The sequence below is a fragment of the Hordeum vulgare genome, chromosome 4H (genome assembly GCF_904849725.1).
Source record: "Hordeum vulgare subsp. vulgare chromosome 4H, MorexV3_pseudomolecules_assembly, whole genome shotgun sequence".
NCBI lineage: Eukaryota > Viridiplantae > Streptophyta > Magnoliopsida > Poales > Poaceae > Hordeum > Hordeum vulgare.
The window spans coordinates 235,782,978-235,855,066 of record NC_058521.1 but is presented as its reverse complement, the minus strand read 5'-3'; the positions used below and the strand labels follow the sequence as shown (position 1 = coordinate 235,855,066).

Below are 72,089 nucleotides of genomic sequence, written 5' to 3'. Positions count from 1 at the left end.
GGGTATCCACATGCAAGAAGTACATCAAGTGTTCTCAAATCCAATATTCAATCTGACATAACAAGATCTCAAATGCAAAGATCCGATTCATCACTTCAAGGTTTTGAACATTGTGTTCACATTGTAAATCGTCCCTCCACGGACTACATTGCTAATTATAAAATAAAGTGATGAATGTGTCAAGGTTCTGGTGTGATCAATGATTATCGTGCCAAGGTTAGACACATGTTGTTCATCTCCACCTTGCTAGTTGGATTCGTTTTCTCATCTTCAGGTTGCATGGATTGAAACCATGATTAGAAGGTTTGCTATCTAGTTGTCTTGCGGTGAAATATGAGGGGAAAATAGTAGGAGCATCACGTTGATCCTTATCATGCTTAGTCTTACTTCATGACATCTTTTTCTCTTAAGTTTAGCTCATTGTTCTTCGAAAAAATAGTTACTTTCGAAGAATTTCTTAAAACTTTCCCACTCACCCCCTGTGGTCGCTTAAATGCTCTTTCAATTGGTATCAGAGCAAGGTGCTCCCTTATTTATGTGATTTGGTTGAACCACCTAGAGTTTAGTTATGTTTGTTACGAGAAATTTCAAGGATTCCACCAAGTGTCTAGTCTTCAATGGCACAAATTGTCCTTATTGAAATAATAAGATGTGTCTACACCTTAATGCTGAATGAAGAACTTTATGGAGTTATTAAATAAGATTATGTGATTCTTGATCCTAACAACATCACTCTTGAAGAAAAGTGAAACACATAGCTTGATGCTCAAACTAAGATCTCATCTATGGCTTCCTCACCAAAGGTCAATATGGTCACATCAGTTCTCTAGGACTTGCAAGAAGATGTGGGATTGACTTAAAACGGTCAATGAAGGTATTTCCACTCAAAAGGATACTAGGGTTGATATTCTTCTCAGTCACTTCAACCACTTTAAAATTATTGAGAATGAATGTGTTCATGACACTTATGATCGTCTCTCAGATATGTCAAATGAGTTATAATCTCTTGGTGCTTGAGATGTGAGTGATCATGAAGTGGCAAAGAAACAACTAAGATTAGTGGATGGTTTGTTTGATACATTGGCTCTAATGATTAGGTAGTGACCTGATTACAAGTAACTTGACTATGTTGATGTTCTTGAAAGGCTCAATACTCGTAAGTCGTAGCAATAAGAAAAGAGAGATCTGCATGGTCCTAGATATCACAAAAGTCTTCCAAAGCTTCACGGGCTAAAGTAAATTCTTCATCCAAAGAAGAACACCTCTCTTGTGATTTCGATGATCCCAAATAAATTGGAAAATACCTTGCGCTTCTTATGAGGAAATTCCACAAGTTCATGATGAAAAATTGATTTTGGTAATTCTCCAAGAATGAGTCAAAGAATCCTCTAGTGTAAGTTATTCAAGTGATTCAAAAAAGAGAACATGTTTCAAGTGCGAGAACATTGTTCACAATATTGTTGATTATCCTCGGTGGGAAATAGAAGCAAAGAAGGCATCAAGGCAAGAAAACAAGGGATGACAATTTTGATAAGAACAAGAAATCAAAGAAATTTTCATAAAGCATCCATCATCCACGAATAAAAATGCAAAGCTCGTGCCTACTTTGGAAAGGAAATGGATTTTCAAGAATCTGGATCTGAGGAAGCTTCTAAAAAAAGAAAAATCTGGAGACGAATTAGACTCCATGATAGCTGGCATCGCATGTGCAACTGCTCCTTTCGTTTGCTCTATGTTCATCAATATAAAGAGCAAAGAAAATAACGATGACGACGTTGCGCCTGCATTTTGCTTGATGATTAAAACTGCCAACGTATCAACAGAAGGTCCTTCCCTTGATTCAAATGATGGTGATGATTTCTCTAATGAATTGGATGAACTCGAACCAAGCTATTCTATGCTTTACTCAATTGCCACTAAGCATAAAAGTTATATGGAAAAATTGCAAAGGACTCTTGATAAGCAAGAAGATTTGTTGATCGGGGAAATAAAAAAGACTAGACTTTGACTAATGAATATGACCTTCTTTAGTTAAAGTTGGATGAACACTCGAGTCGTCATGATGCTCTTTCAGTTGATCATAAGAAACTTACTCTTGAATTCCTCAAAAGAAAGCAAGATATCAAGAAATTGAAAGTGTCTCGTGATGATTTAAGGATATTGAAGGATTCCTTGCTCGCCTGGCAAATGAGTGTTTCTCAAGAAGAACTTGTTCCATCTTACTTAAAAGTGCATTAAACATGATTCTACTAATTCATCACGTGAAAGTTTAAATGCTTCTAAAAAGGCTATCTCTAGTTCTTCAAATATAAAGATGGGTAATAACCCCTCTAACAAGGAGACCATATATATTGTTAATGGGAATGCCAGTTTAAGAATTTTCCTAAGACTTGGATGTTCCAAAGTCTCAAAGGGCACAAACCCTTTGTGTTATCGTCAAGAAGTCGATTTTGAACAAAAATAAATTCCAGAAAAGAAGGGGTAGTTGGTCACAAGAAACCTCAGTGCTCATGGTTCCTATTGGACACCTAAGCAATATCCCAAAACTCAATGGGTGCTCACTAAAGGAAAAGCTCTTGATCATCTCTTTTATCTAGAAATGATTGTAATGATTACTTCACCATGAATGAGTCATTTAACTCTAACTATAAATTGTTTCAAATTAATATGGTGAAGTTTTCACCACATATATTGGAACTCATCGCAGGAATGGTCCTTTAGTGAATGAAATATGGTTAATCAAGGAGCTTCTAAACAACACTCATGCGAATATTGTTATGACTCCACACCATAGACAACACCTTAGAAGGAATTATTCACAGGTCCAAGGACCAAATTCTTCAAATTGCCACAAGCCTGATAATGGCTATGTTGGTAAGTCCTCACTCGGTTCTAATGCTAAGTCTCATGAATACATGCATTATTTTTTGAACCACTATGTTCACAAATCTTTAAATAATGTATCTGCTTTTTCATTTGGTATCACCCATTTGTTAAGCAAAATTCTAATGTTTCATGTGCCAAGTCTTCATATGTTAATCGCTCGTCAATTCCTTCTACGTCACCCATACTGATATGGATGGTTAAGAAGAACTTACTATTCTGCAGCAATATGTCTTCGAATATGTAGAATGGGTCATAGACTGTGGTTGCACTAACCATATGACTCGAGATAAAAGCATGTTGGTTGATTTTGTGTTAAGTGTTTCTTCAAAATACAACTCTGCTAATGTCCATGCACCTTATTGATCCTATTTATATATACATATGCCCCTAAGATGTGCGAATGTGGTGAAAACGATACAATAAAGTTTTGTGAATGTCACTTTTGTTCTTACTCTCCTATTTCTCGAAAATTAATTGTGGTGGTTAGGTGAACAATTATCTAGAATTAGCTTCAATATTCTACTCATCAAATATTACCATTGTAAGAAGCAATCTATCCATGGTTAATCTGGATGTCTTGTCTATGTGTATATTTATGAAAACTTAATCATTATGACAAAATAGTCGTGCGCGGCTACGCATGCCATCATGGTCTAGTTTTTATAAGAAAGGAAATTTCTTGGTCTTGCCCATGTTGAAGACACTTCCTCTTTGACACTTAAAGCTACAATGGATTACATGCTTATGACATACAATTTGATTTTTGTAGTGGACCGTGGGCAAGGATATGATGGGGCTAGTAACATATAAAATATTGTTAATGGTATGAAGAAATGAATTTCACAAATGATGAATTGTCAAGACTTTTATGACAATTAAGCATGTACACTTCTTGTGTGTGCATGGATAAATGATGAATTGTTAAGACTTTTCTGACAATTCAGAGCATCTCCAGCTGCACCCCCAACACGCCCCCACGGCATGTTTTTTCCACGGGCGCACAAATATCGCCCCAGTCGTGCCCCCACGACGCCTATTTTCGCCGGTTGGGCCCATTTTTAGGCCCGGCGATCCCAGGTCGAACCTAGAGCGCTGGGGGCGCTTGTGGGCTATGGCGGAAGGGAAAATGGCACGTGGGCCACCATTGTCAGGCGAAAACGGTTTTCTACCTCGCACAACACCTTTCGCCATTGTGTTGATCCCGGCGCCACCCACCTTCCTACCACCACTACAAAGTCCATCTCCCCAACGACAAAGGGAGGGTTCTCCATGGCTTCACCCTCCTTGCTTCTTGGCGATTTTTTCAGCGTTCTAGACATGCACGCGGTTGCGCATCTGCCACGCCCGCTGGGTGTTCGACGATGGACTCCGATGACGAGGAGGCATTCGCGGTGCTACTGGAGGAGGAAGACGATGTCGACGCCTAGGATGAAGAGCACCTCATGGTCCTCACTGCTCTGGCTGGCCTGTTCGCGAGCAATGCAAAGCCGCGGCGAGGTCGCTCGGCATTGGGCCGACTGAAGGCAAAGCAGAGGCATCAACTCGAAGGCTATTGCTGGCTCTACACCGACTACTTCGCCAACACTCCTCTCCATGGCAACAAAATATTTCGGCGTCGTTATCGGATGAGCTAGAAGCTCTTCCTCGGTATTGTGAATTCCATCAGGGAGTTCGAGAGCTACTTCATGTGCAAAAAGGATTGCACCGGCACACTTGGATTCACCTCACTCCAGAAGTGCACGACAGCTATGAGGACGCTTGCATACGGAGCTCCTAGTGATATTCTCGAAGACTATGGACGCATGGCCAAGTCCACCACCATTGAGTGTTTGTACAAGTTTTGCAGGGCAAGGGTGGCAGTGCTTGGACCTCAATGCTTGTGATCACCCAATGCTGAAGACACTGCTCAGATCCTAGCACAGAATGCAGCAAGAGGATTTCCTGCGATGCTTGGAACTATCGACTGCATGCACTGCAAATGGAAAAATTGTCCATTTTCTTGGCACGGGATGTACGAAGGCACCAAACGAGGTTGCAGTGTGGTACTTGAGGCAGTGGCCACACATGACCTCTCGATTTGGCACTCCTTCTTTGGTATGCCACGAACTCATAATGACATCAACATACTTCAGTGCTCGAATGTATTTGCCAAGCTTGTTTAAGGTCATGCTCCTCCAGTTAACTACGAGGTCAATGGGCACCACTACAACAAGGGATACTACCTAGCAGATGGCATCTATCCGAGATGGTCCACATTTGTGAAGACTATCTCAAACCCTACGCCACGAGGCAAGAACTCCTACTTTGCCAAGTGTCAAGAAGCTTGCAGGAAGGATGTTGAGCGGACATTTGGTGTGCTCCAATCTCGATTAGATGTTGTCCGGTACCTTGCTCAGACCTGGTCGAAAGATCAAATGTTGGAAGTCATGACTTGTTGTGTCATCTTGCACAACATGATCATTGAGAGCGAGCAGGAAGAGCTAATGTTTGACACAGAACCATATTACAGGCAGGGTCCTCTTGCCCAAGTTGATCACCAGCTATCGGCAACCTGGACTGCCTTCCTCAACATGCGACAAGAGATTCGAGACCCACAAATGCATCAACAACTGTAGGACGATTTGGTGGAGCACCTATGCAGGCTCAAGGGCAATGCCTAGGTCGATGTGCGATGAATTATGAGTATTTATTTGTTGAACTATTTTTATTTGTATTGATTTGTTGAACTGTTTTTTATTATTGACTTGTTGAACTGTTTTTGATTTGTAATGATTTCTATGATGAACTATGTGATAAAAAAATAAAGGATATGATGACTTTGTTGTCAGGACCCCGATCCTAAGTCATAAGAACCCAGCCTGTAACACATCACATCACTTTGCGGCCTCACGCACGGTAAACTCCACGGCTGCCACCTTACCTTGGCCGGGACCGTTTGCGTCTTTTGGCTCACGTATATGAATATGTTGCTAGCGTTCAAACGACAAAGAACCCGGGTCGACATGACTAGTTATAAACCCAAGCGGTACATCCGTACAGGGACAGACATACATAACCCAGCAAGGCAGGTGTCGATCAACAGCGTGTGTAGACGAGTCGTAGCAAGCTACAAGGACTCCATTACACCGCGTGACATTTCCCCGAGGGGACACACACAGCAGCAAAGAAGGATACACGCCAATCAATCAATGTGTCTAGAGCAGTAGCAAGCTACCAAGGCTCGATAGAAGCACAAAGAGGCATTTCCCTGTAAAGAGTACTTCTAAAGGCACACAACTAGGTGTCGAATCCCACACATATAATGCATTTCATAACATACACACAATATGCACGATATGTGTAGATACAACATGGCATCACAACATAACTCTATGACTCAAGCTTTTATTAAGGACTCATAAGAATCAACATAGTGTGTTATTACAAACAGGGGTCCCGTGACCCGACACTCAAGTCAAACAAACAACAAGCGGAAGCAAATCATGTCTGGGTACAGACATCTACTAAAAGTGGCTGGAAGAGCCTGAAAAGCTACTACGACCCTACCAAAGGAGCCAGACCTCTGTCTGGGATTCCCAAGCTATTCTGGTCAACATCGAACACATCGCGTAGAAACCTTTAATGAGACTAAATCTTCTCTGCAAAACATAAATAAAGCAATCGTGAGTACAAAGGTACTCAGCAAGACTTACATCAGAACTATCTACATATGCATCATGTTTCAATGAAAGATTTGTGGGGTTTGATTGCAGCAAGCCAAGGCTAACCTGTACTACGACTACAAGTTCTTTCTTTGAGATGGGATAGCGCACACGAGTCCACATATTCACCAATTCAATACACCACTATGGATCCACTCTCGTCTCCCTACAAGAAGGCCTTCCATAGCACTCACACTTATTTTGCATGTTTTAGAGTATCCATTTAAATTGTTTATGTACCACGTAATGCTTCCAAGTAGTCCATATCCGAGGACGCGGCTATTCGAACAGATTGATTCACCCTGCAGGGGTATACTTCTTCACACATGCTCCCACCACTTAGCACCATATGCATGTCATGCATCTGGGCAACCTTCAAGCGGAAGCACTGGCGTGGGTGTCGGCCACGACCGTTAACCACACAAGACCCTAGTCCAGGTTTATCGCCTATTTGAGACTGAACCCGTAAGGAAGTCCGGCCGAGGTTTCCTCTACGGCCCCAAACGATGTGTGCAGGGTTCCCAAGCCCACCATCCGGGTGCCACTTGGTACACCGTGCCACTGTGTATCTACAGCAGAGAAGCCTACCCCGTCGGGCAGAGCTAAACATGGCCACCAACACTTTTCCTACAAACATCAGACACTAATTACAACTCCTGGACACGGATCTAGGCAATTAATAAGCCGAACGGGGTCATATTTCAGGGCCCAATGCATGGTAGTATCTTGTCTTGGATAACATACACAGAACTCAGTTCTTAAGGACGGTCCCAATGAGACAACCCACCATGTACTCCTACATGGCCTCTCATCGCTACCTTTACCAAATCAGATTCACACTTTTACTCTCACACTGTAGGACATGAACACAACCATTCCGATTCATCATCCAGATGGATCAGACCCGACAGACTATAAGCATAGCAGGCATTGTAAGCAAGCATGGATGAGTAAGCACAACAAGGCTCAAGCAGTTGCTACTCATGCTAAGTGGTTTCAACTATTTAGTGTGACAAAATCAGGTCATGCAGAGGAATGGGTTCAACTACCGATAACATGTACACTTGAATCGTGTTTGTCCTAATGCAGTAAAGAGAGCAGGAGCGAGAGAGTGGATTTACATCAATATGCTCAAGGGGGTTTGCTTACCTGACATGTCTGAAGATAGCAATGAGTCTTCATATTTGTCAACGATCACATCGTCGGAACCATCATCTACCGGGAGGGAACAACACCGGCAAACAAGAAAGGAACAACAATCACTTCACGGAAATGCAACACCATGATGCATGCTCATGACATGAAAATTAAAGGTAGTAGGGCTAAAGTGTCTATCATCTCTTAAGTTGAAGTTGATTTAAATCACGATTCAAACATCACTTCAAGCAAGGTATTTTCCCGGATACCCTTTTAATTGATTCGACCTGATGCTCATGCATAATTTGTTTTAATATGCAAGAGGATGGTATTTTGAGGTATTGATTTTCCTTATTCAATGTTTGGTCATATCAATTGAAGTGGAATTCAAGTAGGAATCAAATTCCAACTCCAAACTATTTATTAAATTTACCCTATTCATCATTTTGCCTATTTGGTGTTGTTAACTTTCTCAAACCAGCATGAAAATGCCATAATCAGATTCTTTGGATTTTTCTGATCCTTTTTCATCTATAAATTATTTTCATACGAGTTATATTTTAATTTCTATGATTTTTACAAGTTTTAGCAATTTACTGGATTTATTTTATAATAGAAAATCAATTACCGCGTCAGCATTGCGTCAGCAGTCAATTGGCCTGGTCAGAGTCAAACCTGACGTGTGGGGGCCACACGTCAGTCAGCGAGGGCTAATCCCGAGTTGACCCGCACTAAGTGGGGTTTCACCCACGCGTGGGGCCCTCTGTCAGTGGCTCTAGGGGGTTAGTTAGGCTAATTAAGCTGGCCACATCAGGGGCTACCGGAGCCTTGCCGGCGGCGACCACGGGCGTGGCGGAGGCTCGCCGCGGTTGTGCTAGAACGCGCTACAGAGGTCCATTTGCCGTGCGGTTTGCGTCTACGGTTTGCTGGGGAAGCGGCCGTTCTCGCAGGGGGTAGTAAGAGGGCTAGGGTGGCCGGGAGAGGTGCCGACAACGACCGTGCGCGGCGGCCGGAACTGGAGCTCGTCGGGGAGATGCTCTGGAGGGGGATATCGAACGGGAGAGAGAGGGGAAAGCATCGGAGGCTCACGGGGGGGGGGGGGGTCCATTCCTGGCATCGGCGAGGTTGGAGGGGCTCTCTGGCTGACGAATCGACGGCGGCGAGATCCGATGATGTGGAGGCACTAGAGCTCGGGGTTGTTGACGATGAGGAACTGCACGTCGGGGCGGAGCCGTAGAGCACTTCAGGGAGGCGAGGGGTGGCCGGGGTCGACGGCGATGAGCTTGAGTAGTGCTCGGCAACGGCGGCGAGAGAAGAGAGGAAACAGAGAGAGAGAGAGAGAGAGAGAGAGAGAGAGAGAGAGAGAAATGGAGAGGAGGAGGAGATAAGGGAGAGCTTGACGTCGCGCTGGCGAGAGAGAGCAAGGGGGAGGCGACACGGAAAGCAGGAGGTGGCTCCTGGGGCTGTCGCCGTGCCCAACTTCTCCCCTGCCTTCTGACAGGAGGAAGAAGACACGGGTGCCCCCCTGGTGGGCTGGGCTCAGCCAGGGGCGATAGGTAAGGTCTTTCTCTCTCTTTTCTTTCTTTTCTATTTTATTTCTTTCTGGCATTTGCTTTTAGGTTTTAAAATAAATTGTTTGACCAAAAATAAAACCCTAAAATGTTATTATGTGACAGATATAATAATATCCAATGCCACATAAAAGTTTCAACATTTTTGAAACTTTAAAATAGAAGGAATCAAAATAATTCCATTCCAATTAGCTATTTGGTCAACTCAAAAATTCTTTTTCAAAAGTTCCTATTTTATGTCACTATTTTGCCAAGTATTTGGAACATTTTCTTGGTCCCTTTTAAAGTATTAATTTGTATTGCCTTGTTGTCAATTTTTTAAATCATTGGGTTTTGATCACTTCCTATTTCAAACATCAAAGTTTTCATAATGCATGCATGAATGCTTGGCAAACAAATGAAAGCTAGGGCTATGACATTTGTGCTGAAGCACGCCGAATATGGGCCAAAATTGGTCTCATTTTGCAACGAAAGTGGGCCAATTTGCGTCGAAAGTGGGCCAATTTGCACCAAAAATGGGCCAAAATCAACGGTTGGGATTGACCTTGGGGCGGCTGGGAACCCGAGCCACACCCCGCCTGCTGATTTTTCCGCTGGCACGCCCCCAAGCGACGCTATTTCACGCCCCTAGGAGGCCGATGTTGGAAATATGCCATAGAGGCAATAATAAAATAGTTATTATCATATTTCCTGTTTCAAGACAATCATTTATTATTCATGCTATAATTGTATTGAATGGAAACATAAATGCATGTGTGGATATATAGACAAAACAATGTCCCTAGTGAGCCTCTAGTTGACTAGCCTATTGGTCAAGGATGGTTAAGGTTTCCTAGCCATAGACAAGTGTTGCCACTTGATGACGGGATCACATCATTAGGAGAATGATGTGATGGACAAGACCCAAACTATAAACGTAGCATATGATCGTGTCATTTTGTTTCTATTGTTTTCTGCATGTCAAGTATACATTCCTATGACCATGAGATCATGTAACTCGGTGACACCGGAGGAATGCCTTGTGTGTATCGAACGTCGCAACGTTACTGGGTGACTATAAAGGTACTCTACAAGCATCTTTGAAGGTGTCCTTGAGTTAGAATGGATCAAGATTGGGATTTGTCACTCCATGTGACAGAGAGGTATCTCGGGGCCCATTGGATAATACAACATCACAGACAAGCCTTGCAAGAAATGTGACTAAAGAGTTAGCCACGGGATCTTGTATTACGGAACGAGTAAAGAGACTTGCCGGTAACGAGATTGAAATAGGTATGGCGATACCGACGATCGAATCTCGGGTAAGTAACATACCCAAGGACAAAGGGAATGATATACGGGATTGTGTGAATCCTTGACATAGAGGTTCAACCGATAAGATCTTCGTAGAATATGTAGGATCCAATATGGACGTCCAGATCCCACTATTGGATATTGCTCGGAGAGTGTCTCGGTCATGTCTATATAGTTCTCGAACCCGCGGGGTCTGCACACTTAAGGTTCGGTGACGTTTTCGGTATAGTTGAATTATTGATGTTGGTAACCGAATGTTGTTTGGAGTCCCGGATGATATCTCGGATGTCACGAGTGTCTCCGAAATGGTCCAGAAACGAAGATTGATATATAGGATTGTTGCATTTGGCTTCCGGAAAGATTTCGGGTATTACCGGTAAAGTACCGGGAGTGACGAATGGGTTACGGGGTTTTACCGGGAGGGGTCACCCACTCGGGAGAGGAGCTAATAGGCCCATGGGTGGCTCACCAGCCCTTAGTGTGCTGGTGAGGCCATCCCAATAAGCCTATTTCGGCCAAGGCAAAAAAAAAGAGGAAAAAAAAGGAAGGAGGTGGACAAGATAGGAAGGAGTCCTCCACCAAACCTAATTGGAGGAGGACTCCTCCCTCCTTGGTTCGGCCAAGCCTCCTCCTTGGAGTAGGAGGCAAGGCACCCTCCCCTTGGTTCCTCCTATATATAGTGGAGGTTTGAGAGGGTTTTTGCACCTCAAGCCTTTGTGCAAACCTCTCTCCCTCCACTACTTCGTGACACCTTGTAGCTAGATTGGTATGGCACGGCGAAGCCCTACCAGAGTAGCTCCACCATCATCACTGCCATGTTGTCATGCTGCCAGAGAATTCAGCTACCTCTTCGTCTCTCTTGCTGGATCAAGAAGGCAGAGATTGTCATCGATTTGTACGTGTGCTGAACGCGGAGGTGCCGTCCGTTCGGTGCTAGATCGGGACGGATCGTGGGACGACGGCGATTTGGATCGCGAAGACGTTCCACTAAATCAACTGTGTTTCTTAACGCTCCCCGCTTAGCGATCTACAAGGGTGTGTGGATCCTATCTCCCTCTCGTAGATGATCATCACCATGATAGGTCTTCGTGTGCGTAGGAAATTTTTTGTTTCCCATGCAACGTTCCCCAACAGTGGCATCATGAGCTAGGTTCGTGCGTAGATGATATCTCGAGTAGAACACAAAAGAGTTTGTGGGCATTGATGTTCAATTTGCGGCCCTCCTTAGTCTTTTCTTGATTCGGCGGTATTTTTGGATTGAAGCGGCCCGGACCAACTTTACTCGTACGCTTATGAGAGACCAGTTCCATCGACTGACATGCAACTTGTTGCATAAAGATGACTGACGGGTGTTTGTTTCTTCAACTTTAGTTGAATCGGATTTGACCGAGGTGGTCCTTGGAGAAGGTTAAATAGCAATTTGCATATCACCGTTGTGGCTTTGCGTAAGTAAGATGCGATCATGCTAGATACCCATAACGGCCACGTAAAACATGCAACAACAAATTAGAGGACGTCTAACTTGTTTTTGCAGGGTATGCATGTGATGTGATATGGCCAAAGACATGATATTATATATTGGATCTATGAAATGATCGTGTTGTAATAGTTAAATGTCGACTTTCACATCGATGCTACGGAAACCGACAGGAGCCATGGGGTTGTCTTTAAACTAATGTTTGTGCTTGTAGATGCTTTTACTATGTCGCTGGGTTGTAGCTTTAGTAGTAATAGCATAGATAGCGCGACAACCTCGATGGCGACACGATGATGGAGATCTTGGTGCGGCGCCGGTGACGATGGAGATCATGCCGGTGCTTTGGTGATGGAGATCAAGAAGCACAAGTTCATGGTCATATCATGTCACTTGTGATTTGCATGTGATGTTAATCCTTTTATGCACCTTATTTTGCTTAGAACGATGGTAGCATTATAAGGTGATCCCTCAATAAACTTTCAAGATAAAATTGTGTTCTCCCCGACTGTGCACCGTTGCTACAGTTCGTCGTTTCGAGACACCACGTGATGATCGGGTGTGATAGACTCAACGTCCACATACAACGGGTGCAAAACAGTTGCACACGCGGAACACTCGTGTTAAACTTGACGAGCCTAGCATGTACAGACATGGCCTCAAAACGCAAGAGACCGAAAGGTCGAGCACGAATCACATAGTTGATATGATCAACATGGAGATGTTCACCACTGAAACTATACTCAACGCACGTGATGATCGGACTTGAGTTAGTGAATTTGGATCATGCGACACTCGACTAACTAGAGGGGTGTCTATTTGAGTGGGAGTTTATTAGTAATATGATTAGCTAAACTTAATTGTCTTGAACATAGTCTAAGTACTCTTTGCAAAATTTTATGTTGTAGATCAATGGCTCGCGCAGTAGCAACCCTGAATTATAATATGTTCCTAGAGAAAGCTAAGTTGAAAGATGATGGAAGCAACTTTGTTGATTGGGCTCGAAATCTGAGGCTTATCCTCCAAGCTGGCCAAAAGCAATATGTGCTTGATGTTGCGCTAGGCAATGCACCACCCACTACGGCAGACGAAAGCTAAGCTGAAAGATGATGGAAGCAGCTTTGAACGCTTGGCAAGCACGTAAGGATGACTACTCACTAGTTCAATGTGCAGTTTTGTATGGCTTAGAACCGGGACTTCAAAGACATTTTGAACGTCATGGAGCATATGAGATGTTCCGGGAGTTGAAGTTTATCTTTGAGAAGAATGCCCGGATCGAGAGGTATGAGACCTCTGATAAGTTCTATGCTTGCAAAATGGAGGAGAATTCATCTGTCAGTGAACACGTGCTCAGGATGTTTGGGTACTCTAACCGTCTAGTTGAGTTGGGGATTGAACTCCCGCAAAAAACTATCACTGACAGAATTCTTCAGTCACTGCCACCTAGCTATAAGAGCTTCGTGTTGAACTATAACATGCAAGGGATGAATAAGTCACCCGGCGAGTTATTTGCGATGCTAAAAGTCGCTGAGTCAGAAATACAGAAAGAACATCAAGTGTTGATGGTCAATAAGACCATTAGTTTCAAGAAAAATAGCTAAGGCAAGAATGGTAACTCCAAGAAGAGTGGCAAAGCTGTTACCCCTCTGATGAAGAAACCCAAGGCTGGACCTAAGCCATAAACTGAGTGCTATTATTGCAAGGGGACTGGTCATTGGAAGCGCAACTGCCCCAAGTATCTGGCCGATAAGAAGGCGGCCAACGCCAAACAAGGTATATATGATATACATGTTATTGATGTGTACCTCACCAGCTCTCGTAGTAGTGCCTGGGTATTTGATACCGATTATGTTGCTCACATTTGCAACTCAAAACAGGAACTGCGAAAAAACGAAGGCTAACGAAGGATGAAGTGACGATGCGCGTGGGAAATGGTTCCAAGGTTGATGTGATCGCCGTCGGCACGGTCTCACTTCAGTTACCATCGGGATTAGTGATGAACTTAAAATAATTGTTATTTAGTACCTGCGTTTAGCATGAACATTATATCTGGATCTTGTTTATTGCAAGCCAGTTACTCATTTAAGTCAGGGAATAATGGTTGTTCTATTTATATGAGTAATATCTTTTATGGTCATGCACCCAATGTGAGGGGTTTGTTCATATTGAATCTCGATTATGATGACACTCATATCTCTGTCAGCACTATCAACCCTCTGGTGATGCTCTCTACTTATCTATGGTGCGTCAGGAGCACACTCTTAAGCAAGGTGACTCTTCTATTGATGAGTTCTACACAGAAAGTTCTGCCATCTAGTGCCATCTTGACTCTGGACCGCTATTTGTGGAGCTTGCCATTGTTGCGAGACTACGCGGTCTGACTTGGAATTTCAATGTGTCCATGATTTCTTAGCTCGCCACCGCTCCGAGTTTGCGAGATTGCGAGACTACGCGGTCCGACTTGGAGTTTCAACGTGTCCATGAGTTCTTAGCTCGGCATGCTCACTTGTTTGCTCGTGGCCGTGTTCCTATCACATAGGTACTTGCAGAGCTTCGTGCTGAGGAGACACGCCTTCGTTCTGTTGGGTTGCTTGCAGTTCCTTCTGTGTTGGCTATCCGAGCTCGTGTGCTATTTGCCCGTCCCACTGCATCACCGCTCCTGCCCACACTCGCAGGGGGGATGGGCCGCCCTCCTTATGCTTAGAAGGGCTGGTTCCGCGTTCTCTTCTCTTCAACCTCATGATTCGCTTGTTAATGTTCTCACTGCCGATGGCACACCCCTTCCTATTGCTAGTCGTGACACCCTTTCTACTCCGTCTTTTTCTGTTCCTAGTATTTCTCATGTTCCCCGTCTTGCCATGAACCTCTTCTCCGCTGCCCAACTTACTGATTCTGGTTGTTGTGTAATTCTTGATACCGAATCTTGGTCTATTTAGGATCTTCGCACCAAGGCTGTGGTTGGTGTTGGCCCTCGACGTTGTGAGTTGGAGGGTCTTTGGGAGGTTGACTGGCTTCATGTTCCTTCCGCTGCCACCACTTCTGCGAGCTCTCGTGTACTTGTTGCCTCCTCTTCTGTGACATTCCGGCAGTGGCATCATCGACTAGGTCACCTATGTGGTTCCCGCTTGTTGTTGGTGCGTCAGGGTGTCTTAGGGTCTGTACCCGGAGATGTATCTTTATATTGTAATCGTTGTAGACTTGGCAAACAGACTCAGTTACCTTATCCTACTAGTGAGTCAGTATCTCATCGTCCTTTTGACTTAGTTCATTATGATGTGTGGGGTCCTGCTCCCTTTGATTCGAAAGGTGGCCATCACTACTATGTTCTGTTTATTGACGATTTCTCTCGCTACAGTTGGCTATATTTTATGAATTCTCATAGTGAGGTTCTCTCTATATACAAACAATTTGCTGCCATGGTTCACACCCGGTATCTCCTCCTCATCCATCCTTCTCCCCACCCTTAGCATCCGTCTCTCCTTTTCCTCTTCACTACATTCGCCGCCCTCGTGATGAAGATGACCCTACTAACGCGCCCTCCACTTCCAGCGCGCCTCCCTGCACGCCTCCCTCGGCTCATAACCTTCATGCTCGGCCTTGCCCTTCACCTAATCTCTATTCTCCTGGCCGTTATAGTCTCTCTGGCTGAGCCCACTTCTTATCGGGCTGCCATGACTCAGCGTGAATGGCAGCTTGCGATGGCCGAGGAGCTTGCTGCCCTTGAGCGCAATGGCACCTGGGATCTGGTTTCCCTCCCTTCCGGTGTTCGTCCCATCACCTGCAAGTGGGTCTATTAGATTAAGACTCGCTCTGATGGTTCTTTTGAGCGCTACAAAGCTCGTCTTGTGGCTCATGGTTTTCAGCGGGAGCCAGGATGCATGACGAGACATTTGCTCATGTAGCCCACATGACCATTGTCCACACTCTCCTTGTTGTGGCTTCTGTTCGTCATTGGTTTGTGTCTCAACTTGACATCCAGAACACTTTTCTCAATGGTGAGTTGCGCGAGTAGGTGTATATGCACCCACCATCAGGGTACCATGCTCCTGATGGTATGGTCGGTCGACTTCGACGCTCCCTCTATGGTCTAAAACAAGCCCCTAGTGCCTAGTTTGAGTGTTTCGCCTCTGTGGTGACTACCGCGGGCTTCTCTACTAGTGATCATGACCCCACGCTGTTTGTTCACACGTCCCCTCGCGGTCGGACTCTTCTCCTTCACTATGTTGATGACATGATCATCACTGGTGATGACTCCGACTACATTGCCTTTGTTAAGGCCCGCCTTCGCGACCAGTTCCTCGTGTCTGATCTTGGTCCCCTTTGCTATTTTCTTGGGATTGAGATTTCTTCGACCCGTGATGGCTTCTTTATCTCTCAGGAAAAATATATTTAGGATCTTCTTACTCGCTCCGTTCTCGGTGATGAGTGCACTGTTGTGACTCCTATGGAGCTCAACTATCAGCTTCGTGCTTCTAACGATGATCCTCTTCCTAATCCCACTCGCTATCACCACCTCGTTGGGAGCCTTGTCTATCTTGTTGTTACGCGTCCTGACATCTTCTATCATGTCCACATTCTCAGTCAGTTTGTTGCAGCCTCCACCTCTGTCCACTATAGTCACCTCCTTCGTATTCTATGATATTTTGTGGCATGATCTCTCATCGCCTTTTCTTTCCCCGCTCTAGCTCACTCGAGCTCCAGACCTACTCTGATGCTACGTGGGCTAGTGATCCCTTTGATCGCCGCTCTACTGTGTTTTTCTTAGTGGCTCTCTTATTGCCTGGAAGACCAAGAAACATACTGCAGTTTCTCGCTCGAGTACCGAAGTTGAGTTGGGTGTGATGGCTATGCTGACAGCTGAAGTGATCTGGTTACGATGGTTACTTAAGGACTTCGGTGTGTCTGCTACTACATCGACTCCCTTATTGTCAGACAACACAAGGGCTCTCAGTATCGCGCGTGACCCGATGAAGCATGAGCTCACCAAACACATTGGTGTGGATGCCCACTTTGAGTGTGTTGCTACACAGGATCAGACTCTCTCTCTTCACTATGTACCCTGTAAGATACAATTGGCAGACTTCTTCATGAAGGCACAGACTCGAACGCAGCATGGGTTCTTTCTCTCCAAACTCAGCATTTGTTAACCCACCATGAGTTTTGGGGAGGGGGGGTGTTAGATGTGTATAGCCTCTTTACTGTATATATCCTCATTGTATAAAGGATTTCTTGCCTTTTACCATATGTATATGTACTGGCTCTTGACCCGGAAGTGTTAATTGACCATTCCTAACAGTTGCTATGTTACTGCACATTTGTTCTCCTGTTATACTGCATTATATTGCATTGCAAATTATAAAAAATAAAATAAGGAGCAAATTCCGGCTCCGCCATGAAAGGAAGGAGACTTGAAATACATTAACACTACGGAGACTTGAAATACATTAACACTACTGATTGCAGGAGATTCAAACATAGCTCACAAACAGACACAGCTTATTTCGACTCTACGTCTTATTTCTAGAAGCTCGGGAAAATAATGTTTCATATGCGTCAACAAAATTTCTCCTGCGTTAAAGCATCGCTTCAGAAGCAGCTGTTTTAATCCACAAACAAGAAGCATCCATCCAGCTTTTACTGGACCAAAGAATCGTCCACGCTTACGCCTATGCTGCCTGATCTTTCGGGCTCATTTCCACCTGCGATGGCTCATCGTTGTCAGAAGAGGATGAAGAGGAGGAGGACGAGTCTGTACGGTGCCCAGGAGGGCCGCGTGGTGGCAACTCTGACCCTTGTTCTTGCTGACTACCTGGACAAGAAAACACACAAATCAGAACCCCGCACAAGTAATCAACATTTTCTGGACACACACACTAGTCTCCAATTTGTTCACCCATGTTCCTCACAAAGTCTTAACAATCTATAAATTGTTTCAATAATAATGATAATAATAAGGTGCATGATGGTACCATTTGGCTATGGGGCCAATACAGTTTCTAAGTGCTTGCTTGTAGCATAAAATACAGCTATTTACTTAACCCTGTATACTAGTGAATGCAAGAAATATTGTTTCTGTTAAGCTTCATGCACTAGCCAACGCAACCAAAAGTCTGAACTGATAAAAAAGGTCCACATATACTGTAACACCCCCTCTCACGTGTGACAGGGAAGACAAATCAACACGTGCAACCGGAAGAGGACGGCGGCACGTGAAACTCACGTATGACTCAAGAGGTCTCTACGTGGACACAAAGGAGGGCTATCAACAATTTTTAATAAATTGCGGAAGCCAAGACTTGAACTCAACACCTTAACTCTAATACCATGTTAAGCTTCATGCATTAGCCAACGCAACCAAAAGTCCGAACTGATGGAAAGGGCTAGTGCAATCCACGTATACTGTAACAGTTTCAACTATACAAGCTAGAGCAGTCACATGATTAGGCAGACCAATGGGATATTCTCTTTATTTATTTTCAAACAAGGAAACTATTTCAGTGATTAAAATGTCTGACCAGTGCGATTTCTTCCTTTATTTTTACTTCAATTAGTGCTGACAAATAGAATCACTGAAGCGATTATTCATATCTCACCTGCATTTTGGGGAACTTTAGACTTTGACTTTTTTGTGTGCCCCCTTATAAGCTTCTTTGTTTTTGTTATAGTCAACTGCCGAGCAAATGGAGCGAACTCGATATCATTCTCACTCCGTTCACCCTGAAAATCCTGATCACCGTCTGCTTTCATAGTCTTCAAGACAAAATGCATTGCTTTCTTTCGTTGTGAACTGAACAATCCCTTCACAGAGGTGGCAAATCCATCACCAGCGCCATCACTTGGTTTTCTAAGGAAAGCTGGTAGTTGATCAGAGTTTCCATTTTCATCACCATCGCTGTCACTCAAATTAAAATCACTGGCCACAATTAACCCTGCAGTTGGCTCTTTTTGGCTAGTGGATTTAGCTTTAAACTTTTTACCCTGTAAAAAGGAGGCGACGTCCATGTCAAAGGATTACCTTGACAAACTTCTAAGTGACAACTTTAAAGATCCATACAAGGCAACACGTGTGCTATTTAACTACTTAGCATTCAAAACGGAATGCCATTCAACCTCAAAAGTTAGAAAGCAAAATGAAGAAAAAGCACCTGCATGCCAGTTACTGACTTCAGTACTCCCCATACAATATGTTTCTTTACTCGTGAAAACAGTCTTGCCCATGTCCCAGTAAAATCTTCACGATGAAAGGTATCCATGAGTAGCCTTACATCACTAACAGCAAATGGCAATCCCTCATACGTGAGAAGCAATTCGACCTACCATATGATCAAAAGTTTACATTATATGGACTAAAATAGCGAGCATGTATTAAAGAAAATGACAATTGTTTCAGCAGATTGTGTACTATGGTTAGTAGGTTGCATAAATAGAACATCATTTTATGAAGTATATACCAACCAACCTGACTTATCTTTATATTGCGGAAGTCCATCATCTTCTGAGGTCTAGATTGCTTCACCTCATTAGGTTCATTAGCTACAGATTCAGCCACATTTTCCTCCCATGTTCTGTCAAATGATGACTGGTTACTGGGACTGTTTGTATCTGCAACCGAATTGCCTTTCTTAACTCGCCGTGTCCCCGCTGTAGTAGAGACTTTGAAAAGTTCCTATATAAGGAAAAGGAAAAACACAAAATGAGCAACAAAGGAGAAAGCATAATTACTAAATCACAGCACAAATACCATGACATGATATTTTAACCTGCCGCTTTTGTGGCTGCTGCTCATCACCAGGGAAGAAATATCCCCACATCATTCTGTACATTGATTCTGTTAAATAAATTTTCAGCGGATAGATGTCCACCTACATTAACAAGGTAGAAAGGAGACACTGTCATTCACCAAACTGTTTCTTTTGAGCAAAATTATTCACTATGCATGTATATACACAGCCGAAAACAACCTGACAATAATACTGTTTAATGTGCCTGATCTCTTGTTCATGTAACTACTGAGGTGGGCAAAGCCAGCAATCAAAAGAAAAATTGTCACTAAACTTCAGTTCATCAAATTTAAAATCCGCTGAACCTACCAACAAACTCTCAATTACTGAGTTCCCATCAGTCGGAGCTCCTTGCCTAGCATTAACACGAAGCATTGCATTCCTGCATTGAAATTAGTGTTCATGGTTGCTCAGAATGGATAATAGATTTCTTCCAAGCTAAAATGAATCAAATACAAATGAATCAGGTTTAATAACAGGAAATGAAGAACAAACTGTAAGAACAAAAGTTCAGATTCAAATATCACACTAGGCATCCATGCCTTTAGCTTAGTTAACTCCTTTGTCTTAATGGAGCCACAGTTAATCTTGGATGTACTTCTGCTGAACTCAATTCACACAGAAATGAATAGAGTTGGAACCCATAGTCCATGAACTCTACATGTGTCACTTATTAGTAATGCACGATGCAGATGCTTGGAGACATGCTTACCAAAAATAAAATGGTTTTTTCTTTCCCCAGCGAAGGCAGGGTGCTAGATTTTTAGTGCCGGTGCTTGATTAGACACTACTAGTGTTAAGGTGCTTATGCTTGATCACCATCTAACCATCTATAAAGAGGTGCTTGCATTGAAGGAGATAACTCTCAGACCGGTTCTTGCTGATGCGGCTATGCTTCTCTTCAGGGGCGGAGCCAGGCCGGTAGCAAGCCCCGGGCTGCCTTCAAAAATTGGCTGGATTTGGGCCTCATATCCTTGATAATTGCTACAATGAACAAGTAAGTTGGGCCTCACGACCCGGGCCCAGGCCCTGGGGGCCTGGGTCCTGTCTCCGCCCCTGCTTCTCTTTAAGTGCCCATTCAGAAGTTTCTTGCATTGTGCCTTAGTGTTAGATACATCCGTATCTAGACAAATCTAAGACAAGTAATATGGATCAAAGGGAGTAGTACTTCAAAGTTACACTGAGATATAGTGTAGCTATTCCAGCAAGTAAATTATACTACAACCATCTAAGCACCAACAAAGAGGTGCTTGCATTGGCGGAGATAACATCAGACGGATGCTTGGTTATGTAGCTGTTTTCTCTCACTCTCTTTAAGTGCCCATGCAGGAACTTCTTGCACTGCACCTTTGTGATGCCCTTACATATTTCACTGTTAGCAGTGCAAAGTTTCTTTGATATATATTTGTGTGTGACAAAGTTTCACATAGGCCCTATTCCCATTGTTGGAAAATGCAGATCCCAGACTAAAAGTAGTATCTTACAAAATGAAAGAGTCTGCAATTAAGTTGGCAAAATGAGAGGCTAAGAGTCCACACATGCCTAAAAGAAATATCACGTCATTTCATTCTTGTAAAAGAGATAATGTAGTTACTATCGATTAATACTGCAAGGGGAGAAGAAGCCATCCTTACTTGCCCCATTCAAACGGTGGATTCCAGGGTGCAACAACAGTATCAGATTTTGCATTAGCAAGACCATTTCTGAGAACAAACAACTTGGTTGTCAACTGAGCAATGCCAATGTCTTTGTAGTCCCGGTCAAAATCATAAATCTACAGATATATACAGAAAAGGTGAGAAAAAGATCTAAATAGGCATGCACATTCTGTTATTCTGAGAAGAAACTAAAGATAATGTTGTATGTGAGCCCATGTTAGTCTGGCCCATAAGGCCCAGGCCAGTTCCAGTGACCTAGAAGAGGAGCCAGACTCCACTAAAAAAGAGAGGAGCCAGATCATGTCCTGTCAGATGAGCCGTTCCACACTAGAGAAGCACGAGGTGCGCTCCCCTCCCTCCCTCTCCCTCTCTCTCCCTCTCTCTCAACATGGTATCAGACCCAGGTTTTTTTTTCCTCAAGCGAGATTTTCGGAAACCGGTTCTCCCACCACCTGCCGAGAAAGCTTCATAATGCCTGAAAAATTTAATTTTTTTGAGTTTAAACACCAAGCTAATGTCAAATAAAGCTTGTGTGCCTGCATTAGCAGAACCCATGACTTAGAGCATCTCCAGCCCCCAACCCCCAACAGAACCCCCTCCCCCCGACCCTTTTTTATCGCCGGCGCCAAAAAAAAAAGCCCATTCGTGCCCCCAGGAGCCCAAATTTCGCCGGTTAGGGCCAAAATTGGCGCCGGCGGACCCAGCGCACTGGGGGTGCCGGGAGAAAGGAATTCGGCGCAAAAACAAACCGCACCAAATTCTTCCCATGTGGACCCGCCGAGTCAGCAACTGTGCGTCACCGAGAGGCTTCGTCGTTCTCATCGCCTAGGCTCCTGTGCCGGTCGGGTTTCCGAGGCCTGGCGGGGCAGTAATGGTGAGACGCCGCACGTCCCGCCCTTCTCCCCGCTATAAAAGCCGTGCCTCGCCGCCGCTCGCCGCACACTCGCCATCCTGTGTGGGCCCGCCGAGAGGCTTCGCCGTTCTCATCGCCTCGGCTCCCGTGCCGGTCGGGTTTCCAAGGCCTGGCGGGGCAGTAATGGCGAGACGTCGCACGTCCCGCCCTTTCCCGCCACACATACACACCACTCCCATCCTTCTCCCGCTATAAAAGCCGTGCCTCGCCGCCGCTCGCCGCACACTCGCCATCCATCCCCATCTCCCCATCTCTCTCGCCTCCACCGCCCGAAAGCTCCCCCCGAGGCCATGGCGGAAAGGCCTCCAACCCTGCTCAAATTGCTCCAAACTAAGCACCCTTAACTTTGAGGTTCCTTTCGCATGCCCCTCTCCCCCCCCCCCCCCAAAAAAAAAAGAAGGTGCACCTTGTTGATATGAGTAGTCTTTCGTTCCTATTAAGTCGGGATGTCACAGTATGTGAATGAGCTGCTACATTTTTGGGCAGATTTGGATCAGTGTGATCCCCTTGAGCTTCCACATGCACAGTCCATGGAGATTGCCCTCCAGGAATTGGATTGAGCGCAGGCGTGTGATGCAATTTCTCAAAGGTCTAGATCAAGGTTTTGACAACAACATGTTATGATGCTACATGCCGACACTTTTGTCCCTTGATGAGGCCATTGTTGCGATGTCCCAAGAAGAGGTACGCCTGTAGTCGAGAAGAGGAGATGGAAATGAATCTGCTTACAGGGTGGCTGACCAGCGAGGTTTTGGGGAGTGTCATAATTGTGGTCAAACAGAGCATATGAGCCGTTTCTACACTGGACCCAGAAGAGGCAGGGGCCTAGGGTACAGTGGCAGTAGCAGACTAGGTGGTCAGAATGGGAGTCATGGTCGCAATGGGAGTGGCGGTTCTTGGAATGCTCCCAAGGCAAATGTGGCTGCTTCAGTTGAAGGGATGCGCCCTGGTCACCCAAAACTTGAAAACTTAAGTCTGATACAAATGGCTCTCTCTCCCTCCCCCTCCTCCTCCCACCTCCCTCTCCACAGCCTCTCCACTCCATCCAACCATGAAGATTTCTCCTGTTAATCAAGATGGAAGGGCTCCTACACTGGGATTTCTCACCAGGTCTAGCCCTGGCCAAACAGGTGAGGCACAAGTTTGGCACCACGGTGCATTTCTCTTCTCCCCGGTTGGGCAAAGTTTTCTTCTTGGTGGTTTCTTTCTCTTCGGCCTCCTTCCCTTTGAATGAAGACTCAGTGGGCATTGCTCTCCAATGCTGTTTGGGTGGTTTAAGTTCGGGCTTCTCTGTCTGAAAAATCTCGGCAAGAACTTTTCGGTTTAGTGTTGCCAACAACAAAGTGGGTCATTTCATCTATGGACTCAAAGACAGAGTTTGGCCAGATTTTGTTTGTCATTTCCATCTCTTCAAGGGACGTTATGCTCAGGCTATCCATCATGATTATCATTGGCATGCCGATGAGGAATTGGTTGACATTTCATCTAGGAGGTCTATGGCGATCAAAGCTAATCTAAGTTTTCTTAGGAAAGAGACTGTCAACCATACACCAGCTTTGAGTCACTCCTCGGTTTTGGTTCAACTTGATCATATCAACTTTTGCAATCGTACTGGAGGCGAAGCTTCTTCATCACAAGCGGTAGCTCGTGCCCACAGTCCAAGCAACGTGACACATGCAAATTTGAATTCCACAACGCCATCATCGGAGAAGAGCCCGCATGTGCGTTTAATGGAGAGTTATGTTGCCCTAGCAGATTTGGAGGACTTGGGATTAGCCTCTGATTCTGATTTCCTCCCTTTGGGCAGTTTACGATTTCGGATTAATATTCCTTACCCGACAACACCGCAGTGTTTCTTAAAGTCAGCTTTTAAATATGCGCCACAATCCTCGGAGTGGCCACCGGTTTTAGAGGCTCGTCACAAAGCGGACTTAGCGCAAGCCCAATACTCTACAGAGGAAATAGCGGGATTAGCCATTAATTGGCCGATTTTATGCTCCAGATGCCTTCGATGGGGCCATCATAAGCGGGACTGTTTCTCACGATTGATTTGCGTTAACTGCTCAGCCCCTGATCATAAGGTAATTGCTTGCCCGGCGCTTATTAAGCATCGTTTGTCGTCTGACAATACTACTACTCGGGACATTAATACCAGAGATTGCAATCAATCCCAAGTTGCCGTTTCCCGCTCTGTTCCCTATCAGGGCAAACGAAGCCGAGCTACTAGGTGCGACTGGTGTGGGGCCTATGGACACGCGGTGCAATCCTGTCTCAAGAGAGAAAAATCTTCTAAATGGATTTGGGTGCCTAAAATTTCCATCTCTACCCCTCACGCTTCGAATTCTGCGCCTTCCCCAACAGAGCTCATCACCCTCCTGTCCCCTTCGATACCACGGCCGTCGCACCCTCCCTTGTCTTCTCCCACATCGCCATCACCTCTGCTACCAACCACCTCCATTGCCATGGCCAACTACCCACTGAACCCAGTGCCGTTCCTCCCGCCGGGCTTCGCCGTGGAACCTGGTCCGGCTGACAGAATCGTAAGAAGTGGCATGGTGGTAGGGCCGATCCCACCCCTCAACCACGATTTCCTGGCGATTGCGGAGGCAAGCCACTATGTTCCTCTTCATCGTCGCGCAGCCATCCGTACTCAGATAGAAGGTTTGCTCCATGAAGCCCAACTATTCACCACTGAATCTTCTGATCATCCATTGGGTATTGGGATCTTTGGGTTTGCGGATTCGTTTTTGAGGGATACCGCCATTGCTTCTCCCATAGAACTTGAGGAAGAAGACCTCCTCCTCATCACCTTTGTACCACACAATGAAGCCTTGAATCGCCGCAGCACTACCTTTGGGCCTGAACACTGGATTATGTACTTTGGTTTCCCTTACGATTATCAAACAGAGTATTACATTCAGAAATCCCTAGGTGGTTTTGGCTCTCTCATTTCCTGGTATAACCCGAGGCAGGATAGAAGATTTGTACTGCTCAAGGTGAGAGTTCTCAATATGTGGTTAATCCCAAAAAGTTTTGTAGTGTGGCAGCTTGGAGGAGCTAGAGACTGCTGGACTGTCCAAGTTACTATACTGCGTAGCAATGACTGGAATGGCTTATTACCTGAAGTTCTTCCTGCAAGGGAGGAACCCCCTCCTCCTGATGGCAACCCACATCCCCAGTTTGGCCCTGATTTAACTGCTGAGCAACTATATCAGCAGCAAGTACATAACTGGCTTGTTCAGAATGCAGCTCAGCCTAATGTGGTTCCCCCTGCTAATGTAGCCCCAAACCAGCAAGATCAGAATGATGGATGGGGTGTGTGGCCGGCTCCACCTCCACAAGCACCACAATTACCCCCATACCTGTATAATTTTCAAGCTTGGCTTGCTGCTCAGGGGCTCCAAGTGCAAGATGGTTTGGTCCCTGAAGACAACATCTCAGACAGTGCCTCCCAAGCACGGAATGATGCTATCTCCTCTTCAAACAGCTCTGGTGGCACAACTATCTCTGCTGGATCCCTGCCCCCATTAGTAACGCACTCTCAATCAATACAGCAGCAACACTCTGAGGGCGTTTTGAGGATATCTCTTGAAGTTCATAATGAGGGCATCCGTTTTGGTTTATCTGAACATGGAGAATCAGTGCTCACCTTGCTGTTAACTGACCCAGCTCCAAGGCAACAGTTGAATGACTTCATCTTTAGGGCCATAAAACCTCTCCTAGCTTCTAGAGGACCTTGGAATAATGGATATGGATTTAAGCATGAATGTCTGAATGTGGAATTTGCAGTGGCTATGGGAGAGGAGGGTCTGATTTTTAGCAACACCTGCTCTACACTCCCCATGATCAGCTCATCATCTGCAGTTGTGATTGAAGTGATATCCCCTGAGCAACCACTGACACCAAGTCTAGAGCAGCCTGTCACACTGATGGAAACAGAGTGCAACATGGAACAGGAGCCACCAGTAAGCAGGATCTCCCAGAAGAACAAAGGGAAAATGAAGATCCAAGTGGACACTGCTAACCTTCGCCGCAGCCTGCGCTCAAACAAATATGATGGTTTTAAGATACCATCCTTGGCAGAGGGTAAGATCCATAAGTCCAAAGTTAAGCCCAGGCTGATCTCCAATATTGCAATACAAGATGCTGCCCGTGCCCTGAAGATCGAGGTGCCCCCTCCTACTGCCATCAACATTATGCAAGCTATTGGGACACAGCTCTGTGCAATACCTGAAGCAGAACTTGCAGATGAGGAGCTTCTTAGAGAAGAACCAGACTCTGGTGATGGCCAAGCTTAAGCTTGTGCTTGCGATAACGCTTTTATCATTATTATGGTGCTTTTGAATCGTTGGAATGTCTTATGTTGGAACATTCGTGGTCTTAATTCTCCCAAAGAACATCTAGCTCTATCGAATGCTATTCATGACAGTGGCTGCTCTATCATCTGTTTACAAGAAACCAAAATGCCGGTGTTTGATGATAATGCTTTGAGTTCCTTGTGTCCCAAACGTTTTGATAAATTTGCCTATATCCCCTCCAGAGGCGCTTCTGGTGGACTAGTCACGATTTGGAACAGCAATATGTTCATAGGCGATACGTTTGTTGAAGAAGATTTCGCTCTAGGTGTTCAATTTACATCTACGCAATCAACGCATAAATGGAAACTACTGAACATATATGGCCCCTGGCAAGGGGAACAACGCGTTCGCTTCACCACCTGGCTCTTTGATCTTAATATTGATGCTTCCGAAGACTGGCTAATTCTTGGGGGCTTCAACTACATTAGGGCCCCGGCAAACCGTAATCTACCCGGAGGTGATATCCAAGACATGTTCACGTTCAACGAATTCATCAGCGAACAAGCGTTAACAGAGATTCCAATCAAGGGTCGAGCTTATACCTGGTCAAATATGCAACAAAACCCCCTCCTCGAACAACTAGACTGGTTCTTTACCTCTCTGAATTGGACCACTTCCTTTCCCAAAACCTTGGTGCATCCATTGGCTCGCCCTGTCTCAGATCATGTACCCTGCTCAGTAGAGATTCAAACAAACATCCCACGAAACAAAACCTTCCGCTTTGAAACCTACTGGATTGCCCACCCAGGATTCATGGACACGGTGTTGCAAGCATGGAATAAACCCATCAAGCATGGTAGGGATAATAATGCGGCTGCGAGAGTCTGTCAGAAACTCAAAGCGGTGTGTTTTGCGCTTAAACGCTGGAGTAGCAGTATCTCCTGCCTCAAAGTAGCAACTGTCAACACCAACAAAGCCTTACTTGAGATAGATGCCATCGAAGACAAACGAATTCTCACAACACCCGAAAGAAACTTCAGGCGCATTCTCAAATCTCACCTTCTCAGACTGTTGCAGTATCAGAAAGACTACTGGCGAAAAAGATGCACGATCAGATGGATCAAGTTTGGGGATGAGAATACCAAGTTCTTCCAAACGGTGGCGACTGAACGATATAGGCGCAACTATGTGGCCACGCTCAAAACTACGGGGGGAGTCGTGGTTGAGACACATGCAGACAAGGAAGTTATCCTGCTCGACACCTACAGAACAAGGATGGGCACAGCAAGAACACCAGACATACGATTTGACTTAACGCAGCTAAGGCGACAAGGGGTCGACTTTGAAGCCCTTACTGTCCCTTTTGAAAAGAAGGAAATTGACGCGGTAGTAAAAGAGATGCCAGCCGACAAAGCACCAGGGCCGGATGGGTTTAACGGGGCCTTTCTAAAAGCTTGCTGGCCTATCATCAAAAAGGACTTTTATGATCTCTGTGATGAGTTCCATCAAGGTAGTCTAAACCTAGAATCCCTCAACTATGGACACATCACTCTGATCCCGAAAACGGCTTCGCCTGAGACAGTAAACGACTATCGTCCTATCACATTACTTAACTGCTGCCTCAAGTTGATCACCAAGATGCTGGCACAGCGACTTCAGAAAATCATTCTACAGATTGTGCATCGAAACCAGTACGGGTTCCTCCGACGTAGATCTATTCATGATTGCTTGGCATGGGCTTTCGAGTACATTCATCAATGCCGAAGCTCTCGGAAGGAGGTGGTTCTTCTTAAATTGGATTTCGCTAAAGCATTCGATACTGTTGAACATTCGGCTATGATCAACATCATGCAACACATGGGGTTTAACTCGAGGTGGATTCAATGGATCAAATGCATCTTCTCGTCAGGGAAATCATCGGTCCTGCTGAACGGCATCCCTGGTAAACAGTTTCCCTGCCGATGTGGGGTAAGACAGGGTGACCCTCTCTCCCCATTGATCTTTGTCCTAGCAACCGATCTCCTTCAAACTGAGATTAACAAACAGCTAAATCTCGGCACGTTATCGCACCCCATTGATCCTAGAGGTGATGCTGAGTTTCCAGTAATCCAGTACGCCGATGACACCATCATCATCATGCCGGCATGCCCCGTCCAAGCTGTGAGAATGAAGCAAATACTGGATGACTACGCGGCGACTATAGGCCTCAAGATTAACTATCATAAATCAACTTTAGTCCCTATTAACGTGACGACTGAAGTCTGCAACACAATCATGTCGATCTTTGGATGCGCACAAGCAGCCATGCCATTCACTTATCTAGGGCTACCGCTTGGTACGTCTAAGCCCATTGTCTCGGACATGACGCCGCTGGTCTGTAAAGCAGAGAGGAAAATCACGGCTGACATGTCGCTGATGTCGCATGCGGGCAGATTAGCCCTGATGAACTCGCTCATCACGTCACTGCTTGTGTTTTCAATGGGAACTCTCAGAATCCCCCCGACAATTGCGGAGCAATTTGATAAGATCTGGAGGCGGTGCTTGTGGAGGAAGAAGACTGCGGATGGGTTCAAGAGCAATGCCCTCGTAGCCTGGGAATCAGTTTGCCGCCCCAAAGAAAATGGGGGCCTGGGGGTCTTGAATCTCAAGCTGCAGAACGATGCCATGCTCCTAAAGATGCTACACAAATTCTACAACCGAAGAGAAATCCCATGGGTGTCGCTAATCTGGAACACACACTACAATGATGCAATACCCCATGCACGAGATCAGTGTGGTTCTTTTTGGTGGCGGGAACTGACTAAACTTATGCCGGTATTCCGAGGAATAACGCGGGTCAGGATTAACAATGGGCTCTCATCGCTATTTTGGAAGGATGACTGGAACAATGTCGTCTATGCAGAAAAGTTCCCCCGTGCTTTCTCTTTCGCTAACTCTGAGGATGTCTCGGTTCAGACCTTCCTGGGGGCAAGCTCGCTGCAGGAAGCTTTCTCGCTGCCGCTGTCGGAACAAGCGCATGAGGAGCTCAAGATGATGCAGCAGGAAATTAGAAGTGTTCAGCTAAACCCTAGAGGAGACGACTGGATATGTGCCTGGGGAGCTGACACTTTTACGACGGCGGCGTACCGTCGGTTCTACTACGGAGGAGCCACGGTCCATGCGGCGTTTAACTGGTTGTGGAAAACGAAATGTGTTCCAAAGATTAAGGTGTTTGGTTGGTTCTTGCTGATGGACAGACTTAATACGAGGAATATGCTCAAGCGAAGGCATTACAATATCGGGTCTACTTTGGACTGCATGTTGTGTGACCAACGAGTGGAAGAAACCCTTGAACACCTCTTCTTCGAATGTCACTTTAGTCAACGTTGTTGGGATATGCTAAACATCAAATGGTCAGATCGACGACATAGGCTCGAGATACTGCAACATCAGAGGACGGTGCACCCCCGAAGAATGTTCATGGAAATTTTCCTAGTGGCAGCCTGGAGTCTATGGAAGGAACGAAATAACAAGTGCTTTGAAGGTATAACCCCCTCTCTGGGGGCTTGGCGACGTAGATTCGTTGTAGACTTCTCCAATCTTAAATATCGTGTGGCTGCTAGCAAGGTGCAGATCATAGATGACATTGTTGCAAACTTAGCTGACACCTCCTAATATGTAACTCTTCCCTACCCACCCCCCACCCCCTCCCCCACCCACACCCCCCCCCCCCCCCATGTATATGTGTAATTGTTGGCTTTATATATACATGCAGTAGGAACATATCCTACTGTCTTACATTCAAAAAAAAAGGGATGCACCCTGCAGGAGGACAGGAGATTGCTACTAGCTATGCCAATTTTGTCGATACAAATGAAAGTAACACTGAACACGCATCAATAACAACCCATAAAATAAACTTGGAATGGGTGCTTGACTCTGGAGCATCACGACATGTTGCTGGAGACTTTAATGAGTTTAAATCATATGTTCCACACTCTCGCACATCAGATAAACATTCATTCACATAGCAGATGGCACAGCCCAGCCCATCACAAGTGTTGGGACAGTAAGTCTTGCTTGGTTAGTGATCATAGGACATCAGTGAATAAATAGGATCCTCGGGCAGTCAAGTGTATCTTTATTGGGTATTCTTCACGACAAAAAGGGTGCAAACGTTGGAGTCTGTTTGTGAGGCGGACATTTGCGAGCATGGATGTTACGTACCATGAATCTAAATCCTTTTATGGTGAGAAAACGGTGTCTTGTTTGAAGAACTTGACCAATGGCTCCCTCCGGAGATTGGTCAAGAGGGGGAGAGTAGTAGCACACAGATGCAAATGCAACAGTTACCTTTAGTAACTCATGTGGCTCTTGTGATACAAGCATCAACTTCTACTGGTTATGTGCAAGTTGGCACACCGACTCAAACTGGAAGTGTGCTGAGGTGGACAACAAAGCAAGAGGAGCAACTAAAGGTGTATTCACTGAAGCATGCATCGGCTCAGATTGGTAATGTGCCAAGGTGGACAACAGAGCAAGAGGAGCAATTAAAGGTGTATTCACGGAAGCGAGGTGATGGTGTTGCACATCACCGGGAGCAATAGATCAACCACTGACTGAATAACAGGGTAATACTGATGTGATTTCCATCTCCTCTGGCGGGGATCAGGCTGAAGGGTCAATCAAAGGGAAAATTGCTTTGAGGAGAACTACTCGAGAAACAGCAGGGGTACCAAAGAAACAGTATGGGTTCGATGACAATGGTATTGGAAATTATGTTTCCTATGAAGCATTATCTCGCCCACAGAGCATTTGTTGCTTCTCCCCAGTCTCTGTCAATTCTGATTCACTGGAAGAAGGCAAAGGAGGACTCAAAATGGCGGGTGGCCATGCTGGAAGAGCTGGAGGCTCTATGTGAGACATGGGTACTAACACCCCTTCCAACAGGAAAGAAGGCAACCAGCTACAAGTGGGTACACACTGTGAATCAGAGTGCAGAAGTAAAGGTTGAAAGATACAAAGCAAGGCCTGCGGTGAGGAGGTAGAACCAGACATACGACATTGACTACAATGAGACCTTTGCTCCAGTACTAAAGATGAACACCGTGAGGATTCTGATATCCTGTGCAGCATTTCGGGTGGCCATTACACCAACTTGATGTGAAGAATGCCTTCTTGCGTAGGGACTTGCTTGCGGGAGGAGGTATACATGGTGATTCCACCTGGGTTCTCAACTTCTGAGACTGCTCGAAAGGTATGCAGGCTGAAGAAAGCCCTTTACGGACGGAAGCAGTCTCCAAGAGCTTGGTTTGACAAGTTTAGACCGACGGTGTGTGACATGGGGTATGGACAATGCAATGGTGATCATACATTGTTTTATAGACACACTAAAGTGAAATAACCATCCTTGCAGTTTATGTTGATATCATTATCACCGGTGATGATGACGTAGAGATAGCAAGGTTAAAGGGTTGTCTGAGTACGGCCTTTGAAGTTGAAGATTTTGGTCGAGTCAAGTACTTCCTTGGTATAGAAGTGGCCAGGTCTGGAAAAGGAATAATTTTTTTCTCAAAGAAAGTATACGCATGACCTCCTCTGTGATGTTGGCATGCTAGGTTGTCGAGCTGCTTCAACCCCAATTGATCAAAACCATAAAGTGTCTGCCCAATCAGGTGATCTGGTGTTTAAAGAAAAATATCATCGATTGGTGGGAAGATTCTTGTACCTGTGTCGTGCACGACCAGAGATTGCATTTGTAGTAAGTGTTATGAGCAGATATATGCATGATGCATAAGCCTAGACGTGAACATCTTGAGGCAGTAATCTTGAGATACTTGAAGGGTTCTCCTAGGAAAGGACTGATATACAAGATCATGGACACCTTGTCGTGGATGGTTATTGTGATGCTGATTGAGATAGCTGCCTGGATGACACGAGATCAACTTCATGCCATTGTGTTTTTCATAGGAGGAAATCTAGTGTCTTGAAGAAGCAAGAGACAACCAATTGTTTTCAAATCAATTGCAGAGGCTGAATACAGAGCCATGTCTCGAGGGTTGAGTGAGTTACTATGGACAAGGAATCTATTAGAAGAGTTGAAAATATTGAAGACCAGTTGTATGAATGTATGGTGCGACAAGTCAGTAATTAACATAGCAAACAACTCAGTTCAACATGATACAACCAAACATGTGGAGATTTTGTCAAGTAAAAACTGAATGCTGGGATTAGCAAGATAGAGTATTGTGAGCTCAGGGCAACAGATCGCAGATTGCTTGACTAGAAGACTAAGAGACTGGGAACAAGAGAATGCAGCTTAGCATCTGACAAGATGGGAATGATTGATATTTATCACCCCTCTTGAGGTCCAGGCCAGTTCCAGTGACCTAGCAGAGAAGCCAGACCATGTCTGGTCAGATGCGCCGCTTCACACCAGAAACAACAGCACGAGGTGCATTGCTCTCTCTCTCTCTCTCTCAACAGATAATTGTTCGCCGCCATTTTTTGAAAAGGTACTCCTAGTCTTATGAGCTATTAGAAGTCAAAAATTTAAGATTATGCTTGGCTGGAGAAAAAAAATAAACTTACAATATCATTTATCTCAGCTTCAGAAAAGGCTTTTCCATCTGCTAACATACTCCACCCGACCTTGTTTATCTTGATCGAAACTCTCATGGCACATGAAGGGCTTTTGTTCTTTTCCTTTTCCATCAACCTCAACTGTGCAGCTTTCTGCATAGCACTTCTTAGCATAGAATATGCTTCTTTCCTACCATTTCGAACATTCACAAGTTCTTTCTTCAGACGTTTTACCTAGCAAAAGCCATGATGGTAAACTCAGAATGAAGTATTTTATTCATAAGATACATGCTAATGAAAGATTAAATATTTGCTTCATTAGTGTGAAGTATGAAAAAAAAAACAGATGGAAGTTCACAAACAAATACAATTTACAGGAAGCAAAATATTATAACTCCGCCTATGTTGTCTGAACATAGCCGGTCCCAAGCCCGGGTAATGGAGGAGGGTTGTGATAGGCTTGGCGAGCCAACGTCAAAACTCAGCCACTCTTATTGAGATGAAACCCAAAAAACTATCGTTGGGGCGTAACCGTCTCAACGACGCGCCACATCGGAACCCGGGTGTGGTGGAAAATGGGCAAGGGCCAGGCCATCACCCCCTAGGTGGCGCGCCGTATCGTGATCTGGATACGGTGGCAAGTGAGCAAGGATCGGGTCGTCGCATCCTTAGTGGCGCGCTACATCGGCGCCCAGGTGTAGTGGAAAATGAGCAAGGGTCTTCGCATTTGACTCGACGAGTGCGAAGGGTAAGGAAGCTAGCCAAGCCTAGGAGGATTCGCTTAGGTAGTTGGAACGTAGGGTCTCTGGCAGGTAAGCTTCTGGAGGTAGTTGATTCAGTGGTGAGGAGAGGCGTTGATATCCTTCGCGTCCAAGAGACCAAATGGAGGGGACAGAACGCGAGGTGGAGGGTACCGGCTTAAAGTTGTGGTACATGGGGACGGTTGCAAACAGAAATGGAGTAGGCATCTTGATCAGCAAGAGCCTCAAGTATGGAGTGGTAGACGTCAGAAGACATGGGGACCGGATTATCTTGGTCAAGCTGGTAGTTGGGGACTTAGTTCTCAATGTTATCAGCGCGTATGCCCCACAAGTAGGCCACAATGAGAACACCAAGAGGGAGTTCTGAGAAGGCCTGAAGGACATGGTTAGGAGTGTACCGATTGGCGAGATGCTCTTAATAGGAGGAGACCTCAATGGCCACGTGGGCACATCTAACACAGGTTTCGAAGGGGTGCATGGGGGATTTGGCTATGGCATTAGGAATCAAGAAGGAGAAGATGTCTTAAGCTTTATGCTAGCCTACGACATGATCGTAGCTAACACCCTCTTTAAGAAGAGAGAATCACATCTAGTGACGTACAGTAGTGGGCAACACTCTAGCCAGATTGATTTCATCCTCTCGAGAAGAGAAGACAGGCGTGCATGCCTAGACTGTAAGGTGATACCTAGAGAGTGTTGTCCCTCAGCATAAGCTTGTGGTTGCTGACTTCCGCTTTCGGATTCATGTCCAGCGGGACAAGCGTGCCAAAGTCGCTAGAACGAAGTGGTGGAAGCTCAAGGGGGAGGTAGCTCAGGAGTTCAAGGAGAGGGTCGTTAAGGAGGGCCCTTGGGAGGAAGGAGGTGATGCAGACAACATGTGGATGAAGATGGCGACTTGCATTCGTAAGGTGGCCTCAGAGGAGTTTGGAGTGTCCAGGGGAAGTAGAAGAGAAGCTAAAGATACCTAGTGGTGGAACGATGATGTCCAGAAGGCAATTAAGGAAAAGAAAGTTTGTTTCAGACGCCTATATCTGGGTAGGAGTGCAGACAACATAAAGAAGTTTAAGATGGCAAAGAAGGCTGCAAAGCGAGCTGTGAGTGAAGCAAGGGGTCGGACGTATGAGGACCTCTACCAACGGTTAGACACAAAGGAAGGCGAAAGGGACATCTATAAGATGGCCAAGATCCGAGAGAGGAAAACAAGGGATGTTGACCAAATCAGGTGCATCAAGGACGGAGCAGATCAACTCCCGGTGAAGAACGAGGAGATTAAGCATAGATGGCGGGAGTACTTTGACGAGCTGTTCAATGGAGAGAGTGAGAGCTCTACCATTGATCTGGACGACTCCTTTGATGATACTAGCAGGCGTTTTGTGCGGCGAATCCAGGATTTGGAGGTCAAGAAGACTTTAAAGAGGATGAAAGGAGGCAAGGCGATGGGCCCTGATTGTATCCCCGTTGAGGTGTGGAGAGGCCTCGGGGACATAGCGATAGTATGGCTAACCAAACTTATCAACCTCATTTTTCGGGCAAACAAGATGCCAGAAGAATGGAGACGGAGTATATTAGTACCAATCTTCAAGAAAAAGGGGGATGTTCAGAGTTGTACTAATTACCGTGGAATTAAACTGATGAGCCATACAACGAAGCTATGGGAAAGAGTCATTGAGCACCGCTTAAGAAGAATGACAAGCGTGACCAAAAGTCGGTTTGGTTTCATGCCTGGGAGGTCGATCATGGAAGCAATTTTCTTGGTACGACAACTTATGAAGAGATATAGGGAGCAAAAGAAGGACCTGCATATGGTGTTCATTGACTTGAGAAGGCCTATGACAAGATACCGCAGAATGTTATGTGGTGGGCCTTGGAGAAACACAAAGTCCCAGCAAAGTACATTACCCTCATCAAGGACATGTACGCTAATGTTGTGACAAGTGTTCGAACAAGTGATGGCCACATTGATGACTTCCCGATTAAGATAGGACTACATCAGGGGTCAGCTTTGAGCCCTTATCTTTTTGCCTCGGTGATGGATGAGGTCACAAGGGATATACAAGGAGATTTCCCATGGTGTATGCTCTGTGCGGACGATGTGGTGCTAGTCCATGATAGTCGGATGGGGGTCAACGGAAAGTTGGAGTTGTGGAGGCAAACCTTGGAATCAAAAGGTTTTAGACTTAGTAGGACTAAAACCAAGTACATGAGGTGCACTTTCAATACTACAATACACGAGGAGGAGGAGGAGGATGTTAGCCTTGATGGTCAGGTGGTGCCTCAAAAGGACACCTTCCGATATTTGGGGTCAATGTTGCAGAAGGACGAGGATATCGATGAAGATGTGAACCATCGAATTAAGTCCAGATGGATGAAGTGGCGCCAAGCTTCTGGCATTCTCTATGACAAGAGGGTGCCACAAAAGCTAAAAGGCAAGTTCTATAGGACGGCAGTTCGACCCGCAATGTTGTATGGCGCTGAGTGTTGGCCGACTAAAAGGCAACATGTGCAACAGTTAGGTGTGGCGGACATGTGCATGTTGAGATGGATGTGTGGCCACACAAGGAAGGACCAAATCCGGAATGATGATATACGAGATAGAGTTGGGGTAGCGCCAATTGAAGAGAAGCTTGTCCAACATCGTCTGAGATGGTTTGGGCATATTCAGCACATGCCTCCAGAAGCCCCAGTACATAGCAGACGGCTAAAGCATGCGGATAATGTCAAAAGAGGCCGGGGCAGACCGAACTTGACATGGGAAGAGTCCGTAAAGAAAGGTCTGAAGGATTGGAGCATCACCAAAGAACTAGCCATGGACAGGGGTGCGTGGAAGCTTGCTATCCATGTGCCAGAACCATGAGTTGGTCGCGAGATCTTATGGGTTTCACCTCTAGCCTACCCCAACTCATTTGGAACTAAAGGCTTTTTGTTGTTGTTGTTGTTGTTGTTTGTAAAATATAATTTATGCCTGTGTGGACAGACAACAAGTGTAACTCCCGTACGTACCAGCATTGACTTTGAACCAGTAACAATTGATGTAGAATCATTGGTTTTTGGTGACTGACTCGGATCACCAGATAATTCACTACCGGTAGACAAGATTCTGATATCATCAAAGAGTATCTTCCGTTCTCTTTCTTTTACTTCAACATGGATCTTCGCTAATTCGACCTCTTCGACTCCATCTGGTACAACTGCATCAGATTCTTCAGCAATATCGCTATCATCATCATCAAGGGGGTAGCACACATTACTCTTCCGAGTTCTGAGAAACCGAGTAGTTTCATTAGTACGAAGCAAATAGCACCCAATAGATATATTGCCCAGTCAAGTTTACAGATGAATAAAGCTAGCAGAAACCAAAATGCTATTACGAACTAAATTAACTTATTTTGGTTTTTATTTTAAGAAATATATTCATGTTTATAAGTTCCACGGGAGTGCCAACTCCAGTCTATCATGTGCAGTTTAAAATGGCTAATAACAAGGAATGTGGAGATTTTTAGGTCACAAAAATAGGATTTTGGAGATAGTATTTTGTAGAATTTGCACTTGGTAGGTGGCAGGTCGGTAAGTTTTTGCAGTAAGTACTAGAAAAGAGAAAGGTGGTGTGATTGTGATTGAAGCCTGTTGATGAGCAAAGCATGGTGGATTCTAGGGATTATCCCAAATCTATACCATATTAGAGAGCATGAGAATGGATTTAAACATCGATAAATGTGTAACTTGTTCAAACTAGCAATATAGATATGCAGAAGGGATTTATGGGCCACATGGGCGAAGGCATCCTACGTTCTATATAGATTAGAGAGTATATATCACACTTGATATTTAGCACTGACAAGTGATACTCCATCCATTCGTAAATACACGACTTCCCAAAAAGCATTCGGTCAAAAAAATAATAATTTTGACTACAGTTATGTAAACTATTTTTTAGATTTGTAAGGTCAAAATAGTACCCATAAGATTTTTCATAAAGAATTTTTCATATATACTACGCTACAAAAAATAACGGTCAAAGATACATATTGGAGACTGTGTCAATGTCTAAAACTTCATCGCTTAACAACTGGAGGGATTATATGACAAAAGCTCATATAAAACTAAAGAATGTTCATCGTTTGTTCATACCCATATGAACAAACACCACAACTGGAGGGATTATATGACAAAAGCTCATATAAAACTAAAGAATGTTCATCGTTTGTTCATACCCATATGAACAAACACCCAATAATCATTATCGGAGTATTTCCTAGTATTTTGTCAAGGAATCTACCACGTTAGATCTTCCCAATCTGTTGTGAAGGTACTGATAGCATAATAGTATTCAAATACTAAATTGGAAGTATTAAAAGATAGACAGAATACCTGGGAGCTCTTGCAAAGAGAAGATTAGTCAAAACATCCATCATAACCTGAAATTGGCGTGATGTCATACCAGCAGTTATATCTGGAGAGTTAAATGCCAGCTCTTTCAGTGGCTTGACCTGCATCGCCAAAAAAACAGTAAACACGTACACTTGCTACCTCCACTGAGGCACTGACTATGCCAAAAGATGCTCCGGAAATGGTGCAAAGCAACATCAAATTATGGCAGAGAATAGACCTTTAGTTCAGGATTTCCTCCCTTGTGTCTTGTGATGCGGAAGTACATTTGGCATGGCATAAATACCCTCTCAAGTAAAGCACCAGTTCTTTTGACTTCTGACGATCTGCGATGTATTTTTGGCAGCCACTGAATACCAGCACCGGGATCAACATCAGTTGGAGCAACATGAGCCTGAACATGCTCCAACATTACAGAAACCTCAAAACGTGACCAGGTCATTTCTGGCTTGGTCTCTCCGATGGATACGTTGCTGGCGCCAAGTGCTTTCTCAAACATTTCTTGACCAACTTGTACAACTGATTGAAATGAACGAACCATCACCCGTCCACTACCAGCAGCTAACAGAAACCTACCCTGATGTAGTTGTAACAGATATATCAATCATTGCAACAGTGCTCCTAATTATATGTATTATCAAAACTGAAACCATTCTTCCATAAACACATCACTTAGTAAGGAGTAACAAACAATGAGCTTGAAAGTAAATTCCCTAGCTGTCAAGGAGTGTTCACATGCAATCTATGTACCTGCAATCCATCGTACTGAAATTGTGAAGTTTTCGTGAGAATTTCATAGGAGCGGTAACCTGATGTGCTCCCCCGCACTCCCCCCCCCCCTCCTAGCTCCGCGTAGCCCCCAGCCCCGCCGCCGTCAAACCCCAGCCGGTAGCCCACCCTCCCTTCCCAGCCCCGCCTCTGCCCTGCCATGGCGTCCTCTAGCGCGGACCACAGAGCGACCCTCTCAGGCGAGCGCGCGTCCTCCGGCGACCGCTGGCTCGACTCGGGGAGCGAGTCCTCCGCGTGCTCCAATTACGACGTTGCCCGCCGCCTCGCAGCTCCCTCCACGCCGTTGGCGCCCCCTGCCCCTAGCCCCGCGGCGCCGACCAGACAGCTGACCAGGAGCCCCCTTGGCCCCCGCTCCGAGGCGCACCGGTCCTCTGACGCCGATGCGGTTGACACGGATGGTTTCTGGCTGCCCAGGCGCAAGAACCGGCGCCGCCGCCCACACCCGACCGTGGTGGCCAACTGTGCCGCCCCCACACCCTTCCCCCGAAGCGGTGGCCGGGCTCTGCTTCTGCTGTCTGGACCATCACCACCGCGTGCAGGACTGCACCAACGACGTCCTGACCTTCAGCCATGACTCTCGCTCATGCGACGACCACCATCGGAACGCGGAGCGGCGGCCCCGCACCTCACCTGGTAGCTCCCGTTCTGCCGCCGTGGAGCCCCAGCGCCCACAAGCCGCGCACCTGCCGCCGCCCCCACAAGCAACTCCGGCAGTGCCACTGACCGACGCCCGCTCGTCCGGGCCGGAGCGCATCATCATGTCGCACACCGTGGAGATGGAGGCGGAGCTGGTTCTGACTCTCGCGTTGGTGGCCTCCGTCACCGGCAATCGCCCGCACGTCTCTGACAACGAAGTAGCCGTGGCGCTCTTTGACTCCTTTGGGCTGGTCGAAGGCGACTTCACTGTGTACGCGCAGCACCCGAAGGACTTCCTGATCCTCTTCGGCTTGCAGGCTGCCATGGACCGCCTCGCCGGCGAGCACTTCATCAGCTTGCCCCGCTTCCCCCTCTCGATGCGTCGTTGGAGTAAGCTTGCCCATGCAGGCTCCGGTGAGTTCGAATACCGCGTCGAGCTCGAGCTCCGCAGCATCCCTACTCAGGCCTGGCACCTCTCCACAGTCAACCACATTCTTGGGAGGAGCTACTGGATTGAGCGCCTACACCCCCAGACTTACTCCCGTGCCGACCTTGCCTCATTTCGCCTGTCCGGGCGCGCACATGACCCTACTGGCATCCGCCGTGCCGCCATCCTGGAAATCGTCAAGTGGACCCCCGCACGCCTGAGCACCGACACACCATCCATCCGGACACTCACCTTCTCCATCTCCATTGCCATCGTCCGCGCTGAGATGTTCCAAGGCCCACCCCCTTGCGCACCACCCGGCACGGACCCAGGTCGGGGCCGAGGGGCCGGCAACGACAATGACCCAGGCCCATCGCCACGGCCCTGGACACGCACGCTGCCGCGGCCGCAAGCACGGACGCACGAAACCTCAGCCCACCGGCCGCGCCGACGGCATGGCGGTGGACAACCTAGGATGACGCATCAGCCACCAAAGCTCCCGCACGGACGGTATGGCCACGGCGACGGGACGGCCTGACCCGCCCGACACGGTGGCGTGTTCGGCCGCTCAGCCAAGGTACGACATGCTGTCGTGGCCCGGTCAGCCTGGATCCCACAGCCGGCGTCACCGTGCCAGAAAAGGAAAGGGGAAAAGGAAAGATAAGCCCACTTGACTACGGGCCAGGAGGGCAGCGCTTAGAGCAACTACAATAGTAGAGCCGGCTGCCGGCTGTAAGCTCATGCCATGTCACCTATAGCCCATCTTATAGCTAACATATACAATAGTTAGTTAGAAGAGTGTACTACTTATTTATTATATGACCTAGGGATGAAAATGGAGTGGAAACTTTTCGCTTTTCCGGAGGAAAAATGAAAACGGAGAGGAAATATGAAAGCGGAAATGGAAATTTGCAAAACGAAAATGGAAATGGAATTTTTAATGCGAAAACGGAAACAAAAACGGAAGAATGTTTTTCGGTGGAACATATGTGGAAATGGAACTTTCTGTTTCCGTGAATATGGAATTTCCCATTTTTACTATAGGCCTACGGGTACTTTGTAGCCCAACCATCAAATAACACCCAATGACACAATGAGCATAATGGATCATTTAAGGCCCAACTTATACTACCATATATATACTCAGCTAGACCCTATAGACAATTGTCATGTATAATACAATACTAGGATATATTGCTAACATAATCAAATTATTTTGTAGACATGTTAGCAATTTATTAATTCTTGTTGTAGTTTATATTACTCTATGATTCAAGGGTTTTAAAGTTCTGGTCAACGCCCACTTCTATTTCTGTATCCGCTTTGTATTCGCTCCGTGTCTGTTTTCGGTAGTATCTGTTTGCGTATTCATTTCCGGGGTTTTTGTATTCGTTTCCACTTCTGCAAAACAATATGAAAACAAATGTGATAGCACTCAGTTCCGTCCGTTTCCGCTCCGTTTTCATCCCTAATATGACCCACCTTTCATTCTCACAAAGTGCCTAGGAGCACGTGCTAGAGCTGGCTCTTAACTAAGAGCCCGCTTACCTTCTCTCTCCTCTTATCTCTCCTCCAACTAAGCAAAAATATACTACTTTATTCCTTATAGCCAGCTGACTCAGCTCTATTGTACTTGCTCTTACGCTACCACTAGGGCGCGACATCGGGCCTGGCAAGGACAGCTGGCAACGCGCCAGTGGTTGAGGCGCCAGAAACGATCTGGCACTTGTTGCTGCACTGCCCTTTCACTCGATAGGCATGGCACGAGACGCTAGCCTGGCTACGCATACTGACGACGATCCCCAACCAGGAGCCCACTCTCATGGGCTGGTAGCGGCGCGACAAGGCCAACACGCCGCAGCTGCAGCGCAAAGCCCTGAAATCTGCCGCGCTTCTTGTTCCATGGATGGTGTGGAAGCATAGGAATAGCTGCGTATTCGACAACGCGACACCCTCCCTCGACACGCTTATGGTTCGAATAAAGGAGGAAGCCTGCCTCTTGGCAAAGGCAGGAGCCGCGGGTCTTAGAGTGGTTCTGCCCCCTTAATGGGATGTGCATTAAGAGTCTGTAACCTGATCACCACACCGTCCATTCTTGGACTTCTGTAACTGACTTCCTTCCTTTTCAATGGAAAGAAATGCAAATCTTCAGCGTTTTCTCAAAAATAATAATTTCATAGGATATTAATCAGAACATCCATTCTCACTGAGTAGGATTTTTACAAATTTATCCATATGGGAATCGTATGTTCCAAACGGGACCTTAAGTTCGTCGAAATTTATATATTATCCAATTATATGGAAGTATTTCTTATGAGATTCAAATATAAAATGTAGTTGCATTTATGTTTTAAAATCAAATACGAATTTCTGGCCCATTAAAACGTGAAAATCACCTCAAAGTCATTTGTTATTCAAATTCTCTTATTTAGCAGACTGAAAACCAGCCTCTTAGGAGGATTGTACTTTCCATCTTTTCAATGAAACGAAACGCAAAGAGTCTTTTGCGTTTTCTCGAATAAAAAAACACTATCAGCTTAGGCCCACTGTTTCTTGTATGGGTAACATTGGTTATGGCCACTATCTGCCGGTAATGTGCTGAAGATAAAGGTTTGTGCATAGTTTTGGGTTTTTCACAATATTTCTTAAAATATGGTAAGTGCTTCAAAATATGAACTATTAATATGTTATTTCTTAAAACATGACTGAAGGAAAAACAATACGATATTTCTTAAAATGTTAAGTGCTTCAAAATATGAACTGCCAAAAAAGCAGGGCAGCAGAATACTCACATTTGCTTCTTCTGAATGCAGATTGAACTGAGGTTGGACAATATTAACCATGAAATGTCTCGTGCCTTCATCTTCAGAATCACTACTGTTTGAAGGCTTCGTTGCTACATCACAAGTTACTTGTCAAAGTAAGAAAACTATCAATGCAGCTGCCAAATTTTCCAAATGTTTAGTGCTACTAAACCATTTTTTAAGTAATAAAACAAAAAAAATACCAACTTAGTTCTGGGGTCAGTGCAAACAGCTAGCACGATAAGGGATTGTGTGATAAGCATACCAGTTTCACTACTCGATGTTGGCTCTAGCTTGCTGGATCCGATGGAAGAAGCTGGGTCTGAACTCTTGGTTTGTTGGAGAGGATCTGAAGACTGTGATGCTGAGGGTGAAGAGTTGGGAGCACCATCATTAGACATCTCAGCTTCTTTAATTGCCTGTTTTTTCTCAAGAATCTTTCTTTGGGTGTATTGGCGAGAAGGAGATGGTTTTGGAGGCTGAAATGCTTGGGTTAAACCACCAACCCAAGATAAGATAGCAGCTCTATTTTCTAGACTCCATAGAATTTTTAATCCATGAACGAATACTCGCTGACAATTGTCAGCAACAACAACATTAAACCCCTCCTCATCACTACCTGATTGCTCATGGTCACTTTCATCACCCCCATCAAACTCAGACTTGAATGATGTCACCTCAGATTTTTTCCTGCCATCCTCCTGCCATGCTGATAATCTAGCAGCATCGGCCTTGGGAGTTTGTTTTCGTATTGTGAAATAATCAGAGTACAGAAAAAATCCATCATCCCGGCTTTTCTCAGTCGATCTAGTTTTCGTTTTGCTCTTTTCACAAGCAGGATTATCTGCAACTTTGGCATGCAGACTCTTGCTTTCTACCTGGGCATCCTTCGAACTTGTTTCTTCAGGAGTATTATTAATAAATACCTTCAGTAAGTGCAGGTCTATGCCCATGTAGACAAGATCAAGAGGTTCGCGCTTGCAGTCAAAAGTAAAAATCTGCTTACCACGACTGGAAGAAATTTCCAATCTGAGCTTTGTAAAGTGCAATGTCAAACCTTTAGCAGGATCATCAGACTGTAGTGGTATATTATTGATCTGCAATAATGTAGCATCAAAACGAATACACTGTTCGGTCATAACTCTATCAAGTGGAAGATTTCCAGACCGGATAAATCTAGGAACTCCAAACCGTGGAAACCTAGAGAAAAGTCTTAATTTATGGGGAGGAAGAAAAAATAAGTTCCACCACTTTGATAGCCAGACCAAATCATGAGCTCCAACATTCAGGGTCGGAGAATCATTCGAAGATGCTTGGGTTTTTTGTTTACTCTCCATAGGTTCAGCAGTACTAGGTTTAAGTGAAAAGCTCCACTTTAGTGAGAGTGAAGTTGACCGAAATGGATCAAGTACTTTGTCTCGCGGTTTTCCCTCTACAGGTAGAGTAAATATATAATGATCCATAGGGTTGCCTGAATCACATCCCCACTCTATTGCAATGTCCATGAAAAAGGAGGGTGTTTCAAGGAAAGGTATAGTTGTGTGAGGTGGAGGTTCTAGAGTGCACTTCTTCGCAAGACTCTCTAGGCTAGTGATGTACACCTTTAGACACTTTGAAGACAGACTGACATAACCATCCACATATCGTATTTCTATATAGCCAGTTGTGATTAGCAATTGATCTAGTTTCTCATAAGGACTTGTTGCAGCAGGGAGATGCCACATTGTTTCAGCAAGACATAAGCTGAATTTACCGTGGATATAGTTCCGCATATCATCCCACCAGGGTAAACTGCGCTCTCTTCTAGGAGGTTCGGGGCGCTCAAAGTACCATCTTTTAGCTAGATTTGCCCTCCGCAATGCACATGTAAAAGCATAGCTTATATCGGCAAAAACTGGCTCATAGCCGACTCCAAAAGAGACCTCCCCTCTTTGAAAGGACAATGGTATGTCAGCATATGTTTTCATCGGTGGGGTATAGCCAGTAGCGGACCGTAGCAGATTTACTCGCCACCATTTCCCAACATAAACATCTTGTCGAACTTGGGGCTGAAAACAAGTCGCCTGCCACCAGAAACAAATTATTATATAATTTGAAGTGATATTTGACCAGGACAAAAAAATAAAAATGTATGAAGTACTCCTTTCGTAAAGTAGTGATCTAAACGCTCTTATATTTCTTTACGGAGGGAGTACATATTTCAGAAATTATTTTTAATTCCCTAGCTATGAACAAAATTATGTATTTGAACAAAGAGAGAAATTACAGCTATATGATGTTTGAGTAAGTCTTCCTCTTTTCTACTGCCAAAGGATGAGTTCACAGTTCTAATAGTATTCCATAAATGAAAGGAGCGAACAGCATCAAAGGCTAACCTGCTGGGCAAGCACAAGCCGTCCATCACATTTAGCAGAGGTTCCAGAAAAGAGTGGAAATGTGTAATCTCTTATATATGCAGATAATGATTTAGCTTTCAAAGTAAAATTGCTGCCATACAACCGGGAAAATGGAATATCATTTTTTGCACAAACAGGATCCACACTTTTAACAAAACTAATCATTCCTTCATCACCCCCATCAATTTTTGATAGGCTCACATCAACATCTTTTGCACAGATTGACATCACTGATGCTCTCTGTTTACTCATCTTAAATCCTGACTGGAAGCCACTTGAACATGAACCTGACCCTTCTGATACTGACAACTTACGACATGCCTGGTAATATGATTTAAATGCCTGTATATGGATTTCTTCTCTAAGCTTTTCAAGAGATTGCACGCCAGGCGCATCAACATCAGGGCTGTCATTGCTCTTTTCAGAAACAGAGCCATCCAATTTTGCCTTGGGGGAGTCTTTGTTTTTGGCTGACTCAAGCTGATCGAGCAGATCCAACCTAACTATGGACTCATTAAATACATTCTTCATTAAACTCATATGCTCATCAAGCCAACCTTGGAGAGGTTCTTCTTCAATTTCTGCTGTGAGGTCACGTACAATTAACCTGACATACCGAAATACCGTGGATTTTGATTTGCCCTTTTTACTGCTGCTGCTGCTAGATTTCTTCTCAGGAAATAATACGGATGTTTTCGCTGCAGAAATAAGTTTAAACGCCCGCAATGTATCCTCAACTGCATCATCAATAGCACGCAGCTGCAACCTAAAAGGCAGGCATATATAAACATCTCGGCATTGAATAACCCAATCACATGTAGCTGCAGACTGAAACTTCTTATCAGGAAGGCTGTCCGAAACAGAAATCGGGATGCGTGAAATCTGCATACGGCTGCTTTTGAAAAGCTGTGCATCACAAAAAGTAACTGCAACCCCTTCAATCAAAACACCAATCTTGGCATTCTCAGAAAAAATAGAGCCGACATGAATCATTGCTTCAACCCCATCAGCAAGTTCACCTGAAATTTTCAATGATTCCACATCAATGGCAATAACTGATTCCCGTTTCTTTTGTGCCTTCTCTTGCTGGCTATTGTCTGTAGGATCTTTTTTTGTCGAAGCATCCATGTGCACTGTTTCATCTTTTACCTCAGTAGCAGAATTCTGGAGTTTCAGCCTGTGCAGAACAGATTTAAGCCGTGTGGCTACTTCAAGTAATTCCAGACAGGGATCTGGCTCATACCTGACTGCTACATCTGTCACGTTGATGAGGGAGCAGACTGCATTGTCATTCTGCCCACCAGAACGCTTGACGAACTTTGCCTTTTGCACCTCAAAAAGTGTAACCTCCTCTGCAGGATTATCATCAAACTGATATTCTTTATGTGCTAATCTGGATCTTCCAAGTTCAACCTGCATGGAGTGCTTTTCCTTGTTCAGACTTGCACCAAATCGGTTAATCTCAAGAGAAGTGGAGAAGTTAACATGCTTATGATCTGCAAGGCTGGTCGAGTTTACATAGGCCATCCTTGGGCCACCATTAGCATCATCGATTATCATAACACGGCCACCCTGTGAACCAAAATTTACACGCTTTGGATCTGCTACGGTCATATCTTCAAGCCTCATGTCACCAACATACAAAATAGAGCACTGCTCAACACTAATCTTCACTAACTGTGCTCCTTTAGCATTCTTGGTAGATTTTTGAGAAGTCTCGTGTACAGGTCGTTTCTTAGGGGGGCGAATGCTTTTCAAAAAACCCTTGTAGGACATTGCGGTTGTACAAAGCAACTCAAGGTAATAAAAACAGAAATGCATTCCTATTCCAGATATATTAACAGAGAGAGCAGATTTAACATGGTCAACGCCGCTATCTTTGCCTGCCTCCTTTTTCTCCAGATCAAGAGTTGAGCGGCTAATGTGCAGTAAGGTGCCCGAAATGCTTTCATTTATCAACTGTTGATGTTTCACAGCAACAAGGAATTTTAGTTCTCCAAGCTTTGCATGCAGTTCAGGTCCTTGGTTTACCAACTTACTTGCAGAAAAATAAGTAGACAGGAAGCAACACTGCATAATCCAGCATTTACAGCTAGGGTTAGTAGTTATAAAATGGCAACATACCAATTTGATGTGATTCATAATTTGGACACATGAAAGCTTGTAACCTTAATATTTCTGCAGTACTAAGGAGACATGAATCTCATAATTCATTAAATCATGTTGGCATGGTCATGATAAATGGGAATGTGGGCAGACAGCAATTTCTATTATTACGAAAGTAATAACTACGAATAGGTAGCGCTTGATATAGCATTGCTATGGCTATGACAAGGAATATCGCAGAAATAAATCTAGCATTTGGCCTCCATGAGTGTATTAGTAAGTAAAGGATTGGTTCCATTTAAAATTAGCATAGACTAGGAATGTTCTGGATTAATTTCCCTCGTAAATGCTGAAATACCAATAACACACATGATACCTTAAAATGGAGTTATTATCGGAAGAACAAATGTAAAAATATCGAAAGAACAAATGTAAACCCAGAACACCTTGAAATCATTTGCAACTGCTACATTACCAGGGTTCAGTCATGACATTCAAATGCGTTGATCATGAAATCATATTGCAATGGCTCAGTCATTACAAATGTGGAGCATTTTGAGAATATTCTTCTTATTAATGTAAAAAGGAAGCAAACAACACATTGAAATAATTCATGATTGGTGCTGTGTATATCAAGCATCAGTATAGCTTAATGAAGCAGTCATGTTACATGACTTATTCAAAGACTCATGGACATTCAGAGTAGAACAGAGCACATGATAAGGAACTTACATGGAACAGAGGTATGTCATCAAGACTATAAAGCACAACAGACAACTCTGGTACTGAGAATGTAAGTACCAAAGCCAGTGCTAAATTTTCTTTGGGCACCTTGTCTTGTTGTGGACTTTCATGAACAACAAGGGGCTTCTTTTTAGCTGACTTCATCAAGATCAGTGGCTTAATTCTGCTTATAATAAGATTACATTGGCCCCCACTGATCTTGATATTTACTTCCGCTCGAATTGGCACTGTTGACTGAGAAAAGGCAATGCATCAACACATATGCCATGAGAAAGATATTACACAACAAAAAATATTTAAAAAAACAGAGAAGTGAAAAAAAAATGTCTTCCTGAAAACAAGGACAAGACAGCCTACAATTTGCTCAATCCTATAAGAACTAACCATATGATTACCTCCTTTGTTTGCACATGTGAGGATGCATATGCATGAATGCAAGACATGACACTGTACCTAACATTACCTACACACGGTAGACACACCAAGCTTTTGGGCTCACTCTATTGGCCATGAAAACAGCTTTAGCAATGTCCTAAGTATGCAAATTACCAAGATTTTCTTTATTCATATATTGGCAATTATGGGTCCACGCAAGTCCACCTAGGTATTCTAATTAATTATCTCAAAGCAATACCTCAGACAGATATTTCAAAAAAAGTGGATATGGCTGCATTATATCACTAGAAGATACAACTAGTGTAATGGTAGTTTTATTACATAGTTATATTACTTTTGTTTGCACGGAGACCTTGTCGAGCCAAAATTATGAACAGAACTGCAAATCTATTGGTTCATACGTGAAATGTTTCCCAACAAATGCAGCAATTTACAGTAAAGGTCGAGTTGAAGCCAGCAGGAATTTCTTAGAGAAATCATTAGATTAACAGTAGTACAAATTTACACTGCAAGCAAACTAGACTGACCTGAGTGGGAATATTAGCTGAGACAACAGTTGCAATTTTCACTACGTCTAATACAGTTGTAGAACCATCCATCAGAAGCTGAAAAAACAAATAATCATCATAACATAATCTAAGTTGAAAAAACTAGACCACTCATAGGAGAACACGGAAACATACATGAATATCTGTCACGTCAGTTTCCAACCAAAGGTGTGTTGCAGCCACCCCTAATTCGTTCTGAGGCTGTGACTTCATAAGTCTCACAGAAATGCTACCGATTTCGTTGTTCATCGAGAGGCCATGGTCCTTTGGCAAAAACTTCAGATCTAGCTTGGACATATTGAAGCTAACCTTCCAAAGAACAACTACATTTTAGTGAATGGTAACCCGGCAGCCAACTTACATTCAAAAAATTGTAAATGTAACAATTTCAAATGGCAATGTAGAAGTTGCTGAGGTGATGCCAACAATAAATATTTGAAATTGCACCTGGAGTATACAATTGTTATGAACTAAAGTACATGTATTACATGTTACATCATATCAGCTCATGATATTTGTGTTGGACACTTCTTAGAGTACTGGCATGTTTTCAATCAAACAGTCATAGTTAAATGTATTAAGAGGCAGAGGATTGATTTTTCATGCTAAAATATTACAAGTGGAGAACAGTAGTTAGGTAACTGAAAACATAAAGAATAACACATCTTAGCCTGGTTGTGCATTCATCAGGAATTCGAATTATATCTAGCCTACAAAAATATTTGTGTGTTGCGGAGCTAAGTGAATATAACTAAGAATATTATGGTCTCAACCATTTGGTGAACAAAGGTGGTCTATGCGGGTCTTGTTTAATAACTTCAAAAGAAGAAGAGGCTAGAAAGCATAGAACTATATATGGAGAAAGACAATGCCCATATATAATAAAAAATGGTAAACATCAGTGGTTACTACAGGAAATCAATACAACCTTTTCAGGAATCAAATCGATCTTCTTATTCAATGACAAAAGCTTGCTCCCCTCAGATTTCGCAGCTGGTTTATTATCCACAGTAGATTCATCCTTCTGATCAGCAACAGTAGAAGCAGAAGGCTTCTTGGCGAATAGTTTTTCTTCCAGGTTCACAACAATTGGACCAGACATCAGATCCAAATTCTTGACTCTAATTCCTTTATCCCTAAAGAGTGTTATAAATAATGTTACAACTGCAGAATACTCAAGTGGATGACATGTATTGAGGCTGAATGGGCCAATATATAGGAGTGCAGGAGATGAGCTAATGCAAGCCAACTCAATCTGGTACCGACATCACACTACCACACATATACACTCTTAACAAAAATTGTCAAATTTTTGTTCTTTCACAAGAACGAATGCTACAACGCATGCAGTTTCTGTAATCGAATGGGTTCCACAAATGCGATTATAACAGTAAGGTAGCAATTTAAGCTTCACATAGGCATAGAACAATTGTTATATGACCCTGATTGTTAGCCTTGTGATAATTCATATCCTGAACTTCATTGAACAAAAGTAGACTGAAAATACAATTTCCTTTGAGGCTTATCGATAAGTTCTGGGGGTGCAGAAAGTAACTTATCGATAGGCAAAACCACCTTATCTACCATGTGTTGTATTAGTGGAAAAAGTTGAATCACAGAAGGTGTTTTACAAAATTATATTTTTGACTGCTATGGTTCACATGAGTACATTATGGTTAGGTTGCAGTAAGAAGCATTGAAAAGGTACAGCAAATAGCAATCAGTTCTGCGCGGAGCCATGCGATGAAACTAGTAATCAGTTAATCACCAACAACTACTACTCAATCAAAACATCGGAGATACTACCCATCAATGGATACTTTCCAACTAAAATGACCATACAGTGTCGGGAGTGTTTGCAAAGCATCTCCTTGAGGGGTTACCTCTGATGAAGCTCACACGAGAGTGCTATATCCTCAAGCAAGAAAGAGCTGCAGTCAGAAGTGTCCACAGCTGAAGAATATTGTCCACTCACCCACCAATCCAATTTGTTAAATGGTGATGAAGTATCATTTTCAATGCCATCTATCTCTAACGCTTGTACAAATAAAGGTATCAGGTGTATTTGAACATTAAGAACTGGATGCAGTGCCCCGGATTTAGATAAATCAATCTTAAAGTCCTTGATGCCAAGAGCAGCTTTTGGATCCTACGGTAAGAAAATGACAAGTTTTCCGTCAAAAGTAATATTAAGGATATGTACATATTTGCAAGAAAACAGAAGGTGTTGTGATAATTCTAAAGTGGTGATGTTGTCAGAAAATAGCCAAACTTGAACGAAAGCATTGCAATCCCCGACTAAAGATAAAAAATAACACAAGAAAGGAGAATTGTAAAATATGGTGTTATTTGGAACTAACTAGTCCTATTTGGTGTTGCATTAAAAAAGATTAGCCTGCAATGCAATGCAGTATCGGACAGCATAAAATATTTGACAGAGGAGGGAGGGAGGTACCTTGAGCCTGAGGTCCACTACAGAAAGTGATAAAAGGCTGGCAACATTTGTTATAAGCCTCCATTTTGCTTGGCCTTTGGAATTTCCTTTTTGTTTGGGCGATGAGACTGAGGTTGGCTTGCGCCGGGCAGGTTTCTTTTTGTTTGCAGATTTGGCGGGTTGCCTGAGCACAATGTGCAATTCAGAAATTCGCAATTGCAGGACTGGGCCTTGAGTTAGTATGGCGAGTCCCAGCTGAGTGAGTGGCTTGCGCAGGCCGAGTCTAATTTCACCGACAGACAAGGACTGGAGCGGTCCCTGAAAAAAGAAGGATTAGCACTGGTTGTGATGAACAAGTAATAAAAAAGTGATGATGAGGCTGGGTACTAGTACTACTAGTAGTGTGGTAATAAAGCAGGGCAGGGAGATGCATACTTTAGGAGAGTTAATGGTGATGCCCCTGAGATAATTGAAACCATAGGAGCGGCAGCCGATGGAGAGCTTGGCCGTGCGACGGAGCACCCATGCCAGAGCCTTGGCAGACAAGCTGCGTTTGCAACGAACGATTTGTTTGTTTATTTAGATTTGGAGAGAGAAAATCCCAAGAAATGTGAAGAGCAAGAGAGAAGAAGAGCGCATACAGGATGCCGACACACGATGCCGCGGCGACCAAGGCGGCAAGGAGTAGGAGCTTGAGGGTGGAGAGGAGGAGGCCATAGCGGAGGACGAACTCGAGGGCCTCCCAGGCGACGACGAACCCCACCAGCAGCTGCACGAGGCCGAGCATCATCGCCGCCGCCGCTGCTGCTGCTGCATTCACCACCGCCCCGTTGTCGCATCAAACTGGAAATTCTCCGTGGGGTGCAATGGGGTTGGCCGTGCGTATGTCGCGGTGGATTGGATCCGATCGACCGGGCGAAGGAGAAGACGGAGTGGAGGAATCGCAAAGTAAACTAGTGGTGGAGAGGAGGAGTGGAGAGGAGGTGGTGCGCCATTTCCGGAACAAGCTGAGGGGGAGGGGAGGGGAGGGGAGGGGAGGAAGTGCCACCGCACGGCGGTTAGGGCATGTACAACGACATCCATTCAGCTGTCTGTACCACATGCCACGTATGATATTTGTCTAGCTAGAGGAGAGGGAACAAGGAGAAAGAAAAAAGACGTCTGTAATTCGGTCTATAGACCTGAAAATTCGCTAGCTATCGTCGACTTATTTGCCGTTGTACGGCTGGGCGTCTGTATAGTTTTCCGTTTCCCAAACAAACCGTCAAATCCCGTCCTCCACAAATTCAATCCACGAACAGTTTTTGCTTTTCTCCGTCGCTACCTACTCCGGCAAGACCTGCACGGTTGGGAGCCGCCGGACTGTCGGGATGGATAGATGCCGCGTATGACGAACGATGAGCTGCAGCGACAAAAATAATCGATCAGGGATCATCTAGCTAGCTAGGCATCACACTAGATGTCTATGCTACAAGGAGAGCCTGATTAGATTAAACTATCTGCTTCTCGATCTGCAGCGACGACGATGGTCTAGCTTTGAGAGCTGCGATTCTTCAACCCACATCTTTTCTTGGGATGCATCACGCTGGACAGTCGTACCGACGCCGTCGTCAGTTTTTTCACAGTCTGGAGCGGTTGTTGATGAAGGTGGATAATTGAAATAAATTTTACTATAATGCGGTAATTTCAGAGAGCTATAGACACCAAAGAGACAGTCCATTGTAGAGGGAATTTTTACTAATGTCTGTAAGTGACGTGGATGATTGTAATAGACAGTAGCCGTCTAAACTCATGTACATGCCCTTACCAGTAGTCTGATGAAATCCATTCATCAGACTTGCTTTGTTCCGTTGGTATTTGCTTGATTTCCTAGACGAGAAACTATAACTTAATTCCTTCCTTCCCTAATAACCCAAAAATGCTACTCTCTCCGTTCCTAAATATAAGACCTTTTAAAGATTGTACTATAAACTACATACGGATATACATAGACATATTTTAGAGTATAGATTCACTTATTTTGTTTCATATGTAGTCTTCTACTGAAATATCTAAAAGGTCTTATATTTTGAAACGGAGGGAGTAGATTTATGTTGTACATAGTTACCGAAGTTCTACATATTCCTCTCTTTTTCACAACTAATCTCTCCCCGTAATTTTCAGGATGGGGCCGGCTCCCATCTAACAACCAACTAAATCTTCATACATCAGCGCGTCTGTAACTTTCTGTAAAAGATTTTTGTATCTGTAGCAAAGCCCCTAATAACCACCCGGTATTGACGCGCGTTTGTGTGATTCCCTCGTCATAATAACTCATATTTCTTCTTTTCCCAATCCCTTGCCTCTCAGATGCTGCCTCTGTTCCAACCCATTGTTGAGGTCGCCTTCCACTACGTCGTCACTGTCCTCTACTGCCTCGCTGCAGTGAATCGACCCATTGCTCGCTGGAAATCCAACCACCTCGCATCAAGTTCGTCATCACCGCGTCTGGATGATCTAATCCCCTGCACATATACACTTTGTAATGACATCCAACGACCTCGCCCGCGTACTATACCGGATTTAGGCATCCGTGGCCGCCATCTCCAGTGCGGTCAGGTGTGCCGACCTTGTCGTCAACCGAACCGTTGTCGTCATCTTCTTCTGTTTCGGAAAAATTTATTTCGGGGATTTTATTCCGTTTGGACTCCGTTCCAAAATCAGATCTGAAAAGAGTCAAAAACACAGAAAAAACAGGAATTGGCACTTGGCACTGGATTAATAAGTTGGTCCCAAAAAAGATATAAAAGGTACATAAAACATCCAAAATTGACAAGATAACAACATGAAACCATCAAAAATTATAGATACGTTTGAGACGTATCACTTTGCGGCCCGTGATCATTTGTGATGGACTAGTTGGAGCACCCCTGCAGGGTTTAATCTTTCGGAAAGCCGTGCCCACGGTTATGTGGCAACTTGGAATATTTGTTAACATCCGGTTATAGATAACTTGAACTTAATCTAATAAAACTGCCAACCGTGTGCGTAACCATGACTGTCCCCTTCGAAGACCTCTCTTCGATGGGAACACGGTGGGGTTATCTTTGACGCAAGTAGGTGTTCAGGATCACCTAGTGATCAGCTAGTATTCGGCCGCTCGCGTAGACCACCACATCAACCTAAACACAAAACCTTCCTCACCTAATAACTTGACTAGTTTCGGTACCGATGTCATAGATTGCTGAGTCCACGTGGCTCACAGATTACTTCAACACCCCAACAAGTACAGGTACGTCCGACATAGGTGATCCAGAGGGCACGCAGCTGGCATGGCAGTATGATGAGGAGAATGACCGCATGTACGTGAACTATCCAGAAGACTAAGGCCGTGGTCATGATCGTGGGCAAGCATGCGGGATAGCATAGCCTTTTCTTATGTTATGTAGTCCGTAGAGGAACTACCTTGTCTGAATAAATGTGTGGATGTAAACTCTGATATTATCTATGTGAGATGGCAAACGTTTCCCTATTTGTCATTCTTTAATTATGTATGTGCTATGTTTATCTTGCTCGCGAAACGCATAGATGCGCTCTTTTCCATTTTGGGTCATCGCCCCCTAAATAGGAAAGGACCGCATCTTAGTCGTTACAAGCTGGTAATCAGAGCCTTACGACCATAGGAGCCTTTGTGTGATCGTACTTGGCCGAGTCGAGTCTAGTAAAATGTTTTGAGTCTTAGTTATATCGGATAGTAGGTTTCTTTTTTCTCCTCTTCCATGCTCTGGTGAGGTTCTCGACTTAGGAAATCTTAATTCTACTCCTATTCTCGCTCAATTTTTTTTAGGATCACGCGGGTATTTTGAAATCTGTATGATATCGATGTGACGGAGTTCTGTCTTGGTGCCTCCTGTCTGCCCTAATTTCTTCCGGGGAGTTGAGCTCCTGGGGATTCTTGTGCACATCGCCATCATTCAGATTTCTGAGTATCTTAGAACGAAGGATGTTCGTAATTGCTTCAATACTAGTAGTGGCGAGATAACCCCGATGTCCCCAGTACTGGTGCAGATTGTTCGGGAGTACTGCCATACTTTGTATCGTTGTGATCACGAGGGTTTGTAGTAGATGAAGGTCCGAGATTCTGGTTATGTGTTGACGGACGTGATACATTGGACGGGTTAGTATAGGACTTGTGTGAATATTACTCCTTGTATCCGTGTACCAGATTGCATGACCAGATATTTTGGGAATTCATAGGTGGGATATCAAGTAGTGACTTATAGGACAATCTTCCTACATATGCATGATGTGAGGTTGGGATTCGACATTTAGTGGGTACGTTTGTTCACGGTCGTCTTATAGTGGTTCTCGTTGTGTCTTAAAGAGTCCTTGTAGCTTGCTATGACTCGGGGATACTTCGTAAGTCGTGTGCACTACCTTGCACGGGATGGCTACTGTAAATTCGAGCCCGTGCGATCTTATCCACGAAGATATCGGATGAAATCTTGATCATATAATTGTTTCGAGCGGTTCTAGCTCATACTTATTGGCAAGTGGTCTTAATCAGAATTTTGTCGACAGTCACTTTGAGGAAGCATTCTACTATTTTGTTCGAGTGCAATTGCTAATATTCCTGTTCAGATATTCCTGCCTTTTTGATTCAACTATACCTTCAATTTATTCTATGGGCTAATGTGTTGTCCGTCTTCAGGATGGCTCCACTAACTCATCAGAATCTAGGTCGTGAGGGTGCTGAGATGCCGCCACCACCCCCTCCTCCAGAGAATCCTCCTCCGCCGCCGCCTCCTCCTGCAGAGGCTTGGCAAGCGGTGATGGCTGCTACAAATGCAAACACTCAGATGCTGATACAGTTGTTGCAAGAGAGGATTAATCAGCAGCAAGGCAACTTCAGTCATGGGGGCAATCCGTTTGCTAATCTGAGTCAGTTCCTGTCAAATTAGCCGAAGACTTTCACGTCGTGTGACCAGCCATTTGACGCTGAGGATTGGATTCGGGACATGAACAAGCACTTTGAGTGTAGCAATGTTCGTCCAGAGGATTTCGTCAAGTTTGCAACATTCCAGCTGAAGGGGCAAGCATCGATCTGGTGGCAGCAGTTGAAGGATTCCAGGGGTGCCAGAGTGATCACTTGGGATGAGTTCTGCAGAGACTTCAGCTCCCACTACATCCCGTCTAGCTTTGTGGAGGAGATGCGTGAGAAGTTCAGGCACTTGAAGCAAGGTGGTAACTCCGTGTACAAGTACAACGTTGAGTTCCACGAGCTAGCCCGATATGCCTTGCAGGACATTCCTGATCAGAAGAGCAAGATCTATTAGTTCATAGGTGGTTTGGAAGAAGATTTGCAGCTAGCCCTCGCTTTGCACGATCCTGAGGAGTTCGATAAGTTCTACAACTTGGCTCTCAGGGCTGAGGCAGCTTTGCTCAGGGTGGAGAATTCAAAGAAGCGCTTCAGAGATTCTAGCTCGACTTCCTCAACTCAGGTGGTTCAGAAGCAACAAAAATACTGGGTGTCTCCTCCTCCTCCTCAGCACACGCAACAGTTCAAGCAATCAAGTGGCCTTGGTTCTTCCCACCCACCCAACCCAACTTTCCAGCAGAGGTTTCAGCAGCAGAAGCAAGGGCCTCCTCAGACACAGTACCGTCAGCCGGCAGATGTTACTTGTCACAAGTGTGGGCAGAAGGGTCACTATGCCAACAAGTGCACTTCTCAGCTGCGTCTTCCGCCTCCTCCTCCAGGCAAACCTCCAAGAAATGCTATCGTGAAGTTCAACCCCAGGTCTGCTAGAGTCAACATGGTGAATGCAGCTGAAGCAGAGAACTTGTCAGATGTGATTTTGGGTAATCTCCTCGTCAATGATATTCCTACTAAAGTGTTGTTTGATTCTGGCGCATCGCATTCTTTCATGTCGTATCCCTTTGCATTTGGTAATAATGTTGCGACCGAGTTTTTACCAAAGTCATTGCAAGTTGTGTCTCCGGGTATGCGGATGAGCTTTCAGGTGTTTGTTCTGGAGGTTACTGTCAAGTTGGGAAAATATGCTTTTTTGGCATCTCCTATTGTCTTGGGCAATTTTGACATTGGTTTGATCCTTGGTATGGACTGGTTGGCCATGAACAAGGCATCGATTGATTGTGAAGCTAAAGAAGTGAAGCTAACTCACTCTTCGGAGGACGTGATTATCTTCGCGGCGTGCGATGACACAATCCGTCTATTTTCCTTAAATGAGAAGGGTGAGATTAATCCAATTTCACAAGTCCTAGTGGTCTGCGAATATGAAGATGTGTTTCCAGAAGAACTGCCAGGAATGCCTCCGCACCGAGAAGTTGAATTCGTTATTGAGCTTGACCCGGGTATTGAGCCTGTGTGCAAACGGCCGTACAAATTGGGTCCAGAAGAGCTGAAGGAACTTAAGAGGCAACTCGATGAGCAGGAGCGTTTGGGTCTGATTAGACCAAGCTCGTCTCCTTGGGGCTGTGGAGTGCTGTTTGTCAAGAAGAAGGAAGGAACGGACCGATTGTGTGTCGATTACCGTCCATTGAACAAGAAGACAATCAGAAACAAGTATCCACTTCCAAAATTAATGAGCTGTTTGAGCAGTTGAAAGGGGCTAAGGTCTTCTCCATGCTCGATCTCAGGATGGGCTATCATCAAATTCGCATTCGCGAAGAGGATATTCCAAAGACTGCTTTCAGGACAAGTTTTGGCTTGTATGAGTATACGGTCATGTCTTTTGGTCTGGCAAATGCTCCACCGACATTTTGTCGAATGATGAACTACATATTCTCTCCGTTCAAGAATGAATTCGTCTTGCTGTATCTCGATGATATTCTGGTCTTTTCGGAAACTGAGGAAGAACATGAAGAACATCTCAGGCTGGTGCTTGATAAGCTGAGAGATCATAAGTTCTATGCCAACTTTTCCAAATCTGAGTTCTGGTTGAAAGAAGTTGTCTACCTTGGGCACATCATCTCTGCCGAGGGCATCAAAGTTGATCCTTCGAAGGTGCATGCCATTGTTGAGTGGGAGCCTCTGCAAAATGTGAAACAACTTCGAAGCTTTCTCGGGCTTGCAAGCTATTGTAGAAGGTTCGTTGAGAACTTCTCCAAGATTGCTAAGCCTCTCTCAAGTCTTCTTCAGAAGGGTGTGAAGTATGTCTGGTCTCCAGAGTGTCAGTTGGCCTTCGACACACTCAAAGGGAAGCTCACCTCTATTCGAGTCTTGGTTCCTCCTGATGACTCCAAACCTTACCAAGTGTTCTGCGACGCCTCTTAAAGGTCTAGGTGCAGTTCTGATGCAAGAGAAGAAAGTGGTAGCTTATACCTCGAGGAAGTTGAAGCCATGTGAGAAGAATTATCCTGTGCATGATCTTGAGCTGGCGGCAGTGGTACATGCTCTGATGACTTGGAGACACCTATTATTGGAATGAAAGGTTGAAATGTTCACCGATCACAAGAGTCCCAAGTACATCTTCACCCAGCCTAACCTGAATCTCCGGCAAACTCATTGGGTGGAAATGCTCCAAGATTTTAATCTGAGCGTTGAGTACACTCCAAGCTAATGCTTTGAGCAGGAAGGCTTACTGCAACAGTCTCATTCTGAAGCCTCTCTAGCCTGACCTTTGTGAATCTTTCAGAAAGCTCAACCTTCAGTTAGTACCTCAGGGATTTCTTGCAAATATTCAGATCTCTCCTACCTTGGAAGATCAGGTTCGAGCAGCACAACTTCTTGATGCAATGGTGAAGAAAGTTAAGATTGGCTTGGCAAAGGGAGTTCCCAAATATAAGTGCTTCAGTGTTGATGCCAGAGACACGTTATTCTTTGAGGATCGTCTTGTCGTTCCAAAAGGTGATCTCAGAAAGGTAATCATGGAAGAAGCTCATAACTCTCTGCTCTCAATATAGCCAGGAAGCTCCAAGATGTATGAGGACTTGAAACAGACCTTCTGGTGGACTCGCATGAAGCGTGAGATTGCTCAGTTCGTAAATGAATGTGATGTATGTCGAAGGGTGAAAGCAAAGGATCAACGTCCAGCAGGTCTTTTGCATCCATTACCCATTCCCGAGTGGAAGTACGACCATATTGAGATGGATTTCATTACCGGGTTTCCAAAGTCCAAGAAGGGTAACGATGCCATCTTCGTCGTCATCGACAAGTTGACTAAAGTGGCTCATTTTCTTCCAGTCAAGGAATCCATCTCGACAGCTCAGCTTGCAGAGCTATACACTTCGAGGATAGTGTCTTTGCACGGCGTGCCGATGTTGATTTCTTCGAATCACGGAAGTATCTTCGCTTCCAAGTTCTGGGACTCTTTTCAGTCTGCGATGGGTACAAAGATACGATTCAGCACAACTTTTCATCCTGAGACTAGTGGGCAAGTGGAGAGAGTCAATCAGGTCCTTGAGGATATGCTGAGAGCCTGTGTCATTTCTTTTGGCATGAAGTGGGAAGACTGCCTGCCTTTCGCTAAGTTCTCGTATAACAACAGTTATCAAGCTAGTTCAGGCAAAGCTCCGTTTGAGATTCTCTATGGCAGGAAGTGCCGTACCCTGCTCAACTGGTCCGAGACTGGCGAGCGTCAGATTCTTGGGAATGACTTGATCGAAGAAGCTGAAGAGATGTGTCGGGTTATTCGGGATAATCTCAGAGCAGCGCAGTCCCGTCAGAAGAGCTACTATGATAGCAAGCATCATGACATGTCTTATGAGCTCGACGACTTCGTCTATCTAAAAGTGTCTCCTATGAAGGGCACACAACGTTTCGGTATCAAAGGCAAGCTTGCTCCTCATTTCGTTGGTCCTTTCAGATTTGCTGGCAAGAGAGGCGACCTTGCATATCAGCTCGAGCTCCCTTCAAACTTTGCAAATGTGCATGACGTGTTCCATGTCTCTCAGCTCCGGAGATGCTTCAAGACTCCCGAGCGCACATTTCATCTTAAAGACATCGACCTTCAACCCGACCTATCCTATCGTGAGCAACCAGTTGCGGTTCTCGAGGCGACTGAGCGCCAGACCCGCAACAAGTCTATCAAATTTCTCAAGGTGCAGTGGTCACATCATTCCGATAAACAGGCCACTTGGGGACGCGAGGATCACCTCCGTTCCGAATTCCCAAAGTTCTTTCAGTCCTAGATCTCGGGGCGAGATATTTTTGTAGTGCGGGAGAGTTTGTAATGCCCCATAGTGTAACTTGCCATATTTGGAACCTTCATGTATGTGGGTCCATCATGTCATTTCCTTGTGAGATATATGCATGTGTTATTTCATGTGATATTACCTTGTCTCCCCTTTGCATTCATGCATCCATTCATCCATGCCTTCATTGTGTTTGTTGTTATTGTGGGTACATGAATGTGGTTGTGATGTTGATGTGCTATGTGATGTTGGAGTGGTGCATTTGAAAGTGGGTTTCATCTATGATAGTTTTCAACTAGGTTTCAAACTCCCCCCTCTCTATTTTTCTCAAGCTCAAGTTTTACATGTTCTAACCCTGGTTCAAAAATGTTTATATTTTAGAGTGAATTGTGGTGGATGTGGTGCTAGATCTAAGGTGTTTTAAACTTTGTTTAAGTGGGGTAAATATTCAAAAAACAGGTTATTTAATTCTGTTTTGTAAATATTTAAATGCTCCAAATTTCCTTCTTCATTTTAATTTATTGGGTCATAATTCCCTTATGCCCAGGGTCATTTTGTTTTATTTTTAGGTCCATAGATTTTCCTAGGGGTTTATTTCGCTGTGGCTTTGTTTTAAATAGAAAACCAAAAAGGTTTTCCTTTTTCTTCTATCTGGCGCCAGCATGGGCCTCCTTCCCCTCCCGAGGCCCATCTTCTCCCTCTCTCTTTCCCCCTCGAGCCCAGCTTCCCCGTTCCTCCCTTCTCTCTGACGGCGTCTCCTCCCTTCCCCTGTTTCTTCCGTCAGTGGCAGGCGCGTGAGAGAGAGAGAGAGAGCGTAGCGACGCCGTGACTTCACGGACGTCGAGGCCCTATATAACCTCGGCGTGCATGCCCTACTGCCTAGGGTTCCGCGTCCTCCCTCCTAGCGCTGCCACCTCCCTTCCATCTCTCTCCCTCTCCCCGTCAGGTAAGATCTGTAGGAGAGGTTTAGAGGTTCAGTGATCGCCGCTGTCGTTCCATCGTCCCTCCCCTCGTCGCCGACGCGTCTCCGTCGAGACCGAGGCGTCTGCGAGGATGGGGGATCTTGCCCCGTTCCATTTCCGATGATAGCGAGGCCGATCCTCCTTCCTGGCGTCTCCTCCGCGTCGTCGTCGCCGAAGCAAGCTGCGGGTCGTCGCGAGGGCTGCTTCCTCTTCTTCCTCTCCGTCGAAGCAGATCTTCCCCTAGCACTCCAGGGTGAGCTGCTCGTCCTCTTCTTCCTTTTCCCCCTCGCACGTAGCATCCCAGGGCCGTAGCGCCGTCGCTCTATCGCCGTAGCCGCCGCTTAGCTGAGCTTAGTTGCACCGCCGTGGTAGGCTTCCTCCTGCCGCGGTAGGCACGGGAAATGGGTCCGTGGTGGATCCCTCTTCCTCCCCGCAAGCAGCCGCAGTTCAATTTGGGTCGTAGCTTCATCGGTGGTCGTCCCCTGTTCCGGGCACCGCCGATCTATTGCAGGAACAGAGGGGGGGGGGGGGGGTTACCCAAGAGAGTATCCTCCTGTACTCTGTTAAGTTCCGATTCATAGCATAGTGGTAAGTAGGTGGTTTTGGCGCCTGGTGGTCGTGGGTTCGAAAACCAGTGGCACCCCTTTTATTTTGCTGAATTGTGGTGCTGTAGCACACAGGGAGAGATACCGTTTTCCGTCCTCCTCCGTGTCGAGCCGAGGCCAGTAGCTCAGTGGTACATGTAGTGGTGCTAGCAACACTACCAAGGGGACCTGGGATTGAATCCAGGAACTCCCCTTTTGATGTTTTGTTATATTTTTTCCTTTCTTTTGCTTCCTTTATATTTCAGCTAGTGAATATACTTTGTGGGGATAGTTTCCATGTGGTTTTTGCTAGGAGCCTAGGAAGATGATGTATGCATGTGTATGCTCTAGTGGCGTATGTGTGTGTGTAGTGGGTGCACTAGTAGTATGTGTGTGTGTGCACTAGGTGTAGTGTGTGTATATGTGTTCTAGGAGTTGTATGTGTGTGTGTTACTCATATCCATGGGTGTTAAGCATATGCACTAGTTTGTGCAAGTGTGTGAGTGTGTGTGTGTGTGGGTCCCCCCCCACATACTTGTGTGTGGACGTGCATGTGTGTGTGTGGTATGGTGATGTCCTATGGCACACATACATGAGGTCTAAACCCTCATGTCACCATTGGAGTTGTGGGTGTGTGCAAATGCATGTGTAGGTGCTGAGCTAGTGTGTAACACATGTGATATGGCACTATTTGCATCTATGTGATTCCATGTAGTTTTTCCTTTCAACTTTGTGCCTATTTGTTCTATGCAAGTACCTAGGTATTATATATGTTTTTGGGGGTAGAATCATCCCAGGAATCCATTGGTGAAATCAGTTTCCGTTTTGGAACACTTTCTGGAGATGTCATTTTTCTGTTTTGATCTATGTTTAGAGCTTGGTGCCATGTGACGTGATGAGCCTAAGAGGGTGAACCCTTGATGTGGCAGTAGTGGGTGAACCCCTCCACCGCATGGTGGCTTTGTTTTATGCTTAGGAGTTTATATGTGCAAGTTGTGCCTTGTCAAAGTAGGCATGTGGCTGAAATTGTCAGCTTAGTGAAAATTTGTGATTTTCACTAAGTCTAAGAAACTCCTGTTATTTTCTTCCCTTGTAGTTGTGGTTGCAAAAGTTCATGTGTTGGGAATCAGCCCTTGCAATCAACTAGATAGTTGGGGATTTTGTGTTTGTCTAGCTCTCTGTAGAAATTCATAAACTTTCACTTCCTGTAGATATTGTTTTGGGGGCTGTCAAAATGCTTCAGAGCATAAACAACTGGTGAGAATCTAAGATTTTCACTAAGTCCGTGAAATCTGTTATTTTTGTCAAGTTGGCACATGTAGATCTTTCTGTGTGTAACTCCTTTGTATTATCTTTTTGCTCATGCTTGTAGAGCTTTTGAAAAGCTTTTGCCACATATCTTGTTTGGCACATTTGGGTGGCTGTAGGTGCTATGTTGCTCTCAAACTGCTATGTTGCTGTTTAGGACAGATTGTATAGTTTTGTTGTTTTGAAGCTTGTGATAGTATTGTTGGTGGTGTGGGAATTTTCTTTGCACCACCCCACCTATATTTGTTTGTTTGATCATGTGGAAACTGGGAATACCAGAAGTATGCCATTGGAGAGTGCTTGTGGAAGAATTGATCCGTAGGACTCTATTTCTTGTTTCGTAGTTCCCGGTTGATCCGTAGCTCCGTTCTCAATGTTCTTTATATGTTTTTACATCGTTTTCTCGTGATGCACCTGTTCATGTCATCTTCATGCATGTCAAGAAAGCTTAGAGTGAAGTTCTGTCTAGAAGTTTGTCTTTTCTTCTCATGCATATGCAAGTGACTAGAATATAGATGCATGCTCCATTCTCATCTCATGCATCATGTGTTTGTTGCATCATGTTGTGTTGTTGTTCATTGGCTGTTGTTTTTATATTGGGTAGAATCGGGATCGAAGAGCGAGTACGTGGATTTGGGAGAGTACGTGCAGGACGAACAAGAGCAGTTCCAAGCTGAAGACATCACACGCAAGATGACCATGACCTTGATACCGTCTCTAGCTTTGTTATGCCTAGATTCACGTTTCCTTCGTCATATGCTCGCTGCCTACCACTGATATAATTGCCTCCTGATATTCCCATGAAACCCAAACACTTTCCCCTCCTAGAAAATATTGAATGGCTAAGTAGGCTTGCTCAGCTTCTAATGTTAGCATTGCTAGTTGCAGGTGCTAGTGTCTCATGTGATAACATGAGTTTTGATATCATTATGTTTAAATCTTTTATTTAATTAATGCACCTATATACTTGGTAAATGACGGAAGGCCTAGCCTTTGTCGGGTGATTTGTTCCGTTACTGCCGCCTTAGTTTCCGGCTATCGGTGTTTGATTCCATAACTGATCGCTCCTAACACGTTCGGGGGTGTTATGGGGACCCCCTTGATAAATCGTGTAGTGTTAAGACTTGTCCGGCAGGACCCAACATTGGTTTTAACTCGCTAATCACTTAATAATAATATGCATAGGGAATAGCTACCCCGAGGATTTAATCAACAACCCGGGCCAGTGCTCCTCATGAGTGTTGGTCCAAACAGGTCTGCGTGCGGGGCCACCACATGGAAACTTGAGGTTTGGTTCCCGTAGCTAGTTCCATCCGTCATGTCCTAAGACTAAGATACACGACTCTTATCGGGGTCGTCGACACGACGGGAGGTCCTGCTAGTCTTGTCTTACCTTAGTGATATATGTTGCGTATAGGAATCCCGATGAAGCTTTGGTTCTCCCCAGAGTTGAGGTTTTCCTCTAAAGAAATCCGACGAGATCACGAGATTCGTGATAGAGGATTACTTTGCGGCCCGTGATCATTTTTGATGGACTAGTTGGAGCACCCCTGCATGGTTTAATCTTTCGGAAAGCCGTGCCCACGGTTATGTGGCAACTTGGAATATTTGTTAACATCCGGTTATAGATAACTTGAACTTAATCTAATAAAACTGCCAACCGTGTGCGTAACCATGACTGTCCCCTTCGAAGACCTCTCTTCGATCAGGAACATGGTGGGGTTATGTTTGACGTAAGTAGGTGTTCAGGATCACTTAGTGATCAGCTAGTATTCGACCGCTCGCGTAGACCACCACATCTATAACTTTGTTCTACGTAAGTTAGTCACCATAATGCTTAGGATGCTGCAACCTAAACACAGAACCTTCCTCACCTAATAACTTGACTAGTTTCGGTACCGAGGTCATAGATTGCTGAGTCCCCGTGGCTCACAGATTACTTCAACACCCCAACAGGTATAGGTACGCCCGACACAGGTGATCCAGAGGGCACACAGCCGGCGTGGCAGTACGATGAGGAGAATGACCGCCTGTACGTGAACTATCCAGAAGACTGAGGCCGTGGTCGTGATCGTGGGCAAGCATGCGGGATAGCATAGCCTTTTCTTATGTTATGTAGTCCGTAGAGGAACTACCTTGTCTGAATAAATGTGTGGATGTAAACTCTGATATTATCTATGTGAGATGGCAAACGTGTCCCTATTTGTCATTCTTTAATTATGTATATGCTATGTTTATCTTGCTTGCGAAACGCATAGATGCGCTTCTTTCCATTTTGGGGCATCGCCCCCTAAATAGGAAAGGACCGCATCTTAGTCGTTACAGATCTTGAGTGGAAGTGTCATCATATGAAGAATACGACTCCGCTTCATGAAACTGGCCATCAAGGGGCCGATTTCCTTCATCAATAGCAGATTTTCCTTTGCCTTCAACAGGCTCAAATGTCCTCTTGATGACTCTGATGGGCGGCAAATATCCGATGTGATTAGGAAAATCAGCATGCTGGTTGATGCCTGACCCGCTTCTGATGAATCTCATGATCTACGGAGCATAAATCTTCATGTCAGAAGGCGACAGTGCATTATCAGCCAAAGTCCTGAGGAAGAAGTCATGAAGGTTTATTGGTATGCCATGGATGTTATTGAAAAGGATATTCTTCATGATGCCTACGACATCTTCTTCATCATCATGGCCTTTGATAGGAGCGATGACATTGGCCAGGATTCTGTAGACCGTTTGTGGTTCATACTTCAAGTCTTAAACCAAAAAGCGAGTCCTTGGAGGTTGGTCCTTGGCCAAAGGCTTCATGAGGACTTCCATCAGTTTGTTGGGCAGCTCACGTTCATCATACATTAGCACCACATTTTCTGAGGGAATTGAGACTGGAAGCGCACAAAGCAATTTAGTGGCAGGCTTTTTGTAGTGCGTGTGCTGAGTCATCCAGTCCAACACCCAAGTGTTGACATCCTTCGGGTCTCTCGAGATATGCAAAGTGGCGTATAATTGAAGAATTATGTCACAGTTCTAGTCACCTATGTCAGTGCAAAGAGGCAGTAGTCCAGCTTCGTGAAGAACACTGAGGACTAGATTGAAGCAAGGAATTTCTTCCATGTCAACGTGAGGAATATGCTTGTGCTGAAATATTTTGTTCCTCCCACAGAGCACAAAGGCATAGTAGTTAAGCTGATTCCTCGTCCAAATTTTCCGGTGCCTGATGCGAAGCTTATCATACGGATTTGCGCGTGTGAAGTACATCCGTTCTTCATAGAATGCTTCCTTTTGGAACTTTGGCCTCTTTGAAAAAGGCTGATTTTGCTACGGTTGAAGATTATGCTGCTGCTCTTGAGGAGGAGCTACTATCATTGACGTTTCTGTGTTGACCACAACAATAGCAGTTTCAGCATTAGGGGCAGGGGCATTTTCTTCATTCTGACCTTTTTCTTCAGGTTGAGGATTTTCCTTAGTTTGAGGAATTTGCTTGGTGGAGGAGGCAGTCGTAGCATTGGTCGTTGCATTATCTTCAACTGATGCAACTGATCCTTGAGCAGATTCTTCATGGAAGGTATTCCCATCAGATCCTGTGAGGATTTCTGTTGCAACAGGAGTAGGAGGGATTTGGGTAGACCTTGGTGAGCGATGAGTCTCTACCCAGAAGTCATCACGAAAAACTGGAGTGGTGCACTCAATTTCATCAGAGGTCTTTTGAGGACTGCAGGGTTGAGGAATGTCATCAATTTGTATTTCCTCATCCATGATTTCTTCAGCTTCAACATCTTCCATTTCCTCATCCTCTTCAGGAATGACATAGTCAACTCCGAAGGGAACCAGTGAGTAGGATGGAGCTACATTCAGAGGCGTAGCATCCACTGGGGCGGTTGAAGATTCCGTCTGAGTGACCTTTGGCCGCTTGGCCACTGAGGATTCTGAGGTCATTGAAGCTTTTCTCTTCTTTGCTTCTTTCTCAGCAGCTTTGGTCTTCTTCACATCTGATGCAGACATAATCATCTTCTTCACCTTTGAGGGTTGAGGTGAAGGAATTGTTTCTTCAAGAGCTGGTGCAGACACAGTCCTGGCAGTTTCCTCAGCTAAAGCATTTTCTTTAGCTAGAACATTTTCTTCAGCTGGAGCAGGTTCATCATGTGGAGTATCTTGAGGAATTTCCTCAGCAACAGGTTCATCAACTTCATCTTCTTCTGTCAGCTAAACCGTGTAGCTAGACTCAGGTACCTTTTGCTGCACAGGAGGAGCAACTTTCTTGTTGTATTCATCAACTACATCTGTTGCAAACTTGATGAAATTCACCTTGATACTTTGATGATCATATAGGCTCGTGTACTTATCTATCAAGGTTTTCAGTTCAGCTGGGTTGAAACAAGAGCTTCAGGCGTCAGATTGAGGAGATTCTGCTTGAGGAATTTCTCCTTCTTCAGTTTAGCAACCTTTGCTTGCTTGGCTTGCTGTTCTTTCCATTTATCCTCATTGATGAATGTGGCAACCATGTGACTGAGACCAGGGGGAAGCTTCAAGTCATCAATGGGAGTGTTTGGATTTTCATACCAGACATTGATGAAATCCAGCAGAACCTTGGGGTCCATGGCAAGAGGAATGGAGTTGGCTGAGGCTTGTGCAACTCGTTCCTGCTTGTTTTTGATGATTGCTTGAAGAGTTTTGTCATCGAATTCCTCACTTCCTTCTGATGCAGAAGGAATGTTGATGACTTTGCTTGGACTGGGCTTGATGCCTCTTCCTGCAGTCATTTTAGTCTTCAAAAGAGTTTGTGAAGACTTTGTAGCAGAGCTCATGGCAGATGGCATCGAGGAACTTGAATGAGCAGGCTGATGCTTAACTATCTGCTTTTGTTCGGGCTGTGAGGACTGTGGTGTTGTTGAAGGTTTTGGCACTGGTGCAACCTTCTGAGGCAATTGCTCTTTTGGCACTGAGGCCTTTGGTTTCTTTGGCACAATCTTCATCTGAGGAATAGTTGTACCATAGGCTTCAACAACTCAAGAGGTGGCTGTAGTGGTAGCAGCAGCAAATTCCTCATTGAATTTCTTCACTGCAGCTTCTGCTTTCCTCTGTAGCTTAGACAAATGTTTGTATTTTTCCTCAGGGTAATTCTCAATTGCTTCAACACTTGAGGGATGTGCAATCTGTTGATTACCCAGAGGAGGCCTCTTGCATGGTGTCTTGAGGGCGAATTTCTTCGCATATTTTGGAGTTACATAGCGATATTCCTTCCACTCCTTGGTCCACCTACGTTCGATTTTCTGAAGCCTTATCTTGCGCTTCGCCATGGTTTCTTTGCCATATATTTCCTCATCAAGAGTGCAGTAGTCAGCATATATTTCTTCAGGAATATCAGCTGCAATGTTCTGTTAGAGTTTCTTTCCTCCCTTTTGCTTTCTGTCATCTTCCATTTTCTTCAACTGAGGTTTTTGCTGAGGAATTTGCACTCTTGAAGATTCTGATGACACTGGTAAAGTTTATTCGAGGAACGCTGGAAATGAGTTAAGTTGATGAGAACCTAGTGATTCATGAGCTGACATTTTGTACCTGTGAACAGAGTATTGGTGCGAAGAATTTGGAGAGGTCATATGCGTACTCGGATTTGAAGAAATTGAATTTTTTTAGAAGTTGAGCAATTTGACATATGGGTTGAGGAATTTGACTAGGCATTCTGATCTTGGGTTCCAGAGTTGGGCAGATTCGAGAATTTACACAATTGAGGAATCTCACGAAGAATTTGAGTGGCTTAGTGAAATTCATCAAGTTTTTGAGGAATGAGTGTGCGAGGATCATAGACACTGAGGAAAAACAGATTTCGCGGATCTAAAGTGGAATAATAGATCAACAGAGGCAGTAAAATAAGATTTTAATTACCCTGAGCGAAGAACTCGAAGAACAGGAGCAGTAAAAGTGAGAAGCTCTCCGGTTTAGATCTTCTATGCCCTAACTTGGCAGCAGAATTCAACTACGGTGGTGGCGGAGGAAGAGATTCCGCTTCCGACGTGAGTTCGGCGACGGCGAGGGCGAGGCACTGAAGTTGTTCCTCATCGGCGACGAGTTTGCTAGCGGTGGCGCTAGGGTTGAGCTCGAGCGGAGAGGTGACGAGAGGACGAAGGGTTTTAACCGAGGGGGTAAGGACCTATTTATAACTCACGTGAAAAACGGTTCAAGCGAATCTTTCGGATCGAACTGCCCTTGCCTATTCATCTCCGCACGACACGTGGAGCCCACGATTGAAGCGCTGGAGATCGTGCTTATCTGATCATGGGAAGTGGGTTCAGTTACTGTGTACCGATATAAAAGTCATTTTTGAAGATTTGAGGATTTCGTTGCAAAATCCTCAGCTGACAAGGACACGGTGAGGATTTTGAACAAGTTTCAATTAGAACGCATATGAAGAATTGAATAGACTGGGTTGAGTATAGCATAGAGGGGAGTCGGGTCCGATCACATTCACTTGGATGAAATATCAAATTGAAGAAAGAGCTATAAGTGAATGTTGTTGAGGACTTTGAAATTTCAGTCTATATATATATATATCTAGGCAAATGAAAATCATCAAACATTTTGAATATTTTGAAGATTTTGAGAATCTTGAGGATTTTGTGACAAAATGTCACGATGATGAATTTCAGTTTTGAAGAAAAACAGCTTGAAGAATTTCAAAGTTGGGTGGTGGCGTGATCCACCATATACGAATGATGATTTCATGCGCCGAGTACAATTGTCTTAGGGCCGTGAGAACCAAATTCTTCATTAATTTCCTCACACTAAGAGTGATATTCTTCATTGATTGAAGAAAATCGATTCTTCGTGTGTTGCACATCTAAGTCATCAATTTTTCATAAGCGTTAACATGTGTGCATGTTTTCACAAAACATTTGAAGACTCTAAGATATTTGGCTCACACCTCAACTTGCAAAACCTTTTCTCATCCAAGGGCTTAGTGAAAATATCTGCTAGTTGATCGCCAGTCTTCACATGGTCGATGATGATATTGCCCTTGAGGACATGGTCCCGAAGAAAATGATGACAAATTTGGATGTGCTTAGTCTTCGGGTGTTGTACTGGGTTGTATGCGATCTTGATTGCACTCTCATTGTCGCACTAGAGAGGCACATTCTTCATGTTGATGCTGTAGTCTTTGAGGGTTTGCTTCATCCATAGCAATTGATCAGAGCATGATCTAGCAGCAATGTACCCAGCTTTGGCAGTGGAGGGAGATACACAATTCTGCTTCTTTGAGGACCAGCAGACTAATGATATTCCAAGGAAATGACAAGTGCGAGAAGTTGACTTGTGATCCACACGGTCACCAGCATAATCAGAATGAGAATATCCCACGAGATAAATATTTGAGCCCTTGAGGTACCATAATCCTAGTGTTGGTGTGTGAGCTAAGTATCGAAGAATATGCTTCACAGCCTTATGGTGTGATTCCTTCGGTTTTGCTTGAAAACGAGCACACATGCAAACACTAAGCATTATATCTGGCCTAGATGCACATAGATACAATAAAGAGCCAATCATTGAGCGATATACCTGGTGATTGAAATCTTTACCATTTTCATCAGTGCAGAGGTGGCCGTTGGTAGGCATCGGAGTCTTGGCGCCTTTGCATTCATGCATGTCGAATGTCCTCAGAACATCCTTGAGGTATTTCTCCTGTGATATGAACATGTCATTGCGTTGTTGACGAATTTGAAGACCTAAGAAGAATTTCAGCTCCCCCATCATAGACATCTGATATTCTTCACTCATCATGTAAGCAAATTCATGTCTGCAACGTTTGTCAGTACAACCGAAGATAATGTCATCGACATATATTTGGCACACAAATAGCTCATTATCATAGGATTTAGTGAAAAGAGTTGGATCGAGTGAACCAGGTTTGAAGCCTTTCTTCATGAGGAATTCCTTCAATGTATCATACCACACCCGAGGGGCTTGTTTGAGGCCATAAAGTGCCTTTTTGAGTTTGAAGACTTTGTCCGGATTCTTCGGATCCTCAAAACCTGGGGGCTGAGCAACATATACTTCTTCCTCAAGCTTACCATGAGGAATGCACTTTTCACATCCATTTGATATAAAGTAATGTTATGATGATTAGCATAAGCAAGTATAATTCGAATAGCTTCAAGTCTAGAAACAGGTGCAAAAGTTTCATCGAAATCAATTCCTTCAATCTGTGTGTAGCCTTGGGCTACAAGCCATGCCTTATTCCTCACCACTTGACAATCCTCATCTTGCTTGTTTCGGAAAATCCACTTGGTGCCGATGATATTGTGCTTGCGAGGATCTGGTCATTTGACGAGCTCCCACATGTCATTTAGCTTGAATTGAAGAAGTTCATCTTGCATGGCTTGAATCCACTCAGGTTCCATGAAAGCCTTAGCA

The 72,089-nt window shown here is 44.7% G+C and overlaps 1 protein-coding gene across 3 annotated transcripts; it reads right to left on the bottom strand.

The window, feature by feature from the left end:
* Positions 1-17,455: 17,455 nt before the first annotated feature.
* Positions 17,456-52,747, bottom strand: LOC123448441 (protein ABERRANT POLLEN TRANSMISSION 1-like). 3 transcript variants are annotated; one of them, XM_045125336.1, is made up of 23 exons: positions 52,342-52,741; positions 52,136-52,247; positions 51,722-52,018; positions 51,150-51,415; positions 50,195-50,402; positions 49,402-49,575; positions 49,246-49,323; positions 48,311-48,556; positions 45,452-47,542; positions 44,083-45,139; positions 43,342-43,977; positions 43,065-43,168; positions 38,641-38,997; positions 38,403-38,521; positions 37,035-37,293; positions 33,283-33,507; positions 21,478-21,617; positions 20,153-20,225; positions 19,823-19,924; positions 19,522-19,728; positions 19,208-19,375; positions 18,656-19,040; positions 17,456-17,871 (listed from the first exon to the last, which is right to left on the bottom strand). In XM_045125336.1, exons 1-23 carry the CDS (start codon positions 52,488-52,490, stop codon positions 17,729-17,731), a joined length of 7,596 nt encoding a protein of 2,531 aa, XP_044981271.1. In that variant the 5' UTR covers positions 52,491-52,741; the 3' UTR covers positions 17,456-17,728. The 3 variants fall into 3 exon arrangements, 2 of the variants coding, with proteins under 2 accessions (XP_044981271.1, XP_044981270.1); XM_045125335.1 differs by having other exon boundaries at positions 43,342-45,139; XR_006631770.1 differs by lacking the exons at positions 17,456-17,871; positions 18,656-19,040; positions 19,208-19,375; positions 19,522-19,728; positions 21,478-21,617 and having other exon boundaries at positions 19,835-19,924; positions 43,342-45,139; positions 52,342-52,747.
* Between the last annotated feature and the right edge of the window lie 19,342 nt (positions 52,748-72,089).

What these genes read in the sequence shown, in the direction of transcription:
- LOC123448441 (XM_045125335.1), bottom strand. Translation starts at nt 52,490, where the DNA reads ATGATGCTCGGCCTCGTGCAGCTGCTGGTGGGGTTCGTCGTCGCCTGG. An exon ending in CAGCTAATATTCCCACTCAG is followed by an intron (nt 48,557 to 49,245) that starts GTCAGTCTAGTT and finishes GCCTTTTCTCAG; the next exon opens with TCAACAGTGCCAATTCGAGC. An exon ending in TGCATTCAGAAGAAGCAAAT is followed by an intron (nt 38,998 to 43,064) that starts GTGAGTATTCTG and finishes CAACTACATCAG; the next exon opens with GGTAGGTTTCTGTTAGCTGC.